Here is a 63,062-nt window from a genome sequence, read left to right as displayed (position 1 = left end):
TTGGGTATCTAACCTTAGGTGTGGAACGGGGGTGGGTTGTTTGGGATTTTCTGATAGAATTTCCTTTTGGGTTTGGGTATTTGTTTGGTTTGTTTGGATTAGGGGTGGTGGAATGATTGGCGGACTGGAGGCTTGGTTGGTCGTCGGTGATGGCTTGGATGGGTCATATGGTCGTATTGACAGTGGATGGGTAAGGATTTCCTTTGATTGTTGAATGGCAGTGGTCAATGGTTCGGGTATGGTCACTGATTGGGTTTGGGATTCCGTTTGATTTGTGGGGATGGGGGGTGATGGAGCGATTGGCAGACTGAAAGTTTGGTTGTTCATCGGTAAGGGCTTGGATGGTTGGTGTGGTTTATGAACGACAGTGATTGCCGACTTCCTAGAGAAGACATACCACACCATGTTGGTGATACCATCATCGAGCCGTGTGGTGCAAAGGCGTACTTGGTTCAATGAATAATTTAGGCCTTGTGGCTTTGTTTGATTTTCGGCTTCCTTGGTCTGCTTTGTGGTGGTGGAATCGGGTGTGGTTTGTAGGGAGATGGTCTGTGACAGTACCAGGTGGGTTGCAAGGTTGAGGCTTTGTGGCTTTGTGTGATTTTCTGTTTCATGGTGCTGGTCAATGGTGGTGGAGGGATTAGCTATGTTCCCCATAAGGGCAGTTTTGTAATCGTAACTAGATGGGGGGTGGGGGTACTGATCATACCTGTATGGAGTCCAACGATGGTGCCATTGACTCATGATAAATACAGGAATTGGATCATGCAATTGTTGATAGAAAACAATCGCAAAAGGCTCTGATACCAGTTTGACGCAGCAGAAATAACAAAATAACATAAAATAAAAATAAACCTACGTTAATTCAAAGTCTCACCAAATTATCGAAGATGAAAAAACAAACCAGCGTCTCACTGGCCTTGGCAGCCTCTCACCACCAAAAGATAGAGGAGTCACACCTCAAAGAAACAAACATAATTTTCATAACATTATCAACTGTCTACTACAATAGAATATTATGTTTAAATAGACTCAAAGACTAAACCCTAATTCTAGCCCTAATGTGACTAAGGGCCAAGCCCATTATTAAATTACACATAAATTAAACTAAAATGATTGACTTTGGACCAAGCCCATAATAAACTTCAAATAAAACTAACAATCTAATTAAAACTAAATAACTAATTTATTCTTTTCTCAATCCGCATCAAGATGACATGAATGTGTAGAATTCCAAGAGATGGAACTAAATGGTCATCCACTAAATGCATGCATGCATTTATAACAAAGAGGCAATATTATAATTTTTTAAATAATATTTTTTGTGAACAGTGCCAGAGTAGAGAAAAATAATATTTATTTAAAGACAATAGGATATTCATGGTAGTCATTGAGAATAATTAAAAAAAATAATATTTATTTAAAGTAAATAAACAATTATAGAGTTTGTTGTTTGATGGTTTGGGTGAAGAATCTAAATTTCACTTGGTGAGGTGGTCGAAAGTCTGTTCCCCAATTTCAGATGGGGGGTTGGGTATTCGGAATTTGTTGTTGTTCAACTATGCTTTGTTAGGTAAATGGTTTGTGGCGGTATGGAATAGAGAGAGAAGCTTGGTGGAGAGTTATGGTGGATGCCAAGTATGGTAGTTTGTGGGGTGGGTGGTGCTCCCGCGAGCCTGAAGGTGCTCATGGGGTGGGGCTGTGGAAGAATATCAGGAAAAGGTGGGGGAGTTTCTCTGGTTTCTCTAGATTGGAGGTGGGGGATGGGGTTAGGACAAAATTTTGGCATGATTTGTGGTGCGGGGATAGGGTGTTGAAGGAAGCTTTTCCTGTTCTTTTTGGTATTGCACGGATGAAGGATGCTTCCGTTGCGGATAATATGGAGGTTTTGGGCGGTTCTATCCAGTGGAATGTAAGCTTTGTTAGAGAGGCGCATGACTGTAAAGTGGGTGTCTTTGCATCATTCTTTCATGTGTTACATTTAGCCATGGTGAGCAGAGATCATGCTGACAGGCTTAGGTGGGTCCCTTCCAAGAAAGGGGTATTCAAGGTTAAGTCCTATTTCAGCTCCTTGACCGGCGGTGAGGGTAGTCGTTTCTCTTGGAAGAGTGTATGGAGGACTCAGGCTCCTTCGAGGGCGGCGTTCTTTGCGTGGTCGGTAGCCCTTTAAAAGATTCTTACAACGGATAATCTCAGGAAGCGAAAGATCATCATTGTGGATAGATGCTACTTGTGCAAAAGAGACGGGGAAACTATGGACCACCTTCTTCTTCATTGTGATGTGGCTTCTACTTTGTGGAATTGTGTATTTTTTCGGTTTGGTATGTCTTGGGTTATGCTTAGGAGAGTTGTCGATTTATTTTCTTGTTGGTGGAAGGCGGGTAGGTCAAGGAGTGCTGCAGTTTGGAAGATGGTGCCTATTTGCATTCTTTGGTGTGTTTAGAAGGAGAGAAATCTTAGGTGTTTTGAAGACTCTGAGAATTCCATGGAGAATATTGTTGCATCGTTTTTACATTTGTTGTATCTTTGGACGGAGGCTTTTTTGTCACCCATGTCTATTAGCTTTTCTGATTTTCTTGTTCGTTTTTCTTTGCCCTCTTAAGCATTTCCTTGTGTATACTTCCAGTGTACTTAGAGGAGCGCCTTATGCTTTTTTATAAAATTTCATTTACTTATCAAAAATAAAAGCGACTAACTAAAACTCTTAAAGTAGATTTTTATAATTAAATTTAGATAAATTATGAATAGGTCATTGTGAATGCTCTTGCATTTAAGGACTTTGGTCGTGTACTTATCAATAAAGCGTTTTCGATATTGCGTTAAAGAGTTTGAAAATGTTTCTAATATATGGGGTTTGTTTGTGTTTGCAATTTCAAAAAGTATGATTCAGAAATAACAATTTTACAATGTGCGATTTGGAAACGTGATTTTTAAAAACGCAGTTAAGCCTTTGGCAAACTCATAGTTTGATCTTTAAAATCACAGTTTAGCCTTTAAAGTTGTGCGTTTCAAAAAAAATACTAAATTGCCTGCTATTTGAAAAAACAGATTTTCTGTATTTTCAAATAATTTTTTAAAAACGCAATTCCAAATTATTCATGTTTTGTGATTTGCTTTCAAATATAACTTTTTGTGTACGGAATCATAATGTTAAACGCACCCATAAAAATTGTGTCGAGTAAAAATGAGTGCGATTTAAAAACGCAGTTAAACATTTAGCCAAAATTGCAGTTTAACTTTTAAAATTATGCGTCTTAAAAAATGCACCTCCTTGACTGCGATTTGAAATACAATTCCAAACGATACATTTTTTGTGATTTCATTTAAAATTGCATTTTTTTTTTATTTACGAAATCACAATGCCAAATGCATCATAAAAAAAAAAATATACTGCATTTTGGAAAGCTCAAGAATGAGGCTTTTTTGAAAAAGTTTTTTAATACATTTTCTATAGACAAAAGCTCTATTTCCAAACACAATATCAAACAAGCTCTTAATAAGCATGAGCAACGCCTGTTAAACCCTTTACTTACTGTTTGAGATTGCATAGCTTAAAAAGTACTTTTAATGCTTAAAAAACTCTATTAGACACCCAAAAAAAAAAATGTTGGTTAAAAGAGAAAACTTAAAAATCATTGTTTTTGCTTAATAAATATATATATAAAGTGCTCAGAAATGCAATGTTGGAGAAGCATGAAAATTAGGTTTTTTTTTCACACTTTTTCTATAAACAAAAGTTCTATTTCTTAACATAGTTTTAGCTCTAATTTCAATTACTTTGGTATTTGAACCTATCATCGTAGTAAAAATGTTTTAAAAAATTACGAAATTTATTCATTAGGCATGTATTAAATTAATTCTCAAAACTCTTTGGGGATAAACTCTTCTTTTGTTCAATTCTGTATAAATTCCTTTCATTTTGAAAGCAAAATCTTATATAATTATAATCCTATTCCTAAATAAATAAATTACAAAAAAATAAAATAAAAATTAAAGGCCGAACCCTTCATTCGGTCACATGCAACCCCTTTTAGTTAGAGAGGGTTCACACTTCACAGTAGCCAGGACCCCACCCCTCACATTATTAGATTTGTTGTAATTTTTTATTTTGATTTTGTTACAATTTTTATTTGAGGTAGAATTTGTGATTTTATAATGGATTGTTAGAAAAATTGATGAAATTTATATAAAATGGACATAATGATCGATTTGAAACAAAAGCTTACCACAATGAGTTTTAAAATAATTTTTGTATCCTAAGAATCAATTTGATACACATCTAAATCCTAGGAAGTTATTTAATATTTTTTTCTAAAATATTTTACCAGGCTAAAACCCTTATCATTATAAAAATCCATACAAATTGATATATGGGACATACTATTATTAAAGATATAGGAAATGCTATGCACATAAAAACATATTAATTACAAGGCTGAGCAAATGAGCCAAACAAATTGACATGATAAAAAATGGTCAATCAGGGTTAATTAGGAAAACTGAAGAGCTAAAACATTGTTGAGTTAGTTATGTTATATGTAAGAGTCTTATCCTCATCTTATCCGCACAAAAAAAGTGATGTGATTTTTAAAATTGCCATTTGATTGTTTGTGATTTGAGAGAGAGAGCGTCGGAGAGTTTGGTTTCTCCGGGGGAGGGAGGTGTTGCCTCCCTCCTCCCGGTGGTGTTTTCTCCCTCTAGTTTCTTTATGAGCTATAGTGGTTTTTTTATCTCCCTTGGTTTGTTCCAGTGAGAGTTTTGTTCCTCCCAGTAAGTTTTCGGTGGTGGTGTTTGTTTCTCCTAGCTGTTGGGGCTATGGAGTTTGGTTATTTGTGTTTTTGTTGTTGTTCTACTTTTGTTTTGACAGATACATTTCGTTTAAGTCGTCTTGGGAGTGACCTTTGTTCATGGTCTCCCGGCTTCCTTTTTCGTCAGATCTACGTTGATACGTCGGAGATTTTACGACACGACCCACCAGTGTTTGTTCGCTGTCAGCCTCTGTTCATGCCACCTCAACAACCGGCGATATTGAACTCCCACGCTCGGAACGTGGTTTGCACGCGTTGAGGGTTTGGTTTACGCGTGAGGGCCACGTTCCACTTTTCAGGCCAGCGGGGTGGTGTTTTCGGGAAGGATTGTTGACTAGTTGCAGCAAGGGTGGCCGGAGTGCGGCGCGTGTCTTACACCCGCCGATGGGTAGTCCTCCACTTGCCGGCTCAGCGTTTTGTTTCTGTTTTATGTATGTACTTACTTTCTTTCACAGTTTACTATTTGCGATGGGCTGAAAATTACTTGGGCATTTAGGTGGCTTGATAGCTAGACCAGGTCTTCTCAATTTTAGATGGGTGGTGCTTTATTGTAAAGAGAGGGCCAAAATGTTTTGTTCTTGTAATTTTTTGCTTGTTGCTTTGGTAACTACTTTAAGCTAGGTCTGATCCTGTCTTACTGTTTAGGGATTTTTCATCTCTATTCACTACCTTCAGCCTTCGGGCTTGTGTTGTAGATTTCAGGACTGGTTTATTTACCTTCGGGCTTCTTATGAAATGAAAGATCCTGTTCAAACAAAAAGAAAACTCTCACTTTGTCTGCTTGCTTAGCAGTTAGTCAGCTCTCCTTTTTCATCTTTCTTGCTTGCAGCCGACTAAACTCAACCTGGAAATTCTCAAGCTATGTCCTCATCCTGGCCTCCACAAGCTTGGACTTCAGCGTCCTATGGGCCAAACTTTACGTACGTACCTTGTAGCTTATCTTCTCCATGTGCAACTATAATTGTAAAAATAAATAGTTTTACAAGTGGAATTGTGAGTCTACGGATCGATGAGTAAAAGCTTTCAATCAAACCATGGACTTCTGTTAATTTTTGCACAGAAGTTGGATCAAGGTACCGTTTTTGTTTTTTTGTTTTTGTTTTTGTTTTTTTTTTTGTTTTTTTAGTTTTTAGTTTTTAGTTTTGTTAGTTTGGGGTTTATTTATTTTTTATTTTGTATTTAAGCTTTTTAATTTATTTATTTTTTTAAAAAATCTTCTTTTGTTTTTACACTTAACCCTATGAGGGCATTTTTGAAAGTTTTGGTAAAAAAAAATAACATGCCATGCACATGACTTAATTTCAGCCCAAAGTGACGGACAACATGAACATATGGTATTTTTTGTCAACATGAGATAGATTGGGAAGGTATATCATCGAATTTTGAACATTAGACGCCAAACGCAAATGGGTAGATACTTCAGGGGGTATAGTGTAATTTTCCCTTTATGTATTTACCATAGTTATGTATTGTGATCAAATTTCTAGGATTTGATGCCATCCCCAAAGGCATCTAGGGCCACCACGTTACTATTTTCTAATTTTATTTAATTTTTTTAAAAAATAATTTTTAAGTTTTAGTTATTTATAATTTTAATATATTTATATTTTTTTTATTATAATGGACACGTGTCGATTTCCTATTGGGTATGACGTGACAAACTAACGGACTTTGTTAATTTGGTAGACGGAACAATGACCCTTCATTAACTTTTTGAACCACATAGAGTGATTCGTAATTTAGGCTAATTCTTAGGACCAGTGGTGTAATTATCCCAAATTCTAAAGCTACTAAAGGTAATAAAATTATCCTAAGAATGGAAATAAAATAAAATGAGTAAAATACAATAATTATGGAAAATACTTGATGATTACGTCAATCTAAAGATGAAATTCTCTAAAAGGAAATTAAAAGGATTATGGGAAGTGATCATACCGAAGATCTTCATATTCAATTAGTCGAATCTTTCTTTCTTAAACGACATATGGTAGTTGATCATTTCATTTCTTGCTCAAATCTTCTTTATTTGATTCATTAATATGCTATTTGTTATGATCTAAAAGAATCAATATTGTCTGCACATCATAGACCAATTAATTAATTCAATTCGATACATCATAGATCATTTAATTAATTCCCGTCGGTTCTAAAGGTTTTGCTGGTAATTTATCGCTCATTTCACTGGACATTTTTCGCTCTTCAATCCACCGGTAAATCACCTCCAACCATTGACCCTGCAGGTAATGTATGATGCCTTTTCCTTTTGTACTTCTACCGTCGGAGATTGGTTGACATCATGCTCACTCGGTACCGATGGTACGAGTCCCGCTTAGCAGTCCTTCATCCGTCGGAACCTATTGTTTGGTTATAACGGTAAAGCCTTTTCGTCCCAACTCACCAACACCTTGTCGCAAAAGCTATTTGTCCAACGATAAGATTGCTCTTGAATAAGCCCATTCGTTGGCAATTCGACGACAAGATGAGCCCCCTCAGGAACAAAGTGAAATTATTGTCCTACATCATGGATATAGGCATCTAAAGTCGAACCGCCTAAAAAAATTATGTGTTTCTTTTCTCTTTGCTTCCATTATTTTCTCATATTTTCATATTTTTTCACAAAATTTTGAAAAAAAGCCTTATTTGTCATGCGGACAAAACTCAAAAAAGTTTCTTGGTAAAATTAGAAGCTCACACTGACAAATTCTTGATAGTAGTAGTAAAACAATGATGAAATTGTTTCTTATTACTTTTAAAGAAATGTGAAACCCCAAAAGAAGCCAACAATTACCGATTATATATTAACCTCACAAAAAAGAAAAAAAGAAGAAGCAAAATATAGATTATATACTTCACGTGGATGCCTCGGATCCGCGGAGCCCATCAGCAGAGCAAATACATGTGTGGGAGGACTAGAAAAATAAAAAATAAAAAAACATGTGTGAGGGAGAAAACGAAAAGGAAAGAGCAACTCGCAACATAGGCTGTTTAAGCAGAGACAGCCAATCACTGACCGAGAATTTAATATGTCGACAATCTTTTCAAGGCGAGTGGTAAACACGTCCCAACCACCGCGAATGATGGGACTCCTCGTGGTGTACTGGTGTAGATGTACAAGAATAGTAGAATGTGCCGAAAATGGCCCGAAATGCGTCACTGAAGATCTGACAGTGACACTTTGACCTACCGCAACGTGGAGTGCTTCCCACGCACGCTACCTAGAGCGTGAGACACATCACTCGCCTTCTGACAACTATCGTGAAACTTTCTATTAATTAATTAATAAAGAGCTCTCATCCCCTACTCTCCACAAACAAAAAATCCAACCTGACCTGCCGTATGATGCCGCCACGTTTCTAAAAAGTGGCTGTTGGTATTTTAAACAGCCACGTGGCGTTTGAGTGAGGGTTGAGGCGATGATTGTGTATAAGCCGCCGACGCAGCGGAGAAGGAGGACGCTAAACAATCGGGTTTGGCCAGAGGGGTTTTGAGGTTCTCTAGCTTGCATCGTCTCCTCGTCGTTGCAATAAACAAGAGCTCTTTCTCTGAGAGAGTGAAGAGAGAGCGAATGGAGGAGGAGCGAAAGGAGGAAGAGGAGATGACTGGTTCGAGCTTGACGATGGAGAAGGTGGCCGCAGCGAAGCAGTTCATAGAGAACCACTACAGAGCTCAGATGAAGAACATTCGAGAGCGGAAAGAGAGGTAGAGTAGGGATTGATTATGCTATGCGACTGAATTTATTTTAGAGGAAAATGTAGGAAAGGAAATTAATTTTAACTACCAATTTTGGAGTTTTAGTTGCCTTTAACTAGGCACAGTGCATGCGCAGCTTAGATCTTGTTATTTAAGTATTTTCAGTTTCTTTGGTTGGTAGCTCTGAAAATGTAGGATTAGTAAAGAATCTATCAAATTATTGGGCATTTAGGAACAGGAAGGTCCACTCAAGTGAGACTCAAAAGAGGGTAATTTTACTGTTGGCTTTAGACTCAAAAAATTATAAGTTTGAAATATAAGCTTATTTTCCCATCATTTCCCCAGGGATCAAAGGGGAGTTCTTGAATCTGATCCAGCTGGGTTAATGTGTTATTTTGGCCATTCTGTCTTTGTATGATATGGTTGATACATCTAATTACTCTATATTTACTAGATTATTAGATGGAGAAAATCATGGGCAAAGACAAAAGGTTTATCTTAAAGCGAATAAGAGAATTCCAGTAGAGTGTCGCTTCCAAATCAGGGAGGCCACTCAAATGAGAACCATGTCAAGAGGGACTCCAGAGTTTGATACTGTCCTGTGTAACAGGAGCTGCTTCACTTTCACAATGATTTCACTCTCCATAAGTGGGGAATGATTGGCTAAGATGATGGATCAAGAGAATTTGAGGTCATACATATTTAGAGATAGAGAATTGAAATTTAAAATTAAAGAACCGAACAGCTCAGGTCGAACACTCTGCGGTTGACTGTGTGCATTCGTCGCAATTGATCTTAACTAAATTGGGTCAGAGACACCCTAACAAAATATATAGAATAAAGATTGCAATGCAAAGTTTCAGTTAGATAAGTAATAACCTATATTTGGTTTGTCTCCATTGCAGACGATGGGTGTTAGAGAGGAAATTAGCTTCCTCAGATGTGCCCAAGGAGGAACAGATCAACCTGATCAAAGATTTAGAGCGAAAAGAGACAGAATTTATGCGACTTAAAAGGCACAGGATATGCGTTGATGATTTTGAGCTTTTGACCATTATTGGGAGGGGGGCCTTTGGTGAGGTCAGGATTGTCCATAATATACTTGCAATGCATTGAAAAATCTATAATTGGCTTGATAGTCATAGAAAATATTTGACCAACTGCTTGCTTCTTATATAAGCCTGTTATGAAATGACTATTTAGCATTTTTTTCGCTTAGACTTTCCCAATCTACAGGTCCGATTGTGTCGGGAGAAGAAATCCGGAAATATTTATGCCATGAAAAAGTTGAAGAAATCTGAAATGCTTATCAGAGGACAGGTGAGAACATGAATCATGTTTCCTACAGAACCTACAACTGAAGCTTAACTTGAAGGGGTTACTTTTTCGTTTCCTGATTTACCTATTAGTTACCATTTGCACCAAATGGTCATCACCTTTCCCTTGTATTACTGCACTCTTGGATTATTATCGACCCCAAGTATACTTTCTAATGCTTATCAAATTTCCTGTATATTAAAGATCTTCGCTATGTACCTTTTAATTTTTCATCTTTATTGTAATCCCTAAAGTGCTTTGGCTGTTGCTGGATTTATCTAGGATTTTTCTTAAAATGAAAAAAAGATCTTGTCTTCGTTTTTTTTGTTAGGCAAAAGAGAATTTACTCATTTCCACAAGTTTATGTCATGTGTGGGATGAAACTAGCCAATTTTTTAATGTTATATGTCAATTTTATCAATAGATTTTATATATTTTAAAGTTTTATGTACTTCATATCTAATCTTTTGACAATGTTGCTACACTTTATTGAATGTGCTGCCTCCATTTATATCCTAAAACCATGTACTCCTTGAATTTTGTTTGGGCATGTTTGGTTGATTTTTGTGATGTGGCATTTTTGGTCGTAGGTGGAACATGTAAGAGCTGAGAGGAACTTGCTGGCAGAAGTTGCAAGCCATTGCATTGTGAAACTTTATTACTCGTTTCAGGATGCAGAGTACTTATATTTGATTATGGAATATCTGCCTGGTGGTGACATAATGACTCTGCTGATGAGGGAAGAGACCTTAACAGAAAATGTGGCTAGATTTTACATTGCACAGAGTGTCCTGGCCATAGAGTCTATTCACAGACACAATTACATTCATAGGTGAATATAGACTGCCGGTGTGATGTCATCCAATTAATGAGTTAGATGCTGGAACTGTTGTAATTTGGGCCGATAATTCTAATGTGTTAAATATTAACATGTCTCATAAGCTTACCTTCACTTTCTTTTCAGAGATATCAAGCCTGACAACCTTCTTTTGGACAAAAATGGTCACATGAAGCTCTCAGATTTTGGCCTTTGTAAGCCTCTCGATTGCACTACTTTATCTGCACTGCATGAAAATAGTACCAGGGATGAAAATTTGACGGAACCAATGGATGTCGATGGATGCTTTCCTGATGCGGATAATGGGAGGACTTGGAAAAGCCCCCTTGAACAGCTTCAGCACTGGCAGATGAACAGGAGGAAGTTGGTAAGCTAATTTCGGTGGTATATTGATGGAGTATGTCTCTTCAAAGTTTATTTCAGTTTATATAGTAGGACAAATATGACAATGTCTCAAAAATGATGTAAATTATTAGTTGAAGAGGTCATTCTTTTGCTGATATGACTAGGGGCGCCTTACGTTGTTATATATAAAATTTGCACTTATCAAAAAAAAAATTCTTTTGCAGATAATTGATAGATGAAAGCATGCTCTTCTTTCTTTCTTTTCTGACTGGAATGTGATATATTATTGAGGCAATGGCCCACTGCAAGGCTCTCCTACTGCATGTCACATTTGCTAGTTGAGTCACACTGATCCCCAAAAACCCAACCCACCCACCCACCCATCAGGATATTGTTAGAGTTTCCATGTCAGCTATTTTAGGTTTGGAAGTGAATTTGCAAAATAATATCACTATGGCTAAAAGGTACAATCCCTGAAACTTTTAGATCCATGTACACAAACAATAAAGATGCCTATATTACGGTCATAAAATTACTAGTTTGCTCATGCACTATTGTTGCTTTAAAATTATAAAGCATTTCTTTATTCATAATTGTTTTTTTTTTTTGTTTGGAAAGGCCTTTTCAACTGTCGGCACACCAGATTATATAGCTCCTGAAGTGTTACAGAAGAAGGGATATGGAATGGAATGCGACTGGTTAGTCTAGACTGAAATGTTTTCTATTTTATGGTTCTTTCAGAGTTGCCATAGATGTTGCTAATTCCTGATGTTAGAAGTAGTTTTTCCTTTGCATTTAGTCTTCTATTTCTCTTTTCAGATTGTCAATGTCTAAGTTCATTTGTTTTTCTTGTCATTGATGAAGTAAGTTGTGACCTTGAACTTTGAAATGCCATTCATGCGCTTTTGTCGCGCTGAAAAGGGCTGGAGAAATCTTAATTGTCTTTTTAAGGAGTGATGAACTTTCATTGTATTGCTAGTGTTTAAACAAACGCTTAATAAATAAGAGTGTTTCTACTTCTGTCTACTTCTCATATACAATTTTCTTTAAGGAGAAATCAATTACTAAGATTGCTAATTCTATTGAAAATTTGTCTAAAGTTCTCACATTGATCTTTTATTTGTTGTGTGTGGAGGGCGCGTTGAGAAAATTTTATTAGCTTTTCAGTATAGGTACAAGAAAAGCCCTAGCTCTCCTTGTAGAAAGCTATATTTAACCTCTACATATTGCGGTTTTAACAAAGTGATGGCATCTTGAATTCTATGTTTGTGCGTATGTGTAATATGTTTATACTAAAACATTAGTATGGTTTCTGATATTTTACAATTTTTTTTCCCTATTGGATAGATAAGTATATTTGTGACTTTTTTTTTTTGCTTTCTATTTTTTCAAATTCCATTTTTAAGACAAATTTAGTTTTTTGTATACTATGCATGTACTTAATGCTACTTCTGTTCCCCTTTTTTGAGATATTGCGATGTACTTAGTTATTTGGACTTCAAACAGGTGGTCGTTGGGAGCAATAATGTATGAAATGCTTGTTGGTTACCCTCCTTTTTATTCAGACGACCCAATAACTGCATGCAGAAAGGTAACATGCTCAAAATCTCCACATGGAAGTTCAATTTCTATAAGTATAAAACTTCTCAAAACTCTCCACATTGGAAGTTCAATTTCTATAAGTATAAAACTTCTGCGTGGCCACGTTAGTTTGGGCTAATTTACAATAATTAAATGTTCCTTATCAACTAATAATAATAATAATAATTAAATGTTCCTTTGTCTAGTAAATGGCATGTCTTGGAATAGAGATCTTTACTTTAGCCTTGATTGAAGTTACTGTTAAATGAAATGTCAATTTGAGTTGCATGCTATTAAAAGGGATTGGTTTACTACCTATGAGTCAATCAATAGTGGTTTGGTTTTGATTGGAAACGATGTAGCCTGTAAGATTGTTGGTATCAGTACAATTAGAATAAGGATCCCTGACGGAATTGTTAGAACTGTGACAGATGTTTGACATATACTAGATTTGAAGAAACCTCTTATTTTTTTTGGGCATTTTGGACTCCTTTGGATATAAGTATTTTGGTGAAGGTAGAGTCATTAGAGTTAGTAAAGGCTTATTGGTTGTGATGAAAGGTAGCAAGGTTGATGACCTTTATTTTTTTCAGGGCAGTATGGTGACAAGTTTAGTTGTTGTATCTTCTTTAGATGATCTAGATTCAATTACTACTAGGTTATGGCATATGGAGTTGGGTGGTATGGCAATCTTGAGCAAGGGTGGTGGGGTGGGGGGTGTTTGCTTTGTGATTAGAAAACATGAACACTTGACTTTTGTGAGCATTGTGTCTTTGAGAAGCAGTGCAGAGTCAAGTTCAGTACATGTATCCATAGAATGAATGGTATAATGGATTATATCTATTGAGATCTTTTTCCTCTTAGGTTCCATTGAAGGGTGATGCTCGGTATTTTATGACATTTATTAATGATAATTCAAGAAAAGGTTGGGTATATTTTTTGAAGAAGAAAATTGATGTGTTCATCATTTTCAAGCAATGGAATGTTACGGTCCTCCGTAACGGGGGATGATTGGTGTATAATTTGGATGGAGAAGTGCGTGGGATAGTAGGGTATTCGAGGTATCCTAGGCCTCCTAAAGTTAAGATTATTCGAGAAACCCTAAAAAACTCCTAATCAACTACAAGAGCTGAATTATAATAATTTTCTTCTTTTCTTTATTTCATTCTTCAATACCCTATTTATAGGGTTACAAATCTGAAAATATGGGAACGATAAATAAGTAAATATTACATAAATATTACTAAACCTAATGGGGTCATTAATTCTCTTATTTCCTTCCTATTGGAGATATTGCTTTATGAGCAAGACTCCTTATTATTCTTTCCAAGAGACAATAATTAATTCTCTTATTTCTTTCCTATTGGAGATATTGCTTTATGAGCAAAACTCCTTATTTTCCTAATAATAATAATCTATTATTCTTTCCTAAAGACAATACACTCTTACCTTATTTAAGAACCTAACCTAATTATTCTATTAAAGAAGGTATAAATATAATTCCAATAATGCCCGTGTTATATACCCTAGGTACGTAACATGGAAGGTGTTAGTTGAGAATCGGACTGGGAAGAAAATTAAGGGACTCAGTACAGACAATTGCATGCAATTTTGTAGTGGTGATTTTGATAAATTTTGCAAGAATGAAGGCATCGCTAGACATCGTACAGTTAGACAAACTCCACAACAGAATGAGGTTTTTGAACAAATAAGCATGTCTCTCTTGGAGAGAGCATGTTGCATGCTTTCAAATGCTGGATTGTCTAAGAATTTCTTGGCTGAGGTGGTCAATATAGCTTGCTATTTTGTTAGTTGTTCTCCATCGATTGCTATTGGTTGTAAAACTTTTTATGAGGTATGGTTTGGTACTTTTACTGATTATTCGAATTTGAAAACTTTTGGTTGTTTTGCTTATTGTTATGTGAATGAGGGTAAGCTTAAGCTTTGGACAAATGAATGTATATTTCTTGGCTATGCTGATGGGGTGAAATGATATAGATTGTAGTACTCTGATCCCAAATCACCTAAGCTTATAGTTAGTAGGTAAAAGATTTCTCTTTGAATAATGTTTTTTAACCTTACCGTATCAGGTTGATTGCACTTGTATATAGAGCAATCGGTTACAAGAGTTTGATTCAGCTACTACCTTTTTAGAGATATACTCTAGCTATATGATATACACGGTTAGGATGAGATATACATTGGTAGAGATTGATTTGAACTAGGACTATTCTAATCTAAATAGATATACACGATTAGATATAGGTTTGATCTAAACCTATTTTGATCTAAGTCTAACCAATTATAATTCAAACCCAAGGTTATCTAAAACTCTTATCTTCGGTTGAAGCTAAGAGACCCTCAACACTCGGACTCTTGGATTAGAGTCCTTGTGCTTTAACATCCCCCCTCAAGGTTAGCGGGTTAGGGTGCACGTTGAGCTTGGAGCAGAAGCATTGAAACCGGTTGGAAACAATTGGTTTGGTGAGAACATCAGCAATTTGCTCTTTGCTGGGGATGAACAGAATGTGTAGAGTCTTGGCAGCAACATGATCACGAACGAAGTGGAAATCTATTTCCACATGTTTAGTTATAGCATGGAAAACCGGGTTGGCTACCAAGTATGTGGCGCCAATGTTATCACACCATAACTTTGGAGGAGAAGGGAGCTGAACACCAAGATCCTAGAGAAGATATTGAATCCATAGCAGTTCGGCTGTGGCATTGGCAACCGACTTATACTCAGCTTCGGTACTCGATCTAGACATTGTGGGATGTTTCTTAGAACTCCAAGAAATCATATTTGAACCCAAAAATACACAATATCCTCCAGTAGACTTGCGATCATCCAGGCTTATTACCCAATCCGCATCGGAGAAAGCTTCAAGTGTGGATATATTCGACTAAGTGAGTAGGAGGCCATGAGAGACCATGTGCTTTAGGTATTGTAGTATCCTTTTGACAGCTTGCCAATGGAGTTTAGAAGGCTTGTGCATGAACTGACACACCCGGTTTATTGCAAAAGCCAAGTCTGGGCGTGTGAGTGATAAATATTGCAAGGATCTCACGGTGCTTTGATAGAGCAAAGGGTCTTCCATGGAATCACCATCAAATGCTGAGAGAGAGCTGGAAGACGACATGAGAGAGGAGAGGGGCTTAACTTCCAACATATTTGTACGCTTGAGTAAGTTAAGGATGTAACGTCTTTGGGAGAGTAAAAGACTAGTTTTCAGAGGAGTGACTTTCACACCGAGAAAATAGTTTAGTTTGCCAAGATCTTTGATTGCAAATGACATCCGAAGCTGCTGCAAAAGATCTGAAATAGCTGCTGGAACAGAGGCAGTGATGATGATATCATCAACATAGACTAAAACAAACATAGTTAATGATGAAGTCCGTAAAGTAAAAAGAGAAGAATCTGCCTTAGAACTAGTAAAACCCAGTTCAAGAAGCCTGTTACTCAGTCGTGCAAACCAAGCCCTTGGTGCTCGTTTCAAGCCATAGAGGGCTTTTTGTAGCTTACAAACATGATTTGGTAGGCTTGGATGAGAGAAACCGGGTGGTTGAGTCATATATACTTCTTCATCTAGGTAGCCATGTAGAAATGCGTTTTGGATGTCAATTTGGCGCATATCCCATCCGCGAGAATAAGCCAAAGATAACACTGTCCGAATGGTTGTAGGTTTAACAGACTGAAAGTCTCCTCATAGTCTAGACCAGCTTGTTGATGAAAACCTTTAGCTACAAGGCAAGCTTTATGCCTTTCGATGGACCCATCCGCCTTACTTTTAACTTTGAACACCCACTTGCAGCGTACCAGATTTGTAGCTTGCTGAGGAGGGACTAGAGTCCAAGTTTGGTTTTGGAGAAGAGCATTAAACTCAGTTTGCATAGCTTGCCTCCACTCAGGTACTTTGACAGCATTGGAATAGCAGGTACGTTCTGTAAGTGCTACATCATGTACAACAAGTAGAGCCCGAGATATAGTATATTTAACTCTGCCATCTGTGAAGATCCGCGGTTGCACAATCTGATTTTGTGCACGAGTGACCATTAGATGTAACCGGGTGGGAGCAGGACAAGAAGGAGGGGAATGAGACACAACAGAGGACTCTAAGGAATCGGATGAAACACTTGATGCAGAAGGAGATAGAGGAGGGGAAGAAGGAGGACTTACTGCTGCAGATGGAGAACTGACCGGGTAGGAAGGTATTGTTAAGGAGGATGGTAATAATGTAGATGAAGCCTGCAAATTAGGAGTAGATGGTGATGAATGAGAAAAAAAAGGGAAGGAGTGTTCATGGAACACAACATCACGAGAGATGTACATGTGGGCTGTTGGGATATGAAAACATTTGTAGCCTTTATGGTTTCGCCTATACCCTAAGAATACACATTCTTTGGACCGAAAGTCAAATTTGTGTTGATTATATGGAAGGAGATTAGGAAAACAAGCACAGCCAAAGATTCTTAAAAAATTGTAATTGGGGCTGCGATTAAAAAGCTTTTGGAAAGGGGAGAGATTTTGTAGGGCTGGTGTGGGGAGCTGATTGATGAGATAACATGAAGTTTGGCAAGCTTCATCCCAAAACGTTTTGGGAACGTGACTTTCAGCAAGAAGGGCAAGGGATGTATCAATGATGTGTCTATGTTTGCGATCAACACATCCTTGTTGTCGATGTGTATGAGGACATGAAATGCGATGGAGAATGCCATGTTTATGGAAGAATGTATTTAAAGGACGAAATTCCCCACCCCAATCAGTTTGAATTTGTTTGATTTTAGTGTTAAAGAGACGTTCAACCATAGATTGAGATTGGAGAAAAACAAAAAAGACATCAGATTTGCATTGAATTGGAAAGAGCCAAGTAAATCGGCTGAAAGCATCAACAAAGGAAACATAGTACTTGTTCCCATTAGAGGAGACAACAGGGGAAGGACCCCATACGTCTGAAAAAATTAACTCTAAAGGAAGATTAAAAACTGAAGTAGAGGCCGAGAAGGGAAGCTGATGTGCTTTAGCTTGTTGGCAGGAGACACAAGAAGCATTCAGCTTATTGGAAAAAGCAGGAAGGGAAAACTTGGAAATTACGTACTTAACAGTTCGTAGAGAAGGGTGACCCAAGCGTTTGCGCCATTGATTAGCGGAAGTCCTTTCACCAACAAGAGAGTATGGAGATGGAGAAGAAGTGGGAGAAGGCAGCAGCTGATAAAGGCCGTTCTTATGTGGACCCCGGTGAAGGATTGACTTGGTTTGACAGTCCTTGATGACAAAAAAAGAAGAGTGAAACTCAAAATATACATTGTTATCATGAGCAAATTGACGGACAGACAAAAGATTTTTGCAAATAGAAGGGACATGCATCAATTGTTTAAGAAGAAACGAACGACATGGAGAAGACAAAGTAGCAGAGCCAATATTATGGATAGACAAACCTTTACCATTTCCCACCCGGATTTGGTCAGAACCCGTGTAACCATCAGAGGACAACGTGAGGTTGTTCAGGTCATGAGTGAGATGGTGAGTAGCTTCGGAATCAGGATACCAACTGTCATCGGTTGGTAGGCTAGGAGAGGAGTAGAAGGCCTGCAGAGGGGGCTGAGCGTCATTCTGAGAAGTCTGATCAAACCGTTGATAGCAAGTGGTAGCATAGTGGCCCAGTTTGTTGCATATTTGACAGAGAGGTCGAGAGGATCTTGCATGGCCACGACCACGGATACCAGAAACTTGACCACGTCCGCCATGAAAGGGGGCACGATAGCCACGTCCATTTGGGAAACCATGGCCACGGACAGTATTGAAGCTGCGATCACGCTGGCCAGAATTGCCAGAGTTTCTGGTAGTGACATGGGCAGTGGCATTGGAGATATCTGTGTTGGCCAGTTGCTGCTCGAGGCGCATCTCATGGGCGAGGAGCAAACCATAGATATCATCTCGGGAGATGTGATCAACCCGAGTAGTGACTGAGGTGACTAAAGGATCAAATCCAAGTCTAGCTAACAGGAAGGAGACGGCTTCAAAGTCGTTGAGAGGTTGGCCACATGCAGCAAGTGTGTCGTTGAGAGTTTTCAGCTTGTGGAAATAGTCGGTTATGGAGGAATTACCTTTCTTTAAGGTAGCAAATTGGAAGTGAACTTGCATAATCCAGGCATGAGCTTGGGAAGCAAACATTTTCTCTAGCGATTCCCATAGTGCACGAGATGTGGTGCAGCCCACGGCATGGGAGACATAGGAGTCAGATAGGGTGGAGACCAGCACGCTGATGATGAGCTGATCTCGTTGATACCAGGAGAGATATTCCGGGTTGGCAATCATCACGGGAGCTCCAGGGGTAGTGACAGGATTCACTATCAGTTGAACAGGAGGAAAAACCGTGCCATCAATGAATCCATACACATCTTGTCCTCGAAGATATGCAAGGAGTTGAAATTGCCAGGCCATGTAATTGTCCTTGGTCAGTTTGATGGAAGGCGAGTGATTCATATGTGGGATATTGAACGCAGAAGATTGGGTGGTGGAGCTGGAATCGGTGGTAACAATAGATTCGGCCATTGAGAAGAAAAAGAAGGAAACAGGAAAGATGAGTAGACGATTAGTTTTTTTGTTGCTCTGATACCATAAAAGATTTCTCTTTGAATAATGTTTTTCAACCTTACTGTATCAAGTTGATTGCACTTGTATATATAGCAATCGGTTACAAGAGTTTGATTCAGCTACTACCTCTTTAGAGATATACTCTAGCTATATGATATACACGGTTAGGATGAGATATACATTGGTATAGATTGATTTGAACTAGGACTGTTCTAATCTAAATAGATATACACGGTTAGATATAGGTTTGATCTAAACCTATTCTGATCTAAGTCTAACCAATTATAATTCAAACTCAAGGTTATCTAAAACTCTTATCTTCGGTTGAAGCTAAGAGACCCTCAACACTCGGACTCTTGGATAAGAGTCCTTGTGCTTTAATGGTAGGGATGTTGTGTTTGATAAATCTGCCATGCTTCACCTGAGGAAGGAGTTTGTTGTGTCTACAGGAAAAGAGTATGGTTATAGTAATGAGGTGGAGCTTCACATAGGGTGCAAGATGGCACTTGAAATCAGCCCATTCAAATGTGCATGGTTTCAGTTATGATGATGATGATTCATAAGAAGAGCAAGAGTGCAACATTGTGACTGGTAGATAGAGGAGGCAGATTAGGCCACCTCAGAGATATGACTATGTAGATTTGGTAGCGCATGCACTCATTGTGGCGGAGGAAACTGGAGTTCAAGAGCCTTAGACTTTTTTAGAAGTTGTCATAAGTAATGAGTTTGCACAATGGGTTGTTAGCATGATTGAGGAGATTGAATTTCTTCATAAGAATCAGACTTGGGAATTCGTAAAATTGCCTAAGGTCACAAAGAGTTGGGTGCAAATGAGTCTTCAAGAAAAAGGAAGGGATTTTGGGGGTTGAAGATGCTAGGTACAAGGCACGTATGGTTGTAAATGGCTATAGTCAAAGAGAGGGCATAGACTTTAATGAAGTTTACTCTCCTGTTGTGAAAAATATCTCTATTCTCGTGTTGCTTGCCATGGTTGCTCTATTTGATTTGAAACTTGAGCAACTTGATGTGAAAACATCGTTTCTACATGGTGAGCTTGAAAAAACTATCTATATGCATAAGCCAGAGGGGTTCATTGTTGAAGGAAAATAAGATTATGTTTGTTGATTGAGGAGATCATTATATGGTTTGAAACAGTCTCCGAGGCAGTGATGCAAGCACTTTGACAGCGTTATGGTTGGACATGGTTACACTTGAAGTAGCTTTGATAGCTGTGTCTACTACAAACAATTGTCAGATGGTTCTTTTGTCTATTTATTGCTCTATATGGATGACATGCTTATTGCTGCTAAAAGCATGTTAGAGATTAAGATATTGAAATCTTAGTTAGGGTGATGAGTTTGAAATGAAGAATTTGGGTGTTGCAAAGAAAATCCTAGTGATGAAGATTCATTGGGATAGGAAAGCGGGAAAGTTATACTATCACAAAAAAAAAAAAGACATTGATAAAGTACTTAGACGCTTTGGTATGCAAAATTCTAAACCAGTGAGTACTTGCCACTCATTTAAGACTTTAGCAGCTTTATTACTGCAGAGTGAGGAAGAGGAGTAGTTCTCACGTGTTCCTGGCTTCAGCGCAGATGGGAGCATCATGTATGCTATGGTTTGCGCTCGTCTAGACATTTCTTAGGCAGTCGGTGTTGTTTGTTGCACGTGGCCAATCCGGGCAAGGTTCATTAGCAGACAATGAAATGGATACTTGGATATCCACGGGGCACTACATATGTTAGTTTGGTCTATGACAAAGGCAGTAGTATCGATTTCAATGTCATTGGGCATGTTGATTCAAATTATGTTGGTGATCTAGATAAGAGGAGATCTTTGATAGGTTTTCACTCGAAGTGTTTCATTAGTTGGAAGGAGACATTACTATCTACAATTGCTTTGTCTATGATTGAGGTATTGTATATGTGTAACACCCCAGTCCCATATTAGGAAGATGAGTAGCCTACATAGAGTGGGTGGTTTATAAAGATATTCATGGGTACTAAGTCCCACATTGCTTACTTGGTAAAATTAGGTTTTATAAGTGATTCTAGGGAATCTTCAAATTGACTAGTCCTTTTGGGGTAATAGCGCAGATATAGCTAGCAATTTTCCTGGATTGTTACAATATGGTAGCGATAGAGGCAATGAAATAAGCAGTTTGGTTAAGGCGTCTAGTTGGCGATTAGGGTTTGCAGCAAGATGAAACTGTTGTGTTAGGCGATAGCCAAAGCGCAATACATTTGACCAAAAATCAAATGTATCATGAGAGGTCCAAATACATTGATGTCGGATATCATTTTCTTCGGGAGGTTACACAGGGTCATATCACAGTGAAGAAAATTGTTACGGCAGAAAATCCAGTGGACATGTTGACTAAACCATTTAAGGTTCTCAAGTTCATTGCTTGAACTTGATTAATGTTTGTAGCTTGTAATTACCCTTAGTGGTGTTGGTGGAGACGTGATGAGGAGATTTGCGTAGGGGAGTTGATGGAATTCAAGTCTAGGTGGAGATTTGTGATGTTGTGACTTGGTGGGCCCATGTGTTTGTTCTTTCATTCTCCAAGCAGGAGAGCAAACATCACCGCCTGGTAGTCCTTGTTTTGGCCGAACTTGGACTTCTCTCTTTGCTAGCAGCTTTCGTGCATTTTTAGGGTCCGAGTTTCGGTTTGCAGGAATTGTAGGTTGTGTTTCTCGTAGGGAAGTCAGTCGGTGCTACTCTGGTTGGGTGTATCACTGTCTCGGCGATGTAAACATTCAGGTTTGGACGTCTGTTTTCCGAGGGTGTAGCGAGATGGAGAAGAAATTTTCTGTGGAGGCGAAGTCTTTTGCATTCGCGGCTTTGGATGGGGTGTCGGTACTGAGGGTGGTGGAGAAGAGAAATAAATTTCTGGGTGAGGTCGTACTGAGTGCTCAGTGCTCTAATTGGTTAGCGTCGACGTTGGAGGTGCTAATGGGTATTCCGGAAGATCAAGAATTTGTTAAGTCTTTCCGAGAAGGTTCGAAAATTCTGATTGCTCGGAGGGGTGGGAACAGAACTGGGCGATTCTTAGAGGCGACAGTATTTGGTTTGGGCAGTCGGAAAGGCTTCATTATCATCCCTGAGGGTCGTGGTGGGGATGGCAGAAATTCTCCGGCGAGTTGCGTAAGGCTGTCGATTTCCTCTCTTCTACGGTGGGTAGCGGGCAAGGCTCTTCGTCTTCGTCGATCAAGAAGGATGCGAAGGTGCTAGGGCCGAGTATGGGCTTGGCCTCAAAGTGGACGGGGCCGTCCTTTGTGGAGGTGTTGTGCTCGGTTCCGACCTCTGCTGTGAATAAGTTGCCCTTGGTGGGGGAACCTCGTTCCGGGTTGAGGGTTTCGCCGGAGTAGCTGGGTGCTCTTGATCCCCTCTCGGCGCCGACTCATTCTGAGCTAGTTTTGAGCTCGGCGGTGGGTTGCCCACATGATCCGTTGGTTAAAGACCGGTCTCTTGATTCGCTGGACAAGAAGCCTTCCTCACGTTCAAATTCGAATTTTGAACGTTCTATGATGCGCACGTGGAGCAAGCTGGTCAATGATTTGAAAGTGGTTTTGGGCCGGACTATTAGGATTTGTTTGGGCCGGCTTGCCGGGTCTGGCCTAGGTCGAAAATGTTCTGGTTTTTGCTTGGCCCGACTTCTACCGAAACCTAAAGCTCATACGGCGATCGAACTAGGGACGCCTCCTTTTCCGGCGCCGTCTCGGCCGGGGCCCTCGTCGTCAGCAGTTCCAGGGGCTCTTCCGGTTGGTTCGTCTTCTTCTGGGTTCTCTCTGGCGCGTCCTCCTCCTAGGGGTTTGGAGGCTGTTTCGTCGGGGAAGGGTATAGTAGTTCCAGGGGCGTCTTTTTCCTTTTCTGTGCCGTCTTTTCGGCCGGAGACCTCGTCGCCGGCAGTTCCAGGGGCTTTTCCAGTTCGGTCTTCTTCTTCAGGGGGAGGGTCTAGTAGTTTGAAGGTGGATACTAGCCGGGTCACTGCCTTTAAGTCTTTCGGTGCTTCTCTGGCAGTATCCCAACTCACGGCCTCTCCTTCCGCTGGAGCTACTGAGTTGGGGGAGAAGCTGCGCTCTTCTCCTCCCGTGGTTTCTAAGCCTTTTCAGAGGTATATCAGGAAGGCGAGGGTTCTTAGGGAACGGGTTTCGTGGAAGTGGAATGATGTGCTACTTTCAGATTCCCTGAAAGCCTCAAAGATGGTCGCCGACTTAGCTGTTAAGAAGTCTTCGGTTGCAGAGACTCCAGCGAAGAAGGTTGCTGAGCCTCCAGTGATGGAGGACTTTCTTAGAAAGGGGTTTCTCAATCCTCGCCCGGTTTTGCCAACCACTTCCTCTTCGCCACGGAAGTTCTTTGATGGGGGGATAGTCGGGCATTCCTCCCCTCCTAGAGGCTGCTCCAGTCCTTCTCCTGTTGAGGGTAAGGGTTTCTCCCAATCTCGGAATTGGCCAATTAGTTTTGATCATAACGGGGAGATTGTGGTTTGGGAGGATGATGTTGATTTTTGGGATGTTTTGCCTTTGGATTGGGCGTCAGAGGGTGCTTTTAGGAAGGAGGCGTTGGCAATTCGGGATGCCATGGAAGAAGAATTTCAGCGTGACAAGATGATATCGCGCTAAAAGTCCAAAGGTAAGAGGGAGCTTCTGAATCTACATAGCTTTATCAACTATGGCGAGACTAAGCCTTCCGCTAGGAGTAGGAAAGGAAAGAACCTTATGTTGTAGAGTTGTATGCTTGGGTTGGTTTGTGGGTCGTTCCTAAGGCTTTTGGTTTTTGCTCAGGATCTTGTGAGGGTTGTTGTTCTTGGGTTTTTCCCTCTGTTTTTTGGGTTTGCTTGTATTTCGGGTTTAAGGTTTTGGGGGTGTTTTCATGTTTTTTGGGTGGGGGTATCTTCTGGGATGTATTTTGTAGTTTGGGCTTTATGGGAGTTTCTTTTGGATTTTGGGTTTTTGGGGCCTTCGGGATTTGTGTGTGCGTAGGTTCTTGTGGGTTTTCTTCTGTGGGCTAGCTGGGTGTTCATGTGTATACTTTCTGTGTACTTAGGAGCGCTTTTCGCTTATTTTAATAAAGTTTTCTTACTTATAAAAAAAAAAAACATGAAAAAGAGAGACTTCAGCCATGAGAAAGAGAGACAATGGGAGAGAGAGAACGAGAGGGCAGCAAAAGTCTCATACTTTTGCGGCGCCCAACGACACTTAGAGAATTAAAGTATTTTTTTTTTTTGGTTAGATTTTTCATTTGTTTGAGAGTGAGTTTTGGGTCTATTGGAACTTTGAGTTTGAGTGGTTTTCTCTTTACTTATCTTTGTACTCCATCTTTGGATAATGGAATTTCTGATTGGTTGTCTCTGCTTATGGATGTAGGCTTGTTAAACCGAACCACGTAAATCTTGGTGTCCTGTGTGATTAGATTATTTTTATTATGTTCTTTTCTGCTTCTTTGCGATTTCTCACAATAGAGTACATGCATATGGTAGGAGTTTTAAGAATTGATGTTACTCTGCGATGTTTGTGAAGGATATGCTGAAACAACTATGGAGGTTTTGCTTTCAAACTGGTTGTGTCAAAGGAAAAGTGTTTCCATTACTATATCTGATTTCTAAAACTCTTGCTTCTTCGAGCTGGATTATGTTTCTATGTTGGTTGGTGTTGTTGATACTCAGACTTATAGGATGGTACCAAGGTGGATTCCAACCCCATCAGCAACAAGCATATGACTATGTTGGATATGATTGATCTAAGAAATGAGAAATGCTTGGGAGTTGTCACCGATAATTGAGATTCTAAGGTGTAATTGGTCATCTATATCTAGTTGATTTGATTAACAAAACTAGTTGATTTTATGATACACATTACTTATATTAAAAAAAAACTAAATTAGGTAAATCATGTCTCGAACTAAAGATTTAGTTTAAAAAATTCAGTTATCCGTGAGGAAGCTGCCTTGCAAGTAACTATTTTAATGTAATATATATATATATATATATATATATATATATATATATATATATATATATATATATATATATTGGTTTTGCAGGGATATCTCTCTAGGTATCTTGTATGCATCAAGAATGACACATGAAAGAGGTTACCATTGATTTTTATTATGAGGGAAAAGGAAGAAACCAATGAAACACATTTTTTGGGTTTTGGAAAACAATAAATGTTGGAAAGAAAACAATGAAAACATGTTTTAGGATTTCAAAAATGTTTTGGAAAATGACGGGTTGTCGAAGGGGTGGTGCCAAAATGAATTTGAAATTTCAATGCAACTCAAGGAGATCAAACATTTTTTCTTTCTCGAACAAGCTAATCCTATACCCTTCCCTCATACCGAGTATATGAACACTTGCAACTTTCGCTTTGGATATCTATGAACTCTTCACTATCTAGATCTCGTCACCCTGTCCATCATAAGCTTGTTAGGGCCAAAGTGATTTGTTGTTTGGTGGAGGTTGAGTTTTAATCTATTCCTAACACACTGGGAGAACAACATAATGATTGATGTTTCAACATGCACTCTTGGAGTATACCAATCATTTGCCTTCATGGGTTGATGATCTATCCATTGGAGTGTACAGAAACACCGATCACAAAAAATGCAAACAATGTATCTAGCGCAAGTAGAACAAAAGCAAGATCAGACAGCATGCTAAGATAATAACTGTAAATTTTTCTAGGGCAAAGAAAGCTATTTTCTAAAAGCAGTGAAACCTGTGAAATATTTGCTAGTTCTTTTCTAATTATAACTAAGCATAAAACAATTTTTTGGCCCCCATGCAAATACATTTCCATTCCAAGATTGGAAAAATCATTTGCTGTAAAAAAAATATTCCAAATTTATCCCTAGACTTCAAATTCAACCTTTGTAACAACTTAAGGAAAGCGCTAGATACATCTATTGTAGCACTCTGAAATGACTAATCAAGTTGTAATAGGAGTTTCCTAGAATCATTTATAAGGCATAGTCTCACCTTATAAAGAACTAATGTGAGATTTAGTACTCATGAGCACATTTATAATCCTCCTATTCAATGTGGGCAATTCATTTTCGCAATGTGAGACTAACTTTTTGAAGTGTCACAATCTCCCCCACTCAAATCCTGATGTCCTTGTTAGAGTCCGTGTCATGCAATGCCTTAGCGCCACATTATGTTACTAGGTTGCTCTGATATCATTTGTAATGGCTTAGGGAAAGCACTAGACAAATCTACATTATCACTTTAGCATGATTAGTTAAGTTGCAAAGCTCCCTAGAATTACTTATAAAGCCTATTTTCACTGAGTAAGGAACTAATGTAGGACTTAGCACTGATAAACATCTTATAATTCACTCACTCAATGCACTTATAAAAAAAAAAATCACCCACTCAATGTGTGCCATTCATCTTCCTAATATGGGACAAACTTTTTGGGGTGTTACAACCTTTTATTCCTTGGGAGTTTAAATTTTTAAACTATTTTTGTTAATTCCTTTCCTTATTTATATGTAATATAAAGTAACCATTTACATAAACGATATTACAAGGAAATGAGTGTTGGGCCACGTGAGTGCTTAGGTCATGATCACGAACATGGAAATTGAGGAGATTGGATTGTGATTCTATCTTCATGGCTTTGATTTCGAGAGGTGACATGACGATCCCATAGAGCTCGAAGAAGCATTTAGAAAGGTTGGCAATAAAGCTGAGCAGCCTTTTTCTGGGAATTTCTGATGAAATTTGAGAGGTGTTGTATGAGGTTTTAGAGTCACTTGCGCATGGGGGTAGTGTATGACACACCACCCCAGTGCATCACACAGCCCCTGCATGTGATGCACAATGCCCATGCATGGGCTGTCTTGGCCCTCCCTTGGCAGACATACTCAACCTGTTGACTTTCTATATTTCGGCACAGTGTTCCCAACCTTTGGTTGAGTTATTCTTGGTGTGATTGGAAAGCTCGTGATGTCTCTTGCAAATGACACTAATTTCACCGTGGTTGGGTTAGGGGTCTAGAACTTATTAAACTTGGAAAGTGGGAAGAAAATAAAATATTCTAAGTCTAACCATTCAGTTAATGAATTTTCACTTCGACTAGGGTTTTTCTTAATGATCACGAGTTTTAATTGAAAAGTGGTTCAATGGGGTTGTAGAATACAATTTCTAGTTTCACACAGTGATATGCTTTGAGATCACCATTGCGTGGAGGCCAGCATTGCCAACAAGCTTTTCACTTTCGTGCCTTTGGTTCTAGGCTTTTAAGCCTCGATCCGACTCAAGTAAGGTGACGTTGGAAAGCTTGTGAATTAACCTTATGTACACACTGCTTTTGCACTTTGAGGCTTCCTATGCTTGGAGTTATGACCATGTGAAAATAGCTGTCTAAATGTATTTTGAACACTTCTACTCTTTGTTTTCGTGAGTTCAATCTCATTTCTTGCTATTTTCACCACATAATGGACTGATCAAAGCTTGTCTCGTGGGCTTTCGAGCAATACCTTGATTGCTTTCATCCAATATTGTTTGAACATGTAATGACCTCGGGAAAACACTAGTCATATCTGCGCTATCACTCCAAAATGATTATTTAATTTGGAGCTCCTTAGAATCATTTGTAAAGCACAGTCTCACCTAGTAAAGAACCAATGTGAGACTTAACACCCATGAGTGCCTTTTATAATCCACTAATTCTATGTGGGCTATTCATCTAATCAATGTGGGATTGAGATGTTATTGTGATAGCCTAGAAAAAAGTGCTAGCCAGATCTACGTTATCACCACAAAAGGAATAGTCAATTGAGCTTTTTTAGAATCACTTATAAAGTTCAGTTTCACTTAGTAAGCAATGTGGGACTTAGCATCCATGTGTGTTTTTATAAACCATCCATTCTCTATATGAGCTACTTATCTTCCCAATATGGGATTGGAGTGTTACAAACTCTCTCCTTAAACTCCTGACGTCCTTATTAAGGTCACGTCATGCAGTGCTTACCACATGGCATTACTGAATGGCTCTGATACCATCTGTAACGACAAAAGGAAAAACGCTAGCCACATATGTGCTATCACCCTAAAAGGACTAATCAATTTGGAGCTTCCCTAAAATCACTTATAAAGTCCAGTTTCACCTAGTAAGTAAGCAATGTAAAACTTAACACCCATGAGTGTCTTTGTAAACCACCCACTCTCTATGTGAGCTGCTCACCTTCCCAATATGGGACTAAGGTATTATAGAATTAGTCAAATCTTTCAATATTTAGGTAAAAAACACAAATCAAATGGATTTTCAATGATCTGCGTGATGATACCATATTTACTGATATTGGGTGGCTGGATTTGTGGTTAAGTGAAAGGAAACTCTTAACCAATATTTTTAAACAAAACCTTCAATTTTCAATTGTACTTTTTCAAGTGTGCCCAAAATTGAAGCATGTGGTTAGCCTAAATTACAAATCGCTCTCTCTGATATCAAAATTAATTCAGAGATTCCTGAAGTTGACTTAATTTACAAATTGCTCATTGGAGTCGAATTCTATTAAAAATTTTGACAGATTCCGTTAGGTGTCACGTTAGCGCCAATAAGATGGTGACATGTGTCGATCATATTAAAAAATATAAATCTATTAAAAATATAAATAAATAAAACTTAAACAATTATTTTAAAAAAAAAAAAAATGAAAAGAAAAAAAGGGGTGGTCGCACGCCACCCCTAGATGCCTTTGGGGGTGGTGCGCAGGCCACCCTTTTTTTTCTTTTCATTTTTTTTTTAAATAATTTTTGAAGTTTTATTTATTTGTATTTTTAATAGTTTTTTTTTATTATGATCGATACATGTCGCCATCTTATTGGCGCTGACGTTACGCCTAATGGAATTTGTTAAAAATTTTACAAAATTTGACTCGAGGGAGCAATTTGTAAATTAAGCCAACCACATGAATTTTTGAATTAATTTTGATAGGAAAGGGAGCGATTTGTAATTTGTCAACCACAGGGTCCAATGGTGCAATTTCCCCCAATATTTTTAAATAAAACCTTCAATTTTCAATTGAACCTTTTCAAGTGAGCCCAAAATTGAAGCAAATGACTTAGTTAGTCTTCTAAATTTAATTCTGTTGGCTTGGACATCATTCTCAGAACATAATTTTTTAGGTGTCCAAACTAAAATTCTAGGTGCCCAAACAAAAATGAAATGAATATTGGAAAATTAGGAGGGGTAAAATGGTGTATCGACATGTATTATTATTTTTCTTGTACTTCATAATACTGTTACCATTAGTGAATATCATTGACGCTTTGATGTGAATGGTCCTTCACACTTGTCTCTCTCTCTCTCTCTCTCTCTCTTTATCCCTCCCCCGGCATAAAACAAAACTTAATGCAATTCCGTTGTGTTTCTTCTTTAATCTCACTATACAAAACATACCAATAGAAATTATATTATTATTATTATTATATCGAAATGCAATGTTCACATAATTTACATTATAATGTATGTTGGCCACTTTCCTAGATGAGCAGTGAACCATGCCTAAGAGCGTTCGAACATTTGATAACTATGGTTTCATTGGACTTTTGTTGGAAAAAAAGTTTGTTTGCCCTTTATGATCTTTAAACTATGTCAGTATTCAGAAGTTGATGCATTTTGGAGAAACACCATCTCCCCCTCTCCCCGTGTTAAAAATGAAAGTTGTAACACCATCTTTATTGTTACACTTAACCTTTTCTTTTGTCATCTTCTCTATTTCCCTGCTTTTTTCTGCTGCTGCTGTTGCCAGTTTTCTGAACTATCTCCTCATATTTGACTTTAGTAGTCCATCAATCATATCTATTTAAACAGACGGCTACACACTTCTTTACTGTCATTCTATTTGTCAATTGCTTTCAGATTATTCATTGGAAAAATCACTTAAGATTTCCAGAAGAAGCAAGGTTGACATCTGAGGCCAAGGACCTCATTTGCAGGTTGTTGTGTGATGTTGAACATAGGCTTGGTACTGGAGGGGCCCACCAAATTAAAGTAAGTCTTTTTATTTGCCAAAATGTTGCAAGGATTCTGTTAGTCTTATGTTCTGCATTATGAAAACTCTGTTGCATCAGGCTCATCCTTGGTTCAAGGATGTCGTGTGGGATAAACTCTACGAAATGGAAGCAGCATTCAAGCCAGAAGTCAATGGGGAGCTAGATACGCAGAACTTTATGAAATTTGATGAAGTACAACTCATCTGCACTATACTTTTATTGCTACTGATTTTTTGTCATCATACTATTATTGTTGCTTCTACTGTCATTCATGTGCTACCTCTACTACTGCTAAATCCTACTTCCACCACCAGCAGCCGCAGATTTTATTTTGGGATACTTACTGGACCTCACTTTTGCTCATTAAGATTCAGGAGCTATTATTATTGTGATAAAATTTAATGGATGATTTTCTCATTAATTAAAAAAATTTATACATTAGTTGCTATTATGGTGTCGCCACAACAAGCAGTAACATTCATAAACCGGTGAAAGTGCAAAACTACATCATTGCAACATCGTGACCGAGTGTACACTTGCCATTGAAATTACTTTTATCTCTATACTATGCCTTTATAGATTTCCGTATCTCATGAATTGGAAACTTGGAATTTGTTTTTAGTTGGATCCTCCAACCCCAGCAAGAACTGGCTCGGGCCCTTCACGGAAGGTTTGTCACTATTATGCTGTGTTTGTGTGTGTGTGTGTTTGTATTAAATATGGAGCATTGGCTTGTAATGGGAAATAAGCATCGAGGGGAAAAAGAAAAATAACTAGTGTCACTTTGATTATTATCCCACATGCTTTATTTTCTGATATGAAAAAGTTTTTTATTGGCAATGAACACTAAACCTAAAAGAAAGGAATGACTTTAATGTTGTAGCATGAAAAACATCTCTTCCTCTCTCACTCTCTCTGCCCCAAAAACCAAGTCTTAGTAGTTGGGACAAAAACCGTATAATAGGACCCAAAGCAAAGAAATGTTACAACATCACAGTCATTCCTTTCTTTTGAGTTTAGTGTTTGTTGTCAATCAAAAAGTTTGTCAGTTTCTCTAGACATCTGTCTGCTATTTATATGAATCCTACCATTTTTAATCCTGTTATTGTTCTTAGAATTAGTATGAAGTTTGATGATTCTACTACTTACATCATGCAGATGCTATTAACTCCAAAAGATCTAAGCTTTGTTGGCTATACATACAAGAATTTTGATGCTGTGAAAGGACTTCATCAATCTTTTGGTATGAAATTTTACTTTTGAGTAGAATAGTTGAGGTATTTTATTTCTTTTTTCTGTATGATTGCTGCATTTATGTTTTGTGGCTGAAAGAAAATGCAGTTTTGCATGTGATTTATAGTTACTAGGGTTTTAGGGTTCGGTCCTCTTATAAATAGAGGTTATGATCATTGCTCTTTAATGGAGTGGTGGTTTTTCGTGGAGGCTAAAACCTTTGTTCTCGGTGGTGAAAGGAGCCTCAGTGGTGAGGTTGGAAGAAAGGAGGAGGGGCTTCTCCGGGTTGGTGTTTTTGGGAGCACAATGTACCACATGTTTGGTATTGACGATGGAGGAATTGATGTGGTTCACTGATGCTAAGGAGTTTGTCAAGTCCTTTAGAGTGGGATCGAAGGTCCTCATCGTTAGGAGAGATGGCAATAACTCTGACAGGTTCTTGGAGGTGGTGGTTAACGCTGTGGGTGGCCGAAGGGTGCTCATTCTGATACCTAAGGGTTGTGTAGGGCGGTGCTGGAGCTGTTTTTCCGCTGAGTTTGGGTAAGGTGAAAGCGTTTCTTGAAGCTTTGATTGGGTTTGGGCTTGTTCCAACTCCAGTGGAGAAGAAGTCTGGGAAGTTAGGTGGGCCAGGGATGATTTTGAATTCTACACTTACCGGAGGGATTGACACTCTTGGTGAAAATGGTGCGCTGTCTTATGTGGAGGTGTTGAGGTCAGAGGCCAACTACTCAGTGTCAGAGAAGGCATCGACGGTGCGGTTAGGTGACCCGCTGGGTAAGGATCACATTGACATCGATTATCTGTTGGGTTTGCCTCTCTTTGATGTCAAGATTAGCTCCTTAACTCAAGGCAACTTAGCTTGCCATTCTAGTGTTGAAAACGTGGGGAAGGACATGTTGATTGTAAAGGGGAAGTTGCAATCTCCCCTTTGGGCGTGGAAGGGACAACTCGTGAGGTTAAAGACTGAGGTGGATCGAGCTTTGCTGAGTATTCTAGAAGGGATTGAGAAGTGTGGGCTTGCCCAAAAGCCCAATGGTGCTGGGCGTAAGAAGGTGGGCAAGAGATGGGCTCCCAAGAGTAAAGCTAGGCTCGTGTGCAATCCCAAACCCAATCTGAAGTTTGGGATGGAGCTCGAGTCTATGCCGAGTCTGGGTATGGGTTAGGGGGTCCCTAGCTCTCCCAATCTGTGTTTTGTTTTGTTGGTATTTTCGCCGGAGGTTGTTTTGGTCCCGGTGACAGTGTCTGGTGATGTTAGGCTTGATGGGTCTTCTTCGATAAGGCCAAAGGGTGCCAGTGGCACTGTTCTCGTTTCGCCATGTGTTAAGCTCGTTGGTTAGTCATCACAAGAGGTTGTGCTCATTCCGGCGACTGTGAATCTTGACAGCTGGGTATTCTTCATAGGCGACAGAAGGTCGGTGATCCTTTCTTGCTTCTGCTGAATGGTTAGCTCTGAGCCTAGATCCCGTCGGAGAGAGTTCCCGTCGCTATGATCGCCAGTGATGATGTTTAGCAGGCTGGGTCTCCTTCGGCAAGGTCTGTTTCCGCTGGTGGCTCTGTAGCACAGTTCTTTCCAGCTGTGGTCTCCTCTTTGGGTGTTTCTCGGGTCACGGTGTATGATTCTTTCTAAGGTTTCCGGGCTGAGTTTGAGTTGGGGGATTCCTCTTCAACCTTTGTGGTGCCAGACAGTGGGGAAAAGCTGGGTTCGCCAGATAAGGTAGGTTTTGTTGCTCTTGCTCCCTGTTTTGGCTCCATCTCAAGAGGGGGATCAAATTCCTGAAGAGGAAGGTAGCGCTGGTATTTTGTGCCTAGGGGGTGAGTTTGATAGGTATGGAGAGGAAGGTAGAGCTGGCACTTTGTGCCTTTTGGATGAGAGTAAGAGGGATGGAGAAGGCAATCTTCTTTCTCCTTTGGGTTCTTATTCTCCATGTTCGATAGGTGAACCGGGACACTTCAATTGGGCTGTGTAGCGTGCGAAGGAGATTTATCCCATTGTGGGGATCTCCTGTGAGGGACATAAGGATCAACTTTTGGCCCTCTTGACCTTTCATAAAGAGGAACGTTGGCTCGAGGCGATGGCTGCCCTCTCCAAACGTGGTTTGAAAGCTAGAAGGGAGCTCAAGAATTTGGAGTGTTCAGTTAACTACAATGCTACAGGTGAGTGCTCTAGTCGTGTTAAAGGAAAGGTGAGGGCATGTCTGGTGTTTTTATGAAGCCAAGGATTCTTTCTTGGAACGTGCGAGGGTTGAACGAGGGGAGTAAATGTTTGAAAGTTAGGAATTTGCTCAAAAATTGGAAGGTGAACATTGTTTGCATTCAAGAAACCAAGCTTGATGCTATGTCGTGTAGTATTTTGCTCAATTCATGGAGTTGTAGTCATGTGGATTGGTGCTGTTTGGATTCCAGTGGGGCTTTAGGGGCTATCCTGATCATGTGGGATAAAAAGGTGGTGGAGAAGGTTGATGAGTGTGTGGGGGTATACTCCTTGGCTGTCTCCTTCAGGAACATTGCTAATCATTCCACATGGGCGGTTGCAAGTGTTTATGGCCCTAATTTGAATAGGGATAGAAGGCTTTTATGGGATGAACTAGCTGGCTTGCTTAGTTGGTGGAACTTGACTTGGTGTATTGGGGGGGAGTTTAATGTCAGGTGCGACTTGTTTATGTTCTGCCATGATGGAGTGATATAATTTTATTTCTAATCAGGGTCTGATGGACCTTCCTCTTGGTGGTGGTGCCTATACATGGTCGATTTCATGTGATCCCCCCCTGTGTGGTCTAGGATTGATAGATTTTTTATCTCCCTGGAGTGGGAAGCTTTGTTTCCGGATGTGTCCTAGAAAAGGCTCCCTCGCCTTTGCTCGGATCATTTCCCCATCCTTCTTGATTGTGGCGATGCCCTAAAGGGGAGTAGGCCCTTCAAATTTGAAAACATGTGGCTAAAGGTGGAAGGTTTTGTGGGCTTGGTGAAACAGTGGTGGGATTTGTACCATTTCCAAGGTATGCCTAGTTTTGTCTTAGCACGTAAACTTAAGGCTTTGAAACTTGATTTGAAGAAATGGAATGAGGTGTTTGGCAATGTTGAAAGGAAAAAGAGGAATCTTCTAGAAGAATTATGGGTTTTTGATGTCATTGAAGAAGGGAGGGCCTTAGGCGCGGAGGAGAAAACCAAGAAGGTAGAAGTTCTTAGTGAGCTTGAATGTTCTACTCTCATGGAGGAGGTGAGTTGGAGGCAGAAATCAAGGGTGTTGGTGTTAAAGGACGGCGATAAGTGCACTAAATTTTTTCACGCCATTGAAAACTCTAATAGAAGGTATACTTCTATAGACTCCTTATTGATTGGTGGTAGTCTCTCTACCAATAAGGTAGAGATCAACGAGCATGTTGGCCAATTCTATCAAAAGTTATAGCAATGTTGTTGGAGGCCTTTGGTGGATGGTCTTTCCTTTGACTCCATTTTGGAGTTTGAGGCTTGTTGGTGGGAGAGAGATTTTGGAGAGGAGGAGGTGAGGAAGGTTGTGAAAGCGATGGTTGGTGACAAGGCGTCGGGCCTTGATGGTTTCTCTATGGCGTTCTTCCAAGCTTGCTGGGATGTGCTAAGAGTGGATATTATGAAGGTTTTAAGTGATTTCCATGCTAGAGGTAAGTTTGAGAAGAGTCTCAATGCTTCGTTAATTTCGCTTATTTCGAAGATTCCAGGTGCTTTCGATCTCGAGGACTTCTGTCCGATTAGTCTTGTGGGGGGAATCTACAAAATTATTGTTAAAAATTTAGCTAATAGGCTTAGGTAGGTAATGGAGAAGATCATCTCTAAGTCCTAGAGTGCCTTCATTAGAGGTAGGCAAATTCTTGATCCAGTTCTTATTGCCAATGAATGTCTTGATAGTAAGCTTAGATATGGCGAGCCATGTGTCATTTGTAAAATGGATTTGGAGAAAGCGTATGATCATGTGAATTGGAATTTTTCATTGTATTTGCTGAGGCAGTGTGGCTTTGGAGGAAAATGGTGCTTGTGGATAGTCCATTGTATTTCCGCGGTGCACTTTTTGATCTTGGTAAACGGCACTCCGACAGGCTTCTTTAGTAGTTCCAGTGGGTTGAGGCAAGGGGATCCATTATCCCCCTTGCTGTTTGTTTTTGTGATGGAGGCTTTGGGTATAATGATTCTCCTTTTTTATGTCCCCATGTCGCCACACGTGCTGCTGGATGGGTTCTCAGTGGGCAATACTTCATTCTCCCATCTCCTGTTTGCGGATGATACTCTGATATTTTGTGATGCTCTTTCTGCTCATTTGCATCATATGCAGAGCTTATTCCTGTGCTTTGAAGTTGCGTCGGCTTTAAAGGTGAATTTGGCCAAGACAGAATTTGTTCCTATGGGGAATGTTACTCAAGTGGGAAGGTTGGCCCGAATCCTAGGTTGTGGGGTTTTCTCTCTACCAATCAATTACTCTCATCAAGAGTACTCTCGCTAATATGCCTACGTATTACATGTCTCTCTTCTCTCTTCCCTCTTCCAGCGAGTGTTGCTAACCTTATTGAGAAGATCCAGCGGGATTTCTTGTGGGGTGGGTTAGGTAAAAAGTTCAAATATTACCTGGTGAGTTGGTCTTAGGTTTGTTCTCCAATCTCTGAGGGAGGATTGGATATCAGGAATTTGATGGTATTTAATCGTACTCTCTTAGATAAATAGTTGTGGTAATGTGGGCTTGAGAGAGAGGCTTGATGTAGAGTAGCGGTGGACTCTAAATTTGGCAGTTTATGGGGAGAGTGGTGCTTTTTTGAGCCTACAAGAGTCATTGGGGTGGGTTTGTGGAAGAATAGTAAGAAAAGGGTGGGATAAACTTTCCAGTTTTACCTGTTTTGAAGTGGTGGAGGGGTCCAAGATTAGCTTTTTGCATGACCAGTGATGTGGGGAAATGACTCTAAAGGTAGCTTTTTCGGTTTTATATGGTCTTGCTTGTGAGAAGGATGCCTCTAGTGCGGTTAATTTAGAGTTTTTGGGTGGTTCCAACCAGTGGAACGTGAGCTTTACTAGAGCAGCACATGATTGGGAGGTAGATGACTTTGCCTCTTTTTTTTTTTTTTCTTTTTTTTTTTTTTTCTTTCTTTCAGGAGTTGCATTTCATTAGAGTGAGAAGATGATGTGTAGATAAGCTGTGGTGGAATCCTTCTAAAAGAGGTTTATTCAAGGTTAAATTCGTTTACTATTCTCTGGCTTATTCGAAAGGTAGCACCTTCACTTGGAAGAGTGTTTGGCGGACTCAGCCTCCTTCGAGAGCAGCCCTTTTTGCATAGTTGGTGGCTCTAGGCAAGATCTTTACATTAGATAATCTTAGGAGGTAGCACGTCATTGTGATGGACAGATGTTACATGTGCAAGAGGAATAGAGAATCTGTGGACCACCTTCTTCATTGCGAGGTGGCTTCCTGTTGTTACCGTGCACAATAATGATGAATAATATGGAGTCAAAAGAGAGAAAGTAAGAGAGAAGAAAGACACAGATTTAACGTGGTTCGGCAATTTGCATACGTATTACTCTCTATGTCAAAGAGAATATGAGCCACTTGTTCCAACACTTCTGTTATTTGGAGTGTTCTTTTCACTCGCTTTGGGATGTCTTGGGTTATGCCTAGACGTATTATTGATTTGTATGATTGTTGGTGGTCCTTTGGTAGGCTAAGAAGTGCTGCAGTGTGGAAAATAGTGCCTATGTACCTCTTTTGGTGTTTATAGAGGGAAATGAATAATAGAAATTTTGAGGACAGGGAGAGGACTATGGCGAAGATTATTTCTATGTTCTTTGAAACTTTGTATCTTTGGACAACGGCATTTGTGTCTCCTTTGTCGATTAGTTTTAGTAATTTTCTTTTTCGTTTTTTCCCGTTCTAGTTAGGTTGTTCCTTTTGTACTTCCTGTATACTTAGGGACGCCTAACACTTTCAATGAAATTGGTTTTATTATATATATATATTTGCAATTTCACTGTATTATTCAGCGTCCATCTATTCTGCTCTTAGCGGAGATCTGCTAGTACAATTTGTTTTTTTAATTTATTATTATTATTATTATCATTATAAGTAAATGAATTTTAATAATTCATTTATGTATCCTTTTAGTAATGTCTTTCTTATCACTTGTTTATGTATTCACACCATGGAAGCAAATGAAGTTTCACTTTGCAGAGGGCGACTAGAATTTTGTTTCGCATATGGCAGTGCTGGGCATTATACTTGACTTTCATGTCCATATTGATGTTAATTTTGAACATGAATGCTTCTGTCTGAACCCTCTTTTCTGTCCTTTTTTTTCCCTGGGCTGAACAAGATGTCATTGTAGAGCTTGAGGTTTGGGTGGACAGAATGTTGATATAGTACAGGTGCTTTTCAGACTGGAATAGCATTGGGTTTGTAATGTTGGGCAGATAAGTGGGTCAAAAGAGTTGCTGGTCCTTTTTGTCTGTGTGAGGAGCAAAATCTAATGAATTGTGTCTCACAACTAAAATAATAGAGTAACATCATTATTATGAGGAATAAAACTAAGTGGGCATTATGATCTAGAAGCACTAGATTTTGACCAGCAGGGCACAACAATGAGTGCAACTATGACATGGAACCAACCAACAGTGGTTTGGGGCCAATCATGGCCAGAATAGTTCCCTGGTGAGGGCTATAGCCTATATGAGGGTTCCTAGGTAGTGCATTCACATTTGTGAGACCCACTTAGGGGAGAACAAAAGGTTTCGTGTTTCTCATTAGATGCGCATAACTGAGTGGAAGTTCTCTGAAAACGAGGCAACTCTTCTCAACTCTTTGGATTAAGTCCGGAAAACAGTGTGACAATTTAGTGGAATCTCATCAAAATAGCCTTTTGGGAGTACTACCGGTTCAGTGTTCAAATCCTCTTTTTGTGCCTCAATTTCATGAACAGTTTCAAATATAGTTAATGGAACGCTCACCTCGCAGGATCAGATATTGAAATTATTATTAAGCATGTGGAAAATAGAATGCCGATTAATTTTCTTAATACCACAGATACCATGCCATGATTTGTATTGGTGTCATATCCAAATGTCCTTTGGAATTTTGAATTTCTCGTAATGGTAAATTTTTTGGGTACTTTTATGAGTTCACCCACATGTGTACTTCTCTCTGTCAGTGAAGAATATGATTTCTTAAACTTTTTTAACGTTTGCAGATCTCAAAAGAGGTATGTCACCGAAACCGCCGTCTAGTGATTCTATATTTACTAAGGAATCATCTTCATCATCTCCTGCTTCAAGTGAAGGATCTTCATTACAACCAGCAAGTTTTGTGTAATCTAAATGGATTGAAATTTGATGGCACTAGTATTTGCAGGTGATTCTAGGACAGATTATGCTGCCAAACGGACGGCGGAGGAGACAGAGGTGCAGATGCTTGCGTCATCAAGTGATCCCATGTTACCATAAAAGAAAATCACGTTGTGACAAAATGACAAGTTCGTCATCTGGATCTTGCATAAGCCTGCTGCTTCTCTACATGAGCATTTACTGTAGATTGGCTGCCATGCAATTTCCATAACCACCATCCAAATGTACAGCAGTATTTGAAGAGCTTCTTAAGACATCAGTGGAGGCCAAATGAGACTCTAGCTGAAATGATTTGTGTATTAGAACTAAGAATTTAGGGCAGAGAGTTGTGGAACTTGTGTCCTGGCTGCCCAGGTTGGCAGTGGTATGTATGCTTGCCTTCTCTCGTGGCAGTTTCTGGTCAAATTTTAATTGATGCCAAATTACCAGGAAACTCAATAGATGTGTTGAAGAGATTATTTACTCTTGCTATGTGTAAGCTTTGACGGTCAAAGACGACAAATTAGCTATTGAAATATATTATTGCTAAAGCAAAAAGCTATTCAAATATGTATATTATCTCCACTCTTGAGGTGTTAAGATTGTTAGAGCACTAGCAGCAGATATTTAATGATTTTCTCTAAATTTAGGAAATTAAACTGCTTTTTTATTTTTTATCCAAATACACCGCACAATAGATTTCTTTATTTTTTTTTTTATATCGTTAAAATAATATGTTTTAGTTTTACTTTTTTTTTTTATTCTTGAGACATCTCTCTCTCTCTCATCTCCGTCTGTCTCTTTCTCTCTCGTCTCTGCCTCTCTCTCTCTCTCATCTCTAGTCATTTGTTTGTTCAATCCTCTGAAGCTTCATTGAGAACATGAGAGAAAGGCGTGAGGGCAAGAAGGGATTGAGAAATGTGAGGAGAGAGAGTGCTTTTTTAAGAATATAATAATCCATTGGGTAGCATTAGATTGGATAGCACTATAACTACCCAAAGGTTTAGGAAAAATATAGGAAACTGATGTGAATAATTTTTTGTTATTTTTTTTTTTTTAAAGATTTTCCATATATATAGGGATGAGAATGGGCTATAGTGTGTCTATTGCTAGTGCTCTTATATGCCTTTTTTGAATGCTGATTGTTGTAGCTATGGGTGTACATGCGGATGCAGTTATTTACAATATCCGCACTTGTATCCGCAAGATGCAATTATTACTTTTAAATATCTACGTTCTTTTTTACCATCCACAATGGGTTGGCAAAACGGGTACTTGACATGACCCGTTTACAACCCGCGACCCATTTAAGTTAGACTCAAACACGTCCCGTTTATGTTAACAGGTGGGGGCTCTAGACACGATACGACACGACACGACACGACACAACAATTTCACGGGTCGCCCTCCATAACCCGTTTAGCATATTGGGTCGTATCAGATCGGCACAACCCGACACGACCCGTTTGAACATTCAAAGCTAAGGGCAAGCCATTATCTCAAAACCAAATCAAAATCCACAATTAGCACCTCAAATTTCAACTAAATGTTTCACTTTCAGCAATCAAAACAAAATCAAATCGACAATCAGATTGCAAAATCCATCAGAAACTTCACCTGCTTGTTGTAGATACTGAAGTAGATGTTGAAGAGGACCAAGAGGTATCAGAGCCCAAACAACGCCCTGAGCTCCAAGTCTCCAACGTCTTGAACAAGCTGCTAGATTTTGCGCTCTCGTCGGCGCTCTCAGGCACCGAGATGGCTCTAACCTCCAAGCTCTTCATGTCGTGATCAGACTCAGGTGCGGGGACCAAAGACCAGGGCCTGAGCTTGAACAAGTTCGACGAGGACAGAGACCACGACCGACGAGGGGAGTTAGTAGAGATGGACACATTGGGGAGACCGTGGGGCTTCGAGGACGACGGGGAGAAGAAGAAGAAAATGGAAGAAGAAGAAGAGGGGGTGGTGTTGAAGGAAAAAAAAGAAGAAGTTAGGTTTTTTGGTTCAGCTGATATTAATAGTAATAAATTAATAATAATCTCATTTCCTTTTTTTTTTTTTTTAAAAAAAAAAACATAATCGTGCCTAGCGGGTCATCCGCGGGTGACCCGTGACACGACCCGCCAAGCCAAGATAAACGGGTCGACCCGTTTATGACACAAACCTGTTTAAGGTAAACCCAAACCCGCTAATTTCGTGTCGTGTTCGTGTCAGATTATCGGATCGTGTCAAAATTGCCAGTCCTAATCCACATCTGCGTAGTTATTCGCAAACAGGTAATGAGCCTATTTTAAAAAGAGAAATGATTCTTTACCACCTAAATATACAACTTTTCACCACCCTATCTATGTGGCAAGGTGGTCCCCCACTTTATTTTATTTTTTAAAAATAAAAATACTCTAAAGTTAGTAAGGGACCACCTTGCCACATAGACAATGTGGTGAAAAGTTGTATATTTAGGTGGTAGTGAATCATTATTTTTTTAAAAATATCCACCCGCATGTACATCTCTAGTTGTAGTTGTGGAATCTGGCTATTAAGTTTATAATTCGTAGGACTTGGTGTATTTAATTTATCTTTTTCTTTTGTCTATTATAATTTTCAGGCGTTAGACTGACTATTTTTTATACACGAAATTATCGAGTTAGAATTGAAAAGTTTAACCCATTTAATTAAAGAGATCGAATTAAAATTAATCTATATAATTTTATATTTATGTCTTGACACAATTCAAATTCGACGCATAGACAAATCTAGTAGTTGAAGGTTTGGCTTATAAGTAGGAATTTGGAATATCTAGTACTTGAATCAGTGTGGCTCCCTTCTTTTTGGCCAAAGATACTCTCTTTTTTCTTTTCGTGTCGGCCAATGATATTTGGTTAAAACAATAGGAACCATCAAACTTGGGAATTTTTTCACTTAGGCTATGTTTTTTTTCAACCTAAAATGTTTTATGTTAAAAATATATTCAGCAAAATTAATTTTTGCAAAAAATAATTTCGCTAAAAATATTTTTTGACGATTCATTTGTACAAAAAATCAGTGACAGCAGACAATGCTCGGCGGCCAAAAACAGCTTGCCAATTTCTGCAAACTCAGGCAGCGGACTGATCGGAGGCAATTTCCATAAGTGGTTTTCAATGAACTCCTGCGACAAATTCAGGCGAGCTCTGAAGGCCATTTTACGGTTTTAAAAATGGGAACTAATTTTACGAAAATTAAAAATAAAAATAAAAGTTTATCAATTGAAAATGTTTTCGATTTGACCATAATATTAATTGTACCCAAAAAAAAAAAAAAAAAAATTAAATTAAGTTAAATTGTAACTCACATATATAAAAGTGATTAATTTGAACGAGATCTCAATTGTTTTTTCTTTCTTTTTTAAGAAAAAAAGAAACCTCAATCTACTACAAAAGCAATCAAAATCTATCTCGCTTTCAGATTATACGAAGTAGGGCGTGAAATCCATCAAATTGAAAAGGTTTTTTTCAATCTGGAGGTAAACCCAAAAAGTGATGTACAGTTGTAGGTGTTATGTATGCAGGAAAAGTCCCTTTCGGTTGGAGTTGGGATTGGAGAGTGAAAAGGGAAGGAGCATGTAAATGGGTGGAGATGCTTTAATATGCTCTTCTAGATTTGACATCTGTCCATTTCTCTCTCTCTCTCTCACTCACGCACCCACCACACTCTCTGACTTGCCTTTTATTTTTTATTTTTTGGCCTTTTGCTTTTGTCTCAAATTCATTTTCTTGCTAATCCAAGTTTGAGCACCCAGATCATCATTTACACAAAAGTATTATCAAGAAAATGAAGTCATAGTAATCACATTGAGATGGTACTTTTTAGTTTTTAATGTTGAGCGGTCACCCCAGATACCTTGTTTCTTGATATTTTTATTCGTTTCATGGCTTTCAGATGTTAAAAGTCGTTTTCTTTTTTCTTTTTCTTTGATGGGTGAAAGTCTCTGGAAGAGAGAAATAAGAAAGAAAGAATTAAATCAAGACAGAGAGAGAGAGAGAGAGAGAGGTAGGAGAAGACTCTTCAGTCTTCAGTTGACAAATTAGGTAGTGGACTTCTTGTTTCGTTTCTTTCTTTTACCGTCTTTTCTAGATTATTTGTCATAATTATTTGAGAGAGAGAGAGAGAGAGAGAGCTGGCTAAAGAGCAAGAGGCTGAGATGGGTTGCCTCAGATCCAGGGAAATCAAGTAATTTGTGAAAAAAGGGTGCTTCTTTTCTAGGGTTTTCCTGTGATTCTTGGGACTCGGCCTTTCTTTGCTTCTTTCTCATGACCCCCCTTTTTCTCTATCTTTCTTGTGTTAGGGATAAGGGGTTGGTTTCAAATTTAATTTTACTTCTGTTGTCACAATTGTAATTTACTTGTTTTTTTTTTTTCAATTTTGGTTTGTGTGCGTGTCCGTTTTGAAGTTATTTTCTGGTTGTTTCTCTCTCATTGTAGCTGATGGAGGTAGATAAAGAAGACTCCAGAGAAGAAGAAGTTGATAAGGTCTAAACAGGTCTATGCCATCCATTTTCGGTTAGTATTGCTATATGTGGAAGTTGGGATTCGCTGTTGTTGACCAGATCTGACTACCCATTTCCCTTTCACCGCCTTTTTAGCTCAAACATACAGTTGCATCACCTGAAATTTACTTCCTCTATTGGTCTAACTTGATTTTCTTAGGCATGGGAAATGGGCGGTTGAAACCCACCATTCCAATTCCAAGATCATTCTCGATTAGAAAAGAAGGTGATGGATTAGTTGAAAAATGACAGGCTGTTTGATTTTAAAGGGGTGGGAGGGTAACTTTTTGTACTTCCTAGATAGGGATATTGATGGAGGAGATGTCTCCGGCGGTCGCAGTGCCATTTAGAGTAGGTAATTCACTCTGTGATAACCAAACTATTGCTACCCACATAGATATCACTACACTCAAGCTAATGGCGGACAAGGGGGGATTACTATCTGATTCTGTTACTAAGGCTTCCACTGAGATGGTTGCTGCTGGTGATGAGGATTTGGCGAATGAAGTTCAGATTTTGGCGGCTGCGGTGCCGAAAGAGAACAAGGGAGGACGAGTTCCTATGTTGGATATGGTATCTCAAAATGAAAGCAATTGGGTTGCTGGGGATGATGTGATAGTAGCCCCAGAAAGCGAGGAAGATGATTCCTTGTCAATGGAGGGTGATCAGATTCTTGATAGCTCTTGTTCTCTTTCAGTGGCGAGTGAGTGCAGTAGTTTGTGTGGAGAGGAAATCTTGTTGTGTCTTGAGGCTTCTTCTGATGTAGGAACACAGAGTTCCATAGAAACTGGGAAGAGTTTATGCGGTGTTAATCTTGTTGCTAAGGCCAGCAATCCAGAGGAGCCAAATGATGAGACAGAGATCGTGAGTGATCCTGTTGCTGTAGCTGTGGCTGTGAGTCTTGAGGAAGAGATTGGCGATGGCTCTGATCCAAAGCCATCTGCGGCTCTTCTTCAGTTGCCTCTGGAAAGAGCGATGAGTGGAACATCTGGCCGCAGCGTTTTTGAGGTGGATTATGTGCCTCTTTGGGGATTTACATCTATGTGCGGAAGAAGACCGGAGATGGAAGATGCAGTTTCTGCGGTACCTCGTTTTCTGAGGATTCCTGTTCAAATGCTGATCGGTGACCGGGTACTTGACGGCATGACTAATTTTTTACCTCACCAGACTCTTCATTTCTTTGGAGTCTATGATGGCCATGGAGGCTCTCAGGTGCCATTTATTTAATTTTCCTTATTGGTTCTCTTCTAATTTTATTTTTTCCTACTACCGAATCAATGCATATATGTCCTTCTGCAAAGTAATTTATTCTCATGGGGAACGTATTTGTTCAGGTTGCAAACTATTGTCGTGATCGTGTCCATATGGCTTTGGCTGAGGAGATAGAATTTTTTAAGGGAGGCCTAAGTGATGGAAGTATCAAGGGCAGTTGCGAAGAGCAGTGGAAAAAAGCTTTCACCAATTGTTTTCAAAAGGTTGACGACGAAGTTGGAGGAAAAGCTAGTCTTGAGCCTGTGGCTCCAGAAACTGTTGGTTCTACTGCTGTGGTTGCCATTATTTGTTCATCACATATCATTGTAGCAAACTGTGGAGATTCAAGAGCAGTTCTATGTCGTGGGAAAGAACCTATGGCATTGTCAGTTGATCATAAAGTAAGAGACCTCTAACAGTAGTTTTGCATCTTTTTGTTGTAATAATTGATTAAAGGCAACTGATATCCATTTAATGTAATTTGTTGTTGATATTATCTCAGCCAAATCGAGAAGATGAATATGCAAGAATTGAGGCAGCAGGAGGCAAGGTCATTCAGTGGAATGGGCATCGTGTTTTTGGAGTTCTTGCAATGTCAAGGTCCATTGGTGTGTGCTTCTTCACCATGATTTTTTCCTATCCATTTGCATGTTTTGGACTGTGAGTTTCCCCAAAGTTGCTCCTCATCAGGAGTTTCTTCTGTCAACAGCTTTGTTATAGTCAGGTTGCTATTACAAATATTACAAGCATACATTGACCCAATTCAGTTTGGGGAAAGGAATCCATGCTTCCCAGTGATTATCATGTCATGGATTATCTTTTCCATGATGATGTTAATCACTAGTTAAACTTAATAATTTATATGGTCACATGAGATTACCAATTCTGTTGCACTTTGCATGTTGGATGCTAGCCATGAGTTCAGTTTATGAATGCGTTGCATTTTTTCTGCATTAAAGTTGTTACCCCACTATTTTGCACAAGTAGTTCAAGGCAGTAAAATTAATGCGTAGGTGTGTACTGAGTTAGGACTTCCAGAGATTATATGTCTAAGACCCTAGAATTAATTTTGTAATCTTTTTTACTTAAATAAAGATGAGAAAGGAATGACCAAAGTTTATGAAATTAATATGAGAGAAGCCCGTCCTTCACTTTCTTATGGTTGTTATCATTTCTGCGAGGAAGGAGATAATGCATTTAGTGCAAGTCATGAGGCATGCACTTGAGCTTTATAAGGGGTTTCTTGGGGCTTACCTTGAGGTGTAAGCTTCACAGTGGTGCCAGATTAGGATTCAGATTGGATTAGGCTGATTTCAACATAAAAAAAATTGATTTTGAAGGAGGAGAATGATGGGCAATTGAAAGGATCAGATCAGATCAGATTTAAGCAGCTTATGTAACTGGTTCACTTTAATCATTTCAACTGTGGGTTGCTTTTGATATCTATGGACATTTTTCTAAATCATCTTGGCTTTCAGTGAGTAAAATAGAACTTCCTATAAGGGAATTATTCTTTAAGGTGGAATTCAAATTAATGGGAATTCTTATCTTATTGATTTAAATTTCTATTGTTTGAATGAATATATTTAAAAATTAAGAAATAAGAATCTTAGGGTATTATAGTGGTTACAAAGATCATGGTAATGGCGATGATGGGAACGACTGGGTGATGGCGGTAGTATAGTGTTAAGGTGTGAGTTGTGGGGGCGGCAGTTGCGACAATGGTAGTGGTGGTAGTGGTAATGACAGTTGCAACAACATTGGTAGTGTCAGTTTAACGAGTATAGTAGTAGTATTAGAGTGGTAACGAGAAATTTTGTAAAATTATACATTCTGTAATGGAATTTGAACTCTGAGATTTAGATACTTTAAAATCCCAAGTTCAAAATTCCAAAAAAAAAATTGAAATGACTAATATTAATCCAAACAAGAGAATGAACACTAGAAATTCCCAAATTACAAAAGTAAAATCTCATCTTAAAATCTATCATGCAAACACACCATTAAGGGAATTCTAATAAGGCAGATTTAGAACATGGATCTGCCGTAATTTTCGTAACCATTGCAAAATAATGGCAATTGAGATGTTGCTTCATTTCTACTTATCAAAAAAAGATGTTGCTTCATTTCTCTCTTTTGGAAGTTTGCATGATAAAATGGTAACATGGAAAATATACTATATAGATATCGTATCATGAAGTTTTGTTAGTATGGGACATGGTCTATCCAGGTGGATGTAGGTCAGACCCCAAATGTTTTCTTCACTTTTGATTGAGAATCAATATTCAGTCCTTTTATATAACATAATAACCAGATAAGCTTTTATAAGCCTGTCATCATTCATCAAATACTCTCTCTTTCCTATATTATTAGTCATGTTTACAAATCCAACTTTAAGGGGTTGGGTTTTTACATAAGAAGATAAAAGTTTCCAAAATTATTCTCCTTAATTTATACCTAAATTAAAACAAATGAAAAAGGGGCTGGCTTTTCAAATAAAGGAAGGGTTTTTTTTTTTTTTTTTTAATGAATGAAGGAAGTTTTTAAATTGTGTTCATTGACTTTTTCAAAATGGACAGTACTTTGAGGCATCCCAAAATATAATAGAGGACTAAAAATATTGGATGGAGGGAGTATTTGTTTTTAATTTCTAGAAACCAAGTCTTCTGTGTCAATTATGTTGGAGACTTGGAACCCGGGGGAAACTGAATGAGTGAATGTCTTCTTCTCTAGTATTGGAAATAATTCTATTGTGATTCTGTTGATAATGAAACAAAGTCTTATTTCTCAGAGGTATCTAAGGATTTCGTTGAATGACCCTAGATATTCAATTGCAGCAATGTGGATGCTGTCTCAATATATGCCATCGATTTGAGAAATATTCGCATGACTTGTAACCATAATTGATTGATTATATTCGTAAGGGACATCGATACCTTTCCAAAATCGAACTTCATAATTTACTTGAGCAAAAAAATGCAGGGAAGCTTAGTGGTTCAGTTTGGGTGTTCTGTTGTCCATTCTTCCACCTTGGAGTCATGTAACTCCTATCATTTGTACATTACTAATGTCCAAAAAAATGATAATTTCAATGAGCAGTGTAAGACATTATGATGTTTTCCTATTATGTCAATTTGTCACATTGTATGCATTCATTTTACTTGTAGCAGACAAGTGTAAGGAATTCCATACTATTTGGACTCCAGCAGTAATAATAATAATGCAACCAGTTTATTTTGTGAAAAAATCTTTTGTTTGACTTGCTTGTGGATTTCAGGTGATAGATATTTGAAACCATGGATAATTCCGGAACCAGAGGTGAGGTTTCTTCCACGGGCAAAAGATGATGAATGCCTTATTTTAGCCAGTGATGGGTTATGGGATGTCATGACAAATGAAGAGGTGTGTGACCTGGCTCGGAAAAGAATACTCCTCTGGCATAAAAAGAATGGTGTTACACTTCCCACTATCAGGGGTGAGGGAATTGATCCTGCGGCTCAAGCTGCAGCGGAATTCCTCTTGAATCGTGCTATGCAAAAAGGAAGCAAGGACAACATCACTGTGATTGTGGTGGATTTGAAAGCTCAAAGGAAATTCAAAAGCAAAACATGATGGTTCCTTCATCCTCCTATTGGCTATTCACTCCATGATTGTACGGTGTAAAATATGATCCCATATAGCTTTGCCCACTTAAGTTTTTCACCTGGGCGAATGGCAGTCTATTTACTATAGAACATCCACCATTCTGGAACTCTTGGCTGTTTCAAGTCTTGTTGTACACCATGCTGAGTTCTGGCTATGTAAATCTTTAGCAGCTTTGTTGTAGGACAGTAGATGGTGACAGTTCCACGTGTTTTAGCATTGTGGCTAAATTGTATTCATTAATACCTCCGAGTTAAAAGGCTCTGTGAGGTATTTACTTCTTGTTTCAACCGCGGGGTACTTGGAAAAAAAAAAAAAAAAAAAAAATTATCAAATTCGGAAATAGCTTGAGTTTTGGCCTCCTTCCCAGTGATTTATCCCTAATGCTTTTGCTGGAACTTTCTGCTTATTTTCCAAAGGTAGTGATTGTTATGGCGTGGAAAGAAGCCTTTCCTGCTGGTAATGGCAATAGACCAGGAGAAATGCTACAGTTCTTGAAGTGACAGTCAAAATTATTATTGGATATTATATGTATTTTTATTTGTTATTTTATTTAATGATGATTTTTACCGTCACGTCAGGGAGTGAGCACTTTGAAATATGTGTAACACTACATATAGATCAGTGGCATTAGGGTGGTTTTGCAGAAGTTAAGATGGTGGTGATATTGGAAGGTGATTTTTGTGGTAAAAGTGGTGGTATTGGTAGGTGATTTTGTGGTAAAAGTGACTGGTGGAAATGTCATAGGGGCCACATCGCTGTGGTGGTTTTGCACCTACTGGATATAATCTTCTCTAAACAAAGTAATGCGAAATTTTATCCAAGATTTTGTAATAGTATAAACATAAGGAAACATGTTTTGATGCCTTTTCTCAATAAAATGAGTAGGACCCTTGTAGAGCCACTTATAAATGTTAATTGACGAGAGCCACCCATCTAAAAAAGGCAACTTAGTTGTGTCTACTCATACGTAAGTGAAATCCGTTTTGGGTCAACAGGGTTCATGATCATTGAAAATAACGACTGTTCATAAATTCAGAACTATTTATTTGTCTTGTCTCATATATAAGAACTCAGCATGGTACAAAACAACGAATGTTTTATTTGTTGGGCTTGTGGACCCGATACACAGTCCATCAACCAACCAACTAACCCGAGAGCTGCCAAACAACTCCACACTGAATTCCCTGAATCCCTTCCTAACGCATGTAAGAAACTGTCCTCATGATTCTCAACACGAGGCAATACACATGATGAGAGTCGTAGACTCGCAGGGTGTCGGGAATATTCACGACAGGGAAATCTACAATGAAGATGTAACACGTAACAAATGGCTATGAAAATATCTGTTATAAAGAGCGGCATACATAAAGTAAAGGGGATTTTCATCTTTTTTCTTCGTACCTTATTTTTATTTTCCTTAAGATTATACCATTTTATTCATATTGATTTAAGCATCAGAGTTACTCTCCGTTGGCCCGCCCCAATAAGCTCTTTTGCTAAGTTATTTTCTCCTTGCATGTGCTTCCAATTGTTACCTCAGCACACGCTAAACTATTCTAACAGTTGGGTACTGTCTTTGGAAACCGATAGCAATTCTTTGACAAAAGACTAAGTGTCACTACATGATTGAGGAGTTCTTGCTATAATAATGGAGATTTTCACTAGTAAAAAAATAAAAATTACAATTGGGCGTAGTCTACTACATTGGTTGACACTTATTAAAAAGTGTTATTTAATAAACTGTTATACAATTGCGATATAACTTGATGGTGTGGCAATAAAAATTAGCTATTAAATTAATACTTGTAAAAAATAAAATAAAAATAATAATAATAATAATTTTCACTATCACATCATTCTAATTATATGACAGTAGTTTACTAAATAACATTATTTATCGGGAAAACATGCACTAACACCAAATATGCGATTAAAAACTCCATTACCACCAAAAAAAAAAAAAAAATGAAGAAAAAAAAGTAGTGGTGAAAAAGGTAGAAAAACAAGTATTTCATCCATGCAAGATAAAAACAAATGCAAGAAAAATAAAGGCAAAGAAGCCATAATTAGAAAGATCCAACTTCAGTAGATAAATAATCAATAGACAAGTTGTTGCTCATGTCCCTGATTCATTATTGTCACGCCTGTTCCGGCAGATTCGAAGTTATGAAAGTAGTGGAATTTCATCTAATTGCTTTCTTTTTGAAAACAAAGGCCAAATAAGTGTCAACCTAGTACACTCTGTGTGCCAACTCCTCCACTGCCTCGGTAAGATGTTCCTCATCCTGAATACTCTGAACCCAATTTGCATTAATGTGAACTCGCTCAATGCTCTGCTTCAAGGTTCTAGCAATTGACGGCTTAGAACGGCTTGCAAAAAACTCCTCTATTTCTTTGGCCTTCTCAAATGAAGCAAACTGGAAGAGGGAGAACCAAACAAGAAAAGGAAATCTGATAAGCATATCAATAACTAGTTATATTTGACTTTGCATTCTGTATAACATTTGCAATTGAGATACAACGGACAAAAATTGATACTTGTGGATTTAACAACAGGAGAGAGGAAGGGAGGGAAAGACAAACCGGTGAGACAATTGCACTAACAAAGCGAGCTATTAGAAATCCAGAGCCCCAGGTTTTTGAAATATGCTCCCAGTTATCCTGTATTATGATCATATTTAAAAGGGATTATTATTATTAATAATAATAATAAAAAAGGGCATTAGATAAAATTGTTATGTTGTCCATCCCTCAGTGGTCTCTTCAAATTAACCCTGTGAGAGATTACAGGTATGCTGAACACAAAAATAGACTAAAAGGGGCTCATTGCCACAGAAAATCAAAACAAGTTTCCATTTCCTTCATGTTATACATAGAGATTTCAGCAACAATAAGCTTAAAAAAGAATTGCTATAGCAACATGGAATTTCTGAACTAAGCTCCGTTTGTTTCGGCGTAAAATGATTTCTGGAAAATGATTTCAGCATTTTACAGTGTTTGGTAGGGGCAAAAATAATGGTCAACGAAAATTGTTTTCATTTTGACTTTAAAAGCTTCTTTAATTTTCGGAAAACAATTTACAATTTTTAAAACCGTAAATCGTTTTCCGAAATTAAACTCATCGCTCTTACATGCACGTTTGATATCCAAATGTCAGAATTTAGCAATTGTCGATCGTCGAAATCCAACCGGCGCTGGAGTCCGATAACATCCGGTCGCCGGTATCCGGCCACCGGTGCCGGATGCCGGACACCAGATTCCGGCCGGAATATTGCCAGAACCCGGCCGGATCCTGAAGATTCCGGCCGGATCAGGCCAAAACGGCCGGGATCCAACCATTAATCCAGTCAAACTTTCTCGTCGGAATCCGGCAACGGCAACCGGCGGCATTTGCCAAACTCTGATTTTTGCATTTTGTAATTTTTTCGTGCGAGCCAAACACCGAAAAATATTTTCAAGAAAATCATTTTTTCTGAAAATGATTTCGTCGAAATTATTTTATGACGGAAACCATTTTACGTCGAAACAAACGGAGCATAACAGGAAAAGGAAATCCTACGGGTTTGGTTGCTCGTGTGTCCGCAGATTGATGGCTCAAGATTAATTAAAACTGCACTTGTGTTTCAACAAGCAAGTCTGATATAAATGTGGCCTGACTTGATATTTCCAATATAAAAAGTGAGATATATTCTGAAATCTAAGCTCCTACAAGATATTGTCCTCAGTCCACCTTAAGCATGCAAGTCCTCAATTTCACTTTCTACTTTCACAGACAAGTTCATCTTTCTCCAGAACTCACTTATTTGATTCCCATCAATCATATTGGATTTCAGAACTACTCCATCCTTAAATCCCCAAAAACGTGGACCACTTCGGCATTTCTAGCAGCTCTTCCGAAAACTGGTCTTAGTCAGGGAAAAGGTCTAAGCTCACAAGTTACCTTTTCATTTATCTAACTCTTTGTTTCTTCTTTTGCGCGGGGAGGGGGAGAATGGGTTGTGAAGCTATTCTAATTTTTCTTAGCATACCATACAGAACATAAAAGCACACTGCCCCTAAATTCTAGTCTCCCTGTATTTTCCTTTTTATCAGCAACAAATGCATGAGATGCACCACAATGCCTGTTATTCTTTCAGGAAAGAAGGTGATTACCCTGTCCCTTGTATTTACTTAAATCTACACGCAAGATCTCAGACCAGTCTCTTTTAAGGATCACACAAATATAGTGCATTTTGAAATGCTTCACCCGCAATATGCTTTTTTGGCTTTTAACATTACTAATTGAGTATTTACCTTCAGCCATGTCCAAGCTGTTTCACGTCCTTGGCTACTAACAGCAAGTCCAAAAACAGCATCTTGGCTACGAACCTAGATCAAATGGGAAATAAAGTCCACATCAGCATCCCGAGCTCCATCAGACCATAATTTATCAACTTGTATGAAAAAATTTTGACCCCCACAATTATATAAAACTCAGATACCTCAGAAGACAGCAAAAAGTTCAGAACTTCAAGAATTATGTTGGGATCTGGACAAGATGCTAATGAACCTACAAGCACAATTTTATTTTATTTTTTTAAAATGATTCCAATATCCTAGAGAGATTCTGATGGTCTGCATCTTTTTATTATATGGTATTACCTAGAATGCGTGTTTTCTCCTGGCTCAGATCAGTCTCTTTGTAAACTCTCAACAGAGATTCATACCCCAATCTGTTTGATGTGCTGACTGTCTGCATTACACCCACATACGCTGCCTGCAAGCCCAGTCCATAAACATCCATAGGAATTGTAAATGGAGAAATAGTAGCAATTGACCAATGTTTCCTTCACCAACCTTTCTTATGTCAGGAGGGAGAAGTGATGTATTTCTGTCATCTAAGAAAGCATGAAAACGCCTACTTGCTTCATTTAGTGTCAGATCATGTCCAAACACAGCAAGGGCAGTCAAAATCTCTCCTCTCAACATGGAATCTAGATGACTCTCCCCTTGCTTAGGCTCCCAACCAAGCTTCCTGCAAATAAATTCAAACATAAAAGAAAAATAAATAGAAGAACGAAATCAGAAGAAAGCTAATCTTGCTCAACAGAAGTTTTTAAGTGCTTATTGTATGAGTCTGACACTGAGTTCCCATTCACTTGTAAGGTATGATATAAATTGATGGTCTGCAACCATCATCTCAATTCTCTAAGACTGTTTCCGCCCTAACTTTTTGGACATTCTAGAATCTTCCTCAGCTAGTTTTATACAAATTGCATTAGCGACTTAAAAGGAGACTTTTATTGACTATAATCAACAAGACGTATGACAAAATTTCTCTTGACTATGTATCCATAAAGTATCTTCAAATATGAGAGATGAGCATGCATATACAAATTGCCTGATGAGAGAAATATCTACATACTAGATCCTAGGCTAAAAATCTGTCAGCTTATCCCTACAAAACTGGAATTGAAACAATCCTTTTTTTTTTTATAAGTAAGATTTCATTAAAAAGCGCAGAGGGGCGCAACCCTAGTACACAGGAAGTATACAAAAGAATCCTTAACTGGAATTGAAACAATCCTTAAGTGAATGTAATTTTTTTTTTTTTGTTTTTTTGTCTTTTTTTTTCTCCATTAAAGATGTCTTTATCCGTGTTTAAGAAAAAACACTTTCTTTTTCTTTTTTATAAATAAGTAATGGATATATCATTAAAATCATAAGACGTCCCGAGTACACAATGAGTATACAAGAGAAACCACCCAACTAGTAGGAGCAAAAAAAAAAAAAAAAAATCATGATAACTAATCACCAAAGGAAAAACAAAGGCAGCTGTCCAAATATTTAATAAATAAAACATAAAGAGAGCATTATCCCAATCAAATGGAATATAATCAACTTCATAGAGCCCTCTTAATGTCAAAATAACAGTATCCTAAGCAAACCCAATGGCTAATAAAACACAGAACATTGTTGGAGTTTCAATTACCGATTTATAAAATAACTTACTCTGCAGAATACTGGAAAAGGCTAATAAAAAATCGTTTAATGTCATCCAGTAACTCAGGGTTCACATCAGCTACAATTCTTGCAACTTTAAAACTGATCTGTGAACAGAGGGACCAGAATTAGGACTAAGAGCAAAACTGAAATAAACTTAGACAAGATAAGGATGTGAACATTACAGAAATCAAATTAGACAACACAGTATATTCAAGTTCCTCCCTGTAAGCACCCATCAAGGTTAGCAATGAGGTCAAAGACTGCTGGCGTGCCATACAAAGAGCAAATGAGTCATCCAGAATGCCTGTTAAAGGAAGATATTGTTAAGTGCTCTTTTCTGCCATCAATGGGACAAAGCAAGTATGAGTACAAACATCCAAATTACCAAATCTGTCAGTTGCAGATAAGTTTTTGCTCTCTATTGCATATCTGAGTCTACCTGAAAGGTCCTCATCATATTTGACCCTATAGAAACCAGTCTGATCAACATTAATTTTTATCCAAGCAGATGCAGCACCGCTTCTATCACTAAGGAATTCCTTGATATCAAGAGTTTCAGACTTTGTTTGCAGTAGAAAATTCTTGCGCGCATCATATGAGCCACAGCACAATGTTATTGGCACAATCCAATGCCCATCCCCATGGGAACCACTTGACAGAAATTGAGACTGCCATTATCGCATTTATTGTTAGAACTCACTGAGTTCTCAAAAATATAATTATTAACTGAAATATTACAAAATTAGACAGCTGACTATGCATCCGAGTTATGATATATGTTATTGAAAAAATAGGTGAATGACATAAGACAAAAGAAACCTGCTCGAACGCCAATTTCTCGTCTTTGACTTTGACAGAGACAACTGGGTATCCTTTTTGCTTTGTCCATGAATTCATTAGTTTGTTCACAGGCTCACCAGATCCCTCCTCAAGGGCAGCCCATAAATCTTCTGTCTTCGCATTTGAGCAAGCATACTTTTTTATATATGAAGCAAGTGACCTCTGATTACAGAAAGAAATCAGAAAAACAAAAATAAAAAGAGCAAAAACAGTTAACTTAAACCGGGAAAAAAAACTTATAAATGCAAATAAAAAAAGAAGAAGTAACTGACACAATTACAATCGAAATACTTCTCAAATGAGCAAGCTTTATTATGCTTCTAAATTTCTCTATCATCTATTTTGTACTTATCAGAATAACTATCAGATCTAAAAAGCCATCTCTGCACCGACCTTATATTTCCTCACCAAGCCATATGAAGGCAAAAAGTACTATGCTTTGTTACTTTCATACACAGAATTGATCCCTTATTTGAATGCATTGACATCATCTTACCTTCTGATATGGATATTCATAATAATGATATCTATAATCAACAACCATCACACTCAAATCCATTAGCCTTAAACCAATAAAGCCATAAACCATCATTTGAACAATCAATCCCATAAATGAAAGAATGCGATTGGTTGACACAAATGGAACAGAAAAAGGATAAACCTCAACAGCATTTATTTGAATAATACTTGGCAGCTAGTAATGACACTGGCAGCTAATCTAGCTGAGGCCAAGTCACCAGATATCAACTAGATATAATTTTGAATTATTTCTTACGTATATACGTAGCACCTCTATTTTTCTTCTATATAAGTAGAATTGACTAGTTTTCAAATAAATTCTACAATCAGACATCACCATCCAACTATTTTCTGACAAAATGTCTCTAATCTCTTCAGAACTCAAAATAAGAAGATTCTGATTGCCTCTTTTAAATGTCTGGAAGACTTCAATTTTGAAGGTTTTCTATGACATAAGTTTCATGTGAATTTGGGATGTAGAAAAAGAAACAAAAAAGGAAAACAAAGTCTCTTCAATCATAAGAAATACCTTAACTTGTACAATAAACACATACGAGTAACAAATCTAATGACCAACCTGAAAGGATTCAGCACCAAGATAGCTTTGCAGCATCCGAATAACAGATGCACCTTTTCTGTAACTTATTGCGTCAAAAATTTCATCAATCTCACCAGCATGATTTATCTCCACCTAAAAGAAATATGCTTAAATTCACCTATACTCAAGCAAGTAATGTTACTGATTCTTTAAAGCCGAAAATAGCCATGCAAATTACCTCAATGGGATGGGACTCTGCAAGGCCATCCAGTCTAAGACCCTCTGTAGATTCATCAAGAAACTGAGTCCATATTTTCCATTCTGGGAACAAGCTATCAGTTGCTAAATAGCTAACCTGTACAAATATAATAACGGATATATAAATTACAAGCACATGGTCATTAGGTATGATAATATACAGAGATATGACAAATACAATATACCCATGTTGCAAACCCCTCATTCAGCCACAAATGAGTCCACCATTCCATCGTTACAAGGTTGCCAAACCACTGGTGTGCCAGTTCATGAGCTACAACAGTAGCAACCTTTTCAATAGCCAAAAAAAAAAAATGATTAAACATTCTGTGGGGTATCATTGGAACAATAGCTCCATATTACATTAGCCAGTCTCAATTCTAACAAAGAAAGAAGCATTCAAAATATGCGCATTACCCTCTGCTTATTGGCAGCCGCAGAATGCTGATCGTCGTAGAGCAAAGCTGTTTCACGGTATGTAACTAAACCATAATTCTCCATGGCCCCAGCAGCAAAATCAGGGATTGCAACCATATCCAATTTAGGTAGAGAGTAAGGCACAGCAAAGTATCTGAACATTTTATCATGGTTAATTCGAATTCCAAATAATGCTGCATAAGCACAAAAATGTAACAACTAACCGATAACCAGTAATCACATTCCAGTGTCCAATTAAACGTAGTCTTTAGCTAAAGAATTGTCATGCTCTGACTATTGCTCAATAATTTGGCAGTAATTGACAGGACAACTTACTCTTTGTACAATTCAAGCGTTCCAACAGCAACAGTCAATGCAAATTTCCCATGATTTGCCTTACCAACCTGGCAGTATACTCGAACTTTGACCCCTGTTACAGATGTAAGATTACACTATCAAGAACAAGGGTTGTACTGCCACAAGAAACAATGGGCATAGTGTTTGATTTTACCATCAGATGTACAATCTTCCACATAATCAAACAAACCAACAACCACTGCCACCAAATATGTAGACATTATTGGTGATTCTTGATAAGAAACTGTCTTCAGATGCCCATTCACTTTTTCTTCAACAATTGGCATGTTGGAAAGAGCTACTAGTTCAGATGGCACATCCAATGTGATTTTGAATGTAGCCTGCAACTCCCAATGCCAGAAAAGAAGAGCCAAATTAGCTTTTGTTTGCATTCATTTGTAACATAATCAGGCGTGTCTACTTTCAGTCCCTAAATTATTTAGCCACAACAATTGAAGCAAGCATTATGAAGGGGGTTAGGAATTAAGATTTGATTTCAGAAAAAGATGCAAAGAAGTAAAAGAGCTTAAATCAACCAAGAGAGAGAGATTACAACACCTTGCAAGCAGGTTCATCCCAACATGGAAAGCATCGCCTAGCATCAGCCGGTTCAAACTGCGTAACGGCCATATTCTTCTTCTCACCATTATGCTCATATTTACTGAAAGGAAAATAATAACTCAAACATATACACACATGATTAATAAAATTGGCATCATCACAACCACATCCCGACACTGCTTGTCCCACCAAATCCTTCCTTTTTAGTACACATTATTTTCTCACCAAATGCACTAAAAAAGGTATCATAAATGGTTGTATTTATATATATATTAAAAAAAAAAAAAAAAAAAAAGTCTAATTGAATTCCATTCTAATATCTATCCCGCTTATATCTTCGGCACTAATACTTCAGCTCTGAGCTTTTCAGTTCTATCAAACAGAAGCTAACTCCAACGCAAATATAGAACCTATAATTCCAATCTCTTTCTCTGCTTACATTTTCTTAGGAACAAAACAAAACACAACTGATTAACTTGTATAGAGCCAAACAGAGGAAATAGATTATTGTATCAAGCTGGGTTCAATTAAAAGCTTACCGCTGTCTTAAGAAATTCTATTTCATTAAATCTTCTCATCAACAAATATAACACAGAAAATTCTACCTTCTGTAGAACCCCTTCATTTTGTCATTCAAAGTTCCTTCAAACCCGATACGGAGAACTCCGATCCCAATCGGAAGTGTCTCCGCGAACTCCAAAACCAAAATCTCGTCTGCTTCAACCAAATCAATTTTTGAAGGCTCCAACACCTGCCCAAAATTCCATTCATTCATTAAGCATCAACAGCAGTGCGTTTGGATCCCTAGGGAAAATAAATAAAACTCAGCCTCGCATAAAAAGGTCGGAACCAAAATGGCTGTGAATCCACGGTATCCATGTTACCTTCGTATTTTCGATCAATTTAAGCAACTAAATCAAGCACTGGAGTTTAGAAGAATTTAAGGTTTCGGAATGAAAAGCTAGACAAATAGGGGATACCTTATAAAAGCCTCGGTTGGTGAACGAAACGGAGCCGGTAACGACGGACAGCTCGGCGGCATTGAGGACGATGTATTTGGTATCGGCGACGATGTCGAGGTCGATGGCGACGGAGCCGGCGAACGTGCAGGCGGAGAGGTCCGGTTTGAGGTGTATGTCGTAGCGTTTCGGGACGGCGAATTTTGGGAGGCGAGGTTGACCTTTGAACTGCTCCATAGTTTTTAGATTCTGGCGCACTGCGTTTCTCTGGTCTTACTACAAGCAGGGTAGAAATGAATGAGAGCGATGTGGGCGCACGAAGGAGAAGAGCGATGGTGGGGAATTTATATAGATTGCTTCTACGGCAAGGCTAGCCTTGGAAGAAGGAACGAATCATTTTGCGATGGACTTGGTGCATTTTACTATTTCACCCTTTCTTTCTTTCTTTTTCTTATCGCATCTCGCATGGAATTCGCGCCCCAAGGAAAGACTGTTACAGTGTAGAAAGTCCAGCTTTGTTCAGCTCATACAAGTAAAAATGGGGCTGCCCATGTGCTGGCATGTGGGTCTGCTTTTAGGAATGTAAATGAGATTTGGTTAGAGAATATTCCACGAAGTATTACTGATATTTTAACTAGGGATTTAGTCCTTAGATCTTAATTTTGCTTGGGATTATTTCAATGAATAAAAGCATGAAGTATCTGTTAATAATAATAAATAAATAAAAAGAATTCAGATGAACGAATCGTTTTGCGATGGATTTGGTGCTTTACTATTTCACCCTCTTTTTTTTCTTTTTTCTTTTTTTATTTTTTTATCGCATGGAATTCACGGTCGATGGAATAATTCAGATGACAATATGATTTGTTTTTTCGAAAAAGTAAATATCTGTATTTTTTTGAAAAAGTAAATAACGTAACAAAAAGTTGAATAGAATCAAAATTTAACTTTTACGTCTAATCGGACCATGTAGTAATTATAATTCGTCATTACAACATTCACATTAAACTCTTTAAAAAATTTTTTTTTTTTTAAATCTAACTCTAAAAGTCTACTTTAATTGATTCAGCTAGCTTTTTTTTTTCAAAGCCACTGAACATCAAATTCTATAATAATATTTCTCTACTTTTACTAAATATTCTATTTATTGATGACCAACTTTTTGAACTCTTTGCTTTAAAATTTTACTTTAGTCCAGAAGAATGAATAAAAAATATGAATGAGAGAAAATAAAAAAAAACATTCAAAAATCTTTTAACTTTTACTTTTGGACTGTCCACGAGAGTTAAATTTAACATCGAATATAGATAAGTAAATTATGTATTTTGTGAGTTCTGTCAAAGTTTTAGAGAAAAACTGAAAGTAGAAAGTTCATTGTGAATACTCTTAGTTTAACAGGGGCATGTAAAACAACGTCAAATATCATCTAAGTAATATGTCAATGATATAGCAGTCAACTAAATAACATTTCTCTCTACATTTTGCAACTCCAACTATCATCCTCATTTAGAGCTTTTTTTTCTTTCTTTCTTTTTTCTTTTTCGTCGCGGGTAATTATATATACCACACCATTATTTTAGTATGCTTGTATGACACTATCACTTTATAAGCCATTGTTAAAAGAAAAATAAAATTTTAATAATAAATTAATAGTGTCATGTCAGCACTACGAGATAATAGTGTGGCATTGTGACATATATCATTACTTTTTATTACGCTATAAATTGTGGCAATTCATTTTTAAATTTTATATTCCATTTGTTTCGTTATAAAAAGTTTTCTGTCAGAAAATATCTTCAGTAAAATCATTTTTTTATCGTATTAAGTTATTAACATATAAAAATTAATTTTTACTCCAAACATAAAATATAATTTAAAAAGAAATTAACTTAAAAATTTGATTTCCAGCAGGGGTGAGCTAGGACACTGACAGGCCCCATCGAGACCCACCATAAACACACAAGCACATGTCCCAGACGGTCCCGACGACGTCCTGGCGACGTCCCGACTATGTCCCAGCCGAGTCTCGGTTGGTTCATGTCGAGGTCGATGGCGACGGAGCCGGCGAACTCGCAGGCGGAGAGGTCCGGTTTGAGGTGTATGTCGTAGCGTTTCGGGACGGCGAATTTTGGGAGGCGAGGTCGACCTTTGAACTGCTCCATAGTTTTTAGATTCTGGCGCACTGCGTTTCTCTGGTCTTACTATAAGCAGGGTAGAAATGAATGAGGGCAACACGAAGGAGAAGAGCGATGGTGGGGAATTTATATAGGATTGCTTCTACGGCAAGGCTAGCCTTGGAAGAAAGAACGAATCGCTTTGCGATGGACTTGGTGCTAGGGGTGTTCAAACGGGGCGGTTATAACTGCTTTAAAATCGCTAATCGCTTAAAACCGCTAACCGCTAACCGCTAACCGCTTATAACCGCTAACCGCTTTTAAAAGCGGTAATAAATAACCGCTAACCGCCTAGCGGAGGCGGTTAGCGGTTATAGGGTTTTAAAAGCGGTTATAAATAACCGCTAACCGCTTATATATATATATATATATATATATATATATATTAAAAAAAAAAAAAAAAAAAAAAAAAACTGACCTGAGAGGCGTCGTTTTGGGCATTGCTGAATGCCCAAAACGACGCCGTTTTGGTAATATATATAAACCATATTTTCTGAGGTTTAGGTTTCCATTTCATTTTCGTTGCGCCTCCGCCTCACGCCGTCTCTGCCCTCTCGTCTCTCTCGTCTCTCTCGTCTCTGCCCTCTCGTCTCTCTCGTCTCAGCTGCCGCTCGTCTCCGCTTCCGGTCGTCTCCGCCGCCACTACACTGTAAGTTTCTCCACCCTCTCTCGTCTCTGCATATATTCTAAATGCCTGTTTTGCCGGGGCTGTGCTAATATCCTCGGCCAGTATCTTTCTTCTCTCAAGACTCTCTGTCGACTGAAATTAAAGATGTTTTCGAAACACCTAAAATTAAAAAGCTATTCTAAAATCGGTTGATAGGTATGGCCGCCCAATCTATTATTCTATCGATAGGATATTGGAGAAAGAATCACAAAGCTTGTGTTCTGCTGCCCCAGGTGTACTAGGTGAGCGTGTGTATCAGCAGAAAGTGCTTCTTAACATCATGGGATGATTTCTTAGGGATTACAGTGAAAAATTTAAGAAAAGGGCATTTCATGTATTTTGGGTGTGAAGAGACACAAAATAAAAGAATTCTCTGAAGCAAAGGAAGAGCCCTTTGCAATTCCCCTGTTTGCGTTCTGTCCACGTTTTGTGTGTGAAGAGACAGGCATTTGGGGATGATCAAAGGCCTTCTTGAATCTTAACCATGTCAAGGAACAATTAAGTTTGTTTTTGCACATAAATTTATGTCAAATCTTGAGAGCTTTAACTGATGTTCAAATCGTTGGTTTTTACATCCTTTGTGTTTTTCTGCAAGACTCTAATTTTCTTTCTTTCTTTCTTTCTTCCGTCTCTCTTAAAAAGCCAACTTCTAAAATATTGTAATGATTGTAGAAGAATTGGTTTGAGTTGATTTTGATTTTGATTATCACCAAATTAATCATGAGACAAGGTTCCCATAATAGAGACAATATACAAAATGAGTTTAAGCCATCAAAAGGACTGGAAATAAATCTGCTAAGCACTTATGCCTCAAAATTTGACATAAGAATAAGAATAAGAATAAGAACAAAACAAAAGAATAAAACAAAAGAACACAACTAGCTGGTCTAGGCCCCATTTCAAAAAAAAAAAAATTCCAATTATATTTTCATTGGATTTTGATTCTCTGTAATTTTCAGCTCACAGTAGAGAGGCAGAGAAAATTGTACATTGCTGGCGATTGCGAATGGATTAATATGGATTAAATTGTACATATGTAAATAATGAATTTTGTAAACGATTGCGAATGGATTAAAGTTCTGGATGGTTGTTTGGAGTATGTGGATTTGTTTGGTTTTGGAATTTAGAATATGTTTGGATTAGTAATTTTGTAACAAAGGACAAAAGGCCCAAAAAGTGTTAAATTTTTTTCTTGAAAAATCTGTACAAAAAAAGGCCCAAAAAATCTGCACAAAAAAAAGGCCCAAAAAATCTGTACAAAAAATGGCCCAAAACAGGTGTAAACCTGGCCCAAAACAGGTGTAAAAATAGCCCAAAACCGATTTTAACCCGACCCAAAATCGGTCTAAACCCGGCCCAAAACCGGAATTCGAAAGCGGTTTCAAACCGCCGGTTATAACCGCTAACCGGCGGTTATAAAAATAACCGCCTCCGCCAAGGCGGTTAGCGGTTGCGGTTGGTAAAATAAAAATAACCGCTAGGCGGTTAGCGGTTGCGGTTTTAGCCAATAACCGCCGGTTATAACCGCTTGTACACCCCTACTTGGTGCTTTTTCCTATTTCACCCTTCTTCTTCTTTTTTTATCGCATCTCGCATGGAATTTACGCTCCATGGAATAATTT

General features: G+C 38.3%; 3 protein-coding genes across 10 annotated transcripts; 2 read left to right on the top strand and 1 right to left on the bottom strand.

Moving 5' to 3' along the window:
• Window positions 1–8,255: 8,255 nt before the first annotated feature.
• Window positions 8,256–39,314, top strand: LOC133867439 (uncharacterized). Of its 3 annotated transcripts, none has more exons than XM_062304204.1 (13): window positions 8,256–8,507; window positions 9,404–9,578; window positions 9,735–9,818; window positions 10,406–10,647; window positions 10,780–11,020; window positions 11,617–11,696; window positions 12,505–12,589; window positions 30,052–30,183; window positions 30,264–30,377; window positions 30,808–30,855; window positions 31,344–31,428; window positions 38,612–38,623; window positions 38,773–39,314. In XM_062304204.1, the coding sequence occupies exons 1-13, from the start codon at window positions 8,374–8,376 to the stop codon at window positions 38,862–38,864; spliced, it is 1,524 nt and encodes a 507-aa protein (XP_062160188.1). In that variant the 5' UTR covers window positions 8,256–8,373; the 3' UTR covers window positions 38,865–39,314. The 3 variants fall into 3 exon arrangements, with proteins under 3 accessions (XP_062160188.1, XP_062160187.1, XP_062160189.1); XM_062304203.1 differs by having other exon boundaries at window positions 38,612–38,695; XM_062304205.1 differs by lacking the exon at window positions 38,612–38,623.
• Window positions 39,315–42,447: 3,133 nt separating this feature from the next.
• Window positions 42,448–48,452, top strand: LOC133867177 (protein phosphatase 2C 50-like). 6 transcript variants are annotated; one of them, XM_062303879.1, is made up of 6 exons: window positions 42,448–42,582; window positions 43,205–43,282; window positions 43,430–44,481; window positions 44,604–44,921; window positions 45,023–45,128; window positions 47,798–48,452. In XM_062303879.1, exons 3-6 carry the CDS (start codon window positions 43,582–43,584, stop codon window positions 48,130–48,132), a joined length of 1,659 nt encoding a protein of 552 aa, XP_062159863.1. In that variant the 5' UTR covers window positions 42,448–42,582; window positions 43,205–43,282; window positions 43,430–43,581; the 3' UTR covers window positions 48,133–48,452. The 6 variants fall into 6 exon arrangements, with proteins under 6 accessions (XP_062159863.1, XP_062159861.1, XP_062159858.1 ...); XM_062303877.1 differs by lacking the exon at window positions 42,448–42,582 and adding an exon at window positions 42,600–42,811; XM_062303876.1 differs by lacking the exon at window positions 42,448–42,582 and adding an exon at window positions 42,836–43,077.
• Window positions 48,453–50,200: 1,748 nt separating this feature from the next.
• Window positions 50,201–59,013, bottom strand: LOC133865707 (aminopeptidase M1-like). The gene is made up of 19 exons (XM_062302154.1): window positions 58,621–59,013; window positions 58,246–58,391; window positions 57,638–57,740; window positions 57,234–57,420; window positions 57,059–57,152; window positions 56,723–56,876; window positions 56,491–56,595; window positions 56,286–56,402; window positions 56,087–56,200; window positions 54,970–55,152; window positions 54,536–54,818; window positions 54,333–54,454; window positions 54,157–54,254; window positions 53,002–53,179; window positions 52,807–52,921; window positions 52,647–52,714; window positions 52,459–52,533; window positions 50,749–50,826; window positions 50,201–50,582 (listed from the first exon to the last, which is right to left on the bottom strand). The coding sequence occupies exons 1-19, from the start codon at window positions 58,834–58,836 to the stop codon at window positions 50,397–50,399; spliced, it is 2,622 nt and encodes an 873-aa protein (XP_062158138.1). The 5' UTR covers window positions 58,837–59,013; the 3' UTR covers window positions 50,201–50,396.
• Between the last annotated feature and the right edge of the window lie 4,049 nt (window positions 59,014–63,062).

This window comes from Alnus glutinosa, chromosome 4, assembly GCF_958979055.1.
Source record: "Alnus glutinosa chromosome 4, dhAlnGlut1.1, whole genome shotgun sequence".
Classification (NCBI taxonomy): Eukaryota; Viridiplantae; Streptophyta; class Magnoliopsida; order Fagales; family Betulaceae; genus Alnus; species Alnus glutinosa.
The sequence above is the reverse complement of the archived record's forward strand: the minus strand, read 5'-3'. Positions and strand labels throughout refer to the sequence as shown.

Coding starts and splice junctions, on each gene's coding strand:
- LOC133867439 (XM_062304203.1), top strand. CDS start 8,374: ATGGAGGAGGAGCGAAAGGAGGAAGAGGAGATGACTGGTTCGAGCTTG. Junction 9,819..10,405: donor AAATGCTTATCAGAGGACAG/GTGAGAACATGA, acceptor TTTTGGTCGTAG/GTGGAACATGTAAGAGCTGA. Junction 11,697..12,504: donor TATGGAATGGAATGCGACTG/GTTAGTCTAGAC, acceptor GACTTCAAACAG/GTGGTCGTTGGGAGCAATAA.
- LOC133867177 (XM_062303879.1), top strand. CDS start 43,582: ATGGAGGAGATGTCTCCGGCGGTCGCAGTGCCATTTAGAGTAGGTAAT. Junction 44,482..44,603: donor ATGGCCATGGAGGCTCTCAG/GTGCCATTTATT, acceptor GTATTTGTTCAG/GTTGCAAACTATTGTCGTGA. Junction 44,922..45,022: donor CATTGTCAGTTGATCATAAA/GTAAGAGACCTC, acceptor ATATTATCTCAG/CCAAATCGAGAAGATGAATA.
- LOC133865707 (XM_062302154.1), bottom strand. CDS start 58,836: ATGGAGCAGTTCAAAGGTCAACCTCGCCTCCCAAAATTCGCCGTCCCG. Junction 54,255..54,332: donor TGTTGTCTAATTTGATTTCT/GTAATGTTCACA, acceptor CTCTGTTCACAG/ATCAGTTTTAAAGTTGCAAG. Junction 52,715..52,806: donor GGAGAAAACACGCATTCTAG/GTAATACCATAT, acceptor TTGTGCTTGTAG/GTTCATTAGCATCTTGTCCA.